Consider the following 70052-nt stretch of genomic DNA (forward strand, 5'->3'; position numbering starts at 1 on the left):
GGTACAGGTCCTATCTAGCCCAGGATAGATCCTGAATCCTGAGTGTGTGTGTGTGTGTGTGTGTGTGTGTGTGTGTGTGTGTGTTGAATACAGAGCATAGCATCACAGCTCAAGGTGCAGACAACACATTCCCACTCAACATGATGACTGGTAAAATAAAGAGACTGTCCTGTGCCATGTTCAAAGATGCTCAGGTTTTGAGTCCTGTTTATTTACCTCTTGACATTATCCATCTGCTGGTGGAGCCACAAGACTGACTAACAGGCAATAAAGTAAATATGAATAGTGAAGAACTAGTGTAGTGAATTAATGGCACCAGTCTGCATTAGCATGAAATATTTGGCACCTCACATATGAACACAACACAAGAAGAGAAACAAACACAATTCATTTATTAGAATCAAAAAAGAGAACCTCCCACAAATACAGAGTGCTGCCTCTCAGTCTGTATCAAGAGCAAGACAACAGTTGAAAATTGTATTCCTGAGAAGCAAAAAGTTAGCAGATTGCAAACAAACATAACAGGTGATTTCAATAAAAGATTAAAAAAAACTTTAAAAAAACTGAAAGACAAAATTTCAAGTATTATTCTAGATGACATGACAAACCTAGTGCCCCAGCACAGGGCTTGGAAAGCAGAGGTTCTATCAGTCTGGAGCCATCTAGGGTTTCAGAGGGGGCTGTTCTCAGGGACTGGAGGGCTAAGGGCAGAGGCCTCACCTGCCACACTGTCAAGGACCTGGATACTCAAGATGTCTTCCTCAGGATGAGCAGTTTTGGACACTTAATGTTTTTTTTTTTAAATACAGAAACATATGCTCATTCTTTCAAATATCAGACTATTCCCAATTTTAGTCAATTTGTAAATTATAATATTTGTGCTACAGTTTTTAATATTTAATTCTTATTAGAAGATAAGCACCAAACCTATTGAAATAAAAAATATAGAAAAGGCCATGCGGCTTTCCAGACAGACTATCTTATACATCCCTGGAGGCTGTAAACTTATGCTTCCTTTCCTTACATAGAATGCTTCTGACATAGAGGACCCTTTTTCCCATGAAACTTTTAAATTTTAGCTGTAGTCAAGGTATAAGATATAAAAGATACAAAAGTATAAACCTGCACTGTCACCGCCTCACCACACACGAGGGGAGAGCCATCTAGTGGGAGCTCTCTCTTGGTCTGTTGATTTTCCTGTACTGACTAGGAAGTCAGTGTGGCCAGTAGGCTTCCCAAGTTACTAGGAAAAAATGGTCTTTGAATGTGTATGTGCACATGTGCGCACATATGGTGTGTGTGTGTGTGTGTGTTGGCCTCTCAGGTTACTGGGGCACAGTGTGTGTGTGTGTGTGTGTGTGTGTGTGTAGGCCTCTCAGGTTATTGGAGCACAGGGTGTGTGTGTGTGTGTGTGTGTGTGTGTGTGTCGGCCTCTCAGGTTACTGGGGCACAGTGTGTGTGTGTGTGTGTGTGTGTGTGTAGGCCTCTCAGGTTATTGGAGCACAGGGTGTGTGTGTGTGTGTGTGTGTGTGTGTGTGTGTGTGTCGGCCTCTCAGGTTACTGGGGCACAGTGTGTGTGTGTGTTTATGTGTGTGTGTAGGCCTCTCAGGTTATTGGAGCACAGGGTGTGTGTGTGTGTGTGTCGGCCTCTCAGGTTATTGGAGCACAGGGTGTGTGTGTGTGTGTGTGTGTGTGTCGGCCTCTCAGGTTATTGGAGCACAGGGTGTGTGTGTGTGTGTGTGTGTGTGTCGGCCTCTCAGGTTATTGGAGCACAGGGTGTGTGTGTGTGTGTGTGTGTCGGCCTCTTACGTTACTGGGGCATATGGTGTGCATGTGTTGTGTATGTCACTGAAGGGAAAAGCCATATACACCGGGGTGCCTGACCAGAAACTCCAGTGCTGGAACTGTAAAAGGAGAACTCTTAAAAATGCCCTTAAAGTATTTGTATATGATATTTTGTTTTTTAAAAAACCATAGTTTTGTTGCCTCCTGTGCTCTGTAACTGCTTTATGTGTATCTTCCAATGCTCAATTCTTGAACCTTGTCTGTTCACAGATGTGGTTGAATTTCCTGCAGGGAGAGAAAACATCAAAGACTACTCAAACTGTGGAACTGCATACTGTAATAACCACATAAAAACACATGTGCATCATATATGTGAGCTCACTCAATTTTTATACTTTTTAAAAAATACTGTGTTTATTGGAGACAGCAATTTCCAAAAGAGCAGGACTGAGCCAGCGACCTGGGCCAGGGTAGGCCTCGGACAGTGAACTCCACGGGAGCAGGAGTGGGTCCAGACCAGGGTCATTTGCAGAAGCAGGACTGGGCCAACGACCTGGGCCGGAGCAAGCCTGAGGCAGTGAGCTCCATGGGAGCGGGAGCAGATCCAGACCAGGAACATTTGTGGAGGCAGGACTGAGCCAGCAACCTGGGCCAGAGCAGACCTGAGACAGCTAACTCCACAGAAGCAGGTACGGGGGAGCAACTGTTGAGTGAGTGGGTCAGAGACAGTGACCACTGCGGGTCCAGATGTGAATCTGGGATCTTCAAGGGAGTAGACCTAAGCCAGGACCCCTGTGAGTCTGAGCGTGAGTCTAGGACCTCTGAGGAACTAGGCCTGAGCCAGGATCTCTGTGGTCTGGGTGCACCTGAGCCTGGGAACTCTGAGGGAGTAGATCAGAGCCAGAGTCCTTTACAGACCAATCCCAAGTCAGGGACCTCTGTAGAAGTGGATCCAGACAAGGGACATTTACAGAAACAGGTCTGAGTCAACAACCTAGGCTAAAGCAGGCCTGAGACAGCAAATTCCAAGGGAGCAGAGCAGAGCCCAGGAGCGCTGAGTGACCTCTTGGAACATGGAGAGACAAACGAGGTAAACTGAACAGTGGCACTAACTGTACCACAAGAAACAACCATCTGAGCCTTGGATTCACTGGCACCTAGAAGATTAATCAACAGAATCACAGACAGTCCTAACCACACCTATTAGAAGAAAAGATGAGCAGAAAAGGTAAGAACACATGCAACACCACAAAGAGCAACATGACACCAATAAAACCTAAAGACAGTACAACAGCAAGACTGAACAACCAAATATAAGATAGAAATGACCTAAAAAATAACTTCAGGAGAATGTTTGAAACTCTTAAAGAGAAAATGAGAAATTCCCTCAAAGAAAAGGAGGAAAAGACAAACAAAAAATTGGAAAACATCAGCAAACCCCTTAAAGAAAATCAAGAAAAAACAATCAAACATATGAAAGAAACTATTCAAGACTTGAAAACTGAAATAGAGACAATAAAGAAAATATAAGCCAAGGGAATTAAAGAAACAGAAATCATGATAAAATGATCAGGAACCACAAATACAAGCATAAACAGCAGAATACAGAATCTCAAGCGCTTTAAGATACATTAGAGGAAACAGACTCATCAGTCAACGAAAACATTAAATCTAACAAAAGCTTGGCCCAAAATACCCAGAAAATATGGGACACCATGAAAAGGCCAAACCTAAGAATAATAGGTATAGCAAGAGAAGAAGTTCAACTCAAAAGTACAGAAAATATATTTAACAAAATCATAGAAGAAAACTTTGCCAACCTAAAGAAAGATATGCCTATGAGGATACAAGAAGCTTACAGAATACCATACAGACTGGATAAAAAAAACGTCCCCTCATCACATAAAAATCAAAACACTAAAGATATAGAATAGAGAAAGAATATTAAGAGCTGCAAAGAAAAAAGGCCAAGTAACATATAAAGGCAGACCTATCAGAATCACACTTGACTTTTCATTGGAGACAATAAAAGCCAGGTCGTAGTCAAGCATTATGCAGACATTAAGAGACCACAGATGCCAGCCCAGACTACTATACCCAGCAAAACATTCAATCACCATAGAAGGACAAAATAAGATATTCCATGTCAAAACCAAGATTTAACCAATACCTACCCACAAACCCAGCCCTACACAAAATACTAGAAGGAAAACTCCAACCTGAGGAAGTTGGCTACATCAACAAAAACACAGACTATTAATGGACTTATAGTAGCAAATCCCAAAGAAGGGAAAAATGTATAAATTATTATCACCAACAATGAAAACTAAATTAATAGGAGATAGAAATCACTGGTCATTAATTCCTCTTAATATAAATGGACTCAACTCACCTATAAAAAGGCAAAGGCTAACAGATTTGGTACAAAAACAGAATCTATTCTCCTGCATAGAAGAAACACTCTTCAACTGCAAAGACAGACATAGCCTCAATGTAAAGGGTTGGAAAAAATTTTTCCAATCAAATGGACCTAATAGCTGGTGTAGCTATCCTAAGATCTAACAAAATAGATTGCAAACTAAAATCAATCCAAAGAGATAAAGAAGAACATTTCATATTAGTCACAGAAAAAAAATCCATCAAGAGGAAATCTCAATACTGAATATCTATGCCCCAAATACCAAGGGCACCCTCATACGTGAAAGAAATACTCCTAAAGTTTAAGTCATACATTAAACACCACACATTAATAGTGGGAGACTTCAACACTCCACTCTCACCACTGGACAGGTCAGTCAGACAAAAATTGAACAGAAAAATAAGAGAACTAGTAGATGTTATGACTTAAATGGACTTAATAGACATCTATAGAACATTTCATCCAAACAGAAAAGACTAAACCTTCTCAGCACTTCATGGAACCTTCTCAAAAATTGACCATTTACTCGGTCACAAAAAAACCTCAACAAAGACAAAAAAAATTGTAATAACCACATGTATCTTATCAGATCATCATGGCTTAAAACTAGAATTCAACAGCAATACTAATTCCAGAAAGCCAACAAGTACATGGAACTTAAACGATGCTCACCTGAATTATCTATCAATGGGTCAAGGAAGAAATAGAGAAATTAAAGACTTCCTAAAATTCATTGAAAATGACCGCACAACATACCCAAATTTATGGGACAAAATGAAAGCAGTGTTAAGAGGAAAGTTCATAGCACTAAATGCCTACATAAAGAAGCTGGAAAAAATCCCACACTAGTGAATTAACAGAACATTTGAAAACTTTAGAACAAAAAGAAGTAAACTCACCTAATAGAACTAGATGGCAGGAAAAGTGAGAGCTGAAATCAATAAAATAGAAACAAAGAACACAATACAAAGAATCAATGAGACAAAGAGTTGGTTCTTTGATAAAATCAACAAAGCAGACAAACCTTTATCCAAACTAAACAAAAGGCAGAGAGAGAATACCCAAATTAACAAAATCAGAAATGAAAAAGGGGACATAGCAACACACCTGGAGAAAATCCAGAGAATCATCAGGATTTCAAAAGCCTGTACTCCATAAAATTGGAAAACTTAAAGGAAATGGACAACTTTCTGGATAAATATCACTTACCAAAATTAAATCAAAACCAGATAAGCAAATTAAACAGACCTATAACTGCTGAAGAAACAGAAACAGTCATCAAAAGTCTCCCAACCAAAAAAACCCCAGGACCAGATGGTTTCAGTTCAGAATTCTACAAGATTTTCAAAGAAGAACTAATACCAATACTCCTGAAATTATTCCACACAATAGAAACAGAAGGAACATTGTCAAACTCTTTTTATGAGGCTACAATTACCCTGATGCCCAAACCACAGAAAGACATTACTAAGAAAGAGAATAACAGACCAATCTCACTCATGAACATTGATGCAAAAAAACTAAATAAAATACTGGCAAATCGAATCCAAGAAATCATCAGAACCATCATCCACCATGATCATGTTGGCTTCATCCCAGAGATGCAGGGATGGTTCAACATACGAAATCTGTCAATGTAATCCACCATATAAACAAACTGAGAAATAAAAACCACATGATCATCTCATTAGATGCCGAAAAAGCTTTCGACAAAACACAACATTTTTTCATGATAAAGGTCTCGGAGAGAGCAGGGATACAAGGAATATACCTAAACATAATAAAGGCAATGTACAACAAATCAACAGCCAGAATCAAACTAAATGGAGAGAAACTTCTAGCAATCCCACTGAAATCAGGAACAAGACAAGGTTGTCCACTCTCTGCATACCAATATAGTTCTTGAAATCCTAGCCAGAGGAATAAGACACCAAAAGGAGATCAAGGGGATACAAATTGGAAAAGAAGAAGTCAAACTCTCACTATTTGCTGATGCTATGATAGTTTACATAAGCAACCCCAAAAATTCTACCAAGAAACTTCTACAACTCATAAACACTTTCAGAAATATAGGAGGATACAAGATTAACTCAAAAAGATCAGTAGCCCTCCTATACACAGATGATAAAAGGGCTGTGAAAGAAATCAGAGAAAAATCACCCTTCACAATAGCCACAAACAGCATAAAATATCTCGGAGTAACTCGAACCAAACAAGTGGAAGACTTGTATGACAAGAGCTTTAAATCTTTGAAGAAAGAAATTGAAGAAGACACCAGAAAGTAGAAAGATCTCCCATGCTCTTGGGTAGGTAGAATTAACAAAGTAAAAACGGCAATCTTACCAAAAGCAATCTACAGATTCAATGCAATGCCCATCAAAATCCCAGCAAAATTCTTCAAAAACCTCGAAAGAACGGTACTTAACTTCATTTGGAAAAGCAAAAAACCCAGGATAGCCAAAAAATTCTGTACAATAAAAGAACTTCTGCATCTCAACACCTGATTTTAAACTAATACAGAGCTAAAGTACTGAAAACAGTCTGGTATTGGCATAAAAACAGACAGGAGGACCAATGGAACTGAATAGAAGACCCGGATATTAATCTACACACCTTCAAACACATGATTTTTGACAAAGAAGCAAAAAATATCAAATGGAAAAATGAAAGCATATTTAACAAATGGTGCTGGCATAACTGGATATCAACATGTGGAAGAATAAAAATAGATCCAAATCTATCACCATGCACAATACTCAAGTCCAAATATCAAAGACCTCAACGGATAAAGCCAGCCACAATGAACCTTATAGAAGAAAGTGGGAAGTATACTTGAACGCATTGGCACAGGAATCACTTCATAAATATAACCCCAGTACAGACACTGAGAGAAACAATTAATAAATGGGACCTCCTGAAACTGAAAAGCTTCTGTAAAGCAAAGGACACAATCAACAAGACAAAACGACAATATACAGTATGGGAAAAGATCTTCACTAACCCCACATCAGACAGAGGTCTGATCTCCAAAATATACAAAGAACTCAAGAAATTGGACACCAAAAGAACAAATAATCCAATAAAAAATGGAGTACAGAACTAAACAGAGAACTCTCAACAGAGGAATCTAAAATGGCTGAAAGACACTTACAGAAATGTTCAACATCCTTAGTCATCAGAGAAATGCAAATCAAAACAACTCTGAGATTCCATCTTACACCTGTAAGAATGGCCAAGATCAAAAACACTGATGACAAGTTATGCTGGAAAGGTTATGGGAAAAAGGGAACACTTCTGCATTGCTGGTAGGAATGCAAGCTGGTACAACCCTTTTAGATATCAGTGTGGCGATTTCTCAGAAAACTGGGAAACAACCTTCCTCAAAACCCAGTAATAGCCGGGCGATGGTGGCGCACGCCTTTAATCCCAGCACTCGGGAGGCAGAGGCAGGTGGATCTCTGTGAGTTCGAGCCCAGCCTGGTCTACAGAGCTAGTTCCAGGACAGGCTCCAAAGCCACAGAGAAACCCTGTCTCGAAAAAAAAAAAAGACCCAGTAATATAACTTTTGGGTATATATCCAAAGATGCTCAATCATGCCACAAGGACATCTGCTCAACTATGTTCACAGTATCATTGTCATAGCCAGAATTTGGAAACAACCTAAATGCCCCTCAAGCGAAGAATGGATAAGGAAAATGTGGTACATTTACACAATGGAATACTACACAGCAGAAAAAAAATAACATCTTGAATTTTGCAGGCAAATGGATGGAGCTAGAAAACATCATTTTGAGTGAGGTAATCCAGACACAGAAAGACAATTATCACATGTACTCACTTATAAGTGGTTTTTAGACATAAAACAAAGAAAACCAGCCTACAAATCACAATCCCAGAGAACCTAGACAACAATGAGGACTCTAAGAGAGACATACATGGAACTAATCTACATGGAAAGTAGAAAAAGACAAGATCTCCCAAGTAAATTGGGAGCATTGGGACCTTGGGAGAAACCTGAAGGGGAAAGGAGAGGCAGGGAGGGGAGAGGCAGGGAGAGGAGAGGCAGGGAGTGGAGCACAAAAAAATGTAGAGCTCAATAAAAATCAATTAAAAATTGTGTTTTTAAAGAATTTTAAATTTATGTGTATTTATATATGTCTATTTTAGTACATGCCATGTATGTACAGGTGGCCAGGGTAGACAGAAGAGGGAATCAAATCCCCTGGAGCTGATATTCCAGGTAGTTGTGTGATATTTGACACGGGTGCTAGGAACCAAACTCAAGTCGTCTGGAAGAGTAACAAGTGCTCTTAACAGATGAGCCTCCTCTCCAGTCCCTCTAAATATTTTTTTGTTTGTTTGTTTGTTTGTTTTTTTCCAGAGACAGGGTTTCTCTGTAGCTTTGGTGCCTGTCCTGGAACTAGCTCTTGTACACCAGGCTGGCCTCGAACTCCCAGAGATCCGCCTGTCTCTGCCTCCTGAGTGCTGGGATTAAAGGCGTGCACCACCACCGCCCGGCCCCTCTAAGTATTTTTTTTAATATTTATTTATTTATTATGTATACAATATTCTATCTGGCATGTACGCCTGCAAGCCAGAAGAGGGCACCAGACCTCATTACAGATGGTTGTGAGCCACCATGTGGTTGCTGGGAATTGAACTCAGGACCTTTGGAAGAGCAGGCAATGCTCTTAACCGCTGAGCCACCTCTCCAGCCCCCCCTCTAAGTATTTTTAAATAATATTAAAGACACTAAATTCCAAATGTAGTCTCTTTTTTCTCTTTTTATATTTTAAAATGAAGATGAAAACACTGGGTATTTTATCAGATTAGAGAATAAGAGTTGTGCTTCCTTAGTGTATGCCTTTGCCTACTCTTTACCTAGCAGGGTGGAGACAGATGCTGAGGTGACAGTGGCCAGATTGGAGAAGTGCATGGAGAAAGTGGCATGTGCCTTTGCTACCCATATCTATATTACCATGAACAAAAGTGAGTTAGTTGTGCAATGTCCTTCCTTCCTTTCTTTTTTCCTCCTTTGAGACAGGGTTTCTCTTTATAACAGCCTTGGCTGTCCTGGACACTCTATAGACCAGGCTGGCCTCAAACTCACAGAGATCCATCCACCTGCCTCTGCCTCCCAAGTGTTGGGATTAAAGGTGTGTGCCAATATACCCAGCTTCCTTCTTTCCTCCTTTCTTTTTTTTTAAGATTAAGATTTACTTGTATCACTTTTAGTTCTGTATATGTTGTCTATGTGGAGGTATGCACACCTGTATGTGGGTTTTTGAGGAGGCCACCAATATCTGATCCCCTGCAGCTAGAGTAAGAGGTGGTTACTGACCAATGTGAGTGCTGGGAACTGAACTCAGACCCCTCTTCAAGACAAGCAAACACTTTCAAATGCTGAGTCAACTTTACAACCTAAAGTTTTCTTTCTTGAAATAGATGGTGTCTGCTGTTCATGCTCAAGCACGATACAAGGTTTTATACTACAAAAGTACCCATTAAGAAGTCATCTCTATTGTCGTCTTTCTCTCTCATACTGTGGGCACTGGTTTCATTGCCTTAATCTGAATCAAAAATCTGTGTGTAGAGATTTAAATACTGGCCAGTGAACTGACCAGCAGAGGACCATAACACTAATTGTTTAAAAACAGTAGCAGAAAGATTAGTGCTGAGTGCTGACTTCATAAGGCAATGCAGATGTTGCTATGAATAGCATTTGAAGACCATGTTAAAGATCCACAGTGGGGGTGGTTAAGTTGTAACACAACTCACCTCCCAACCCGCCACACATATAATACGAAGAAAAACCCAGGTGTTACTCTATCACCAATTGGGCCAGTAACTTTGCAGACATGTGCTCAGATACTGACCAAGAAAGAGCTACTGTCAGATAAAGCACAATGTGACTCCAACCATGAAGACACAGATGAAAGATGGGGGCAGATATTTGCGTAGAAGCAGTTCAAGAAACGCAATAAGGGGCTGGAGAGATGGCTCAGCGGTTGAGAGCACTGACTGCTCTTCCAGAGGACCCGGGTTCGATTCCCAGCACCCACATGGCAGCTCACAACTGTCTGAAAATGCAGTTCCATGAGATCTGACACCTTCACACAAACAAATATAATAAAGTTAAAAAAAAAGAAACGCAATAACATAAGAGCAGAATTTCTATATGGAAATATATACAATGTATAATTTTAAAGAAGTATAGGAATTAAATTAGCACACATATGTGAATTTGGGGGGTGGAGTGGGATGCTGGGAACTGAACCCGGAACTTTGTACTCTACTACCAAGGGTAACGTAAGTCCCCAAATTAGTACATTTTTTTAGCATACAATTCGCTATTACTGTTGCCTTTCCAAATCATAAGCCCGGAGGGCCTGCAGTTGACAAATGTCCCTCAGCTTCACTCACATTGCATGGTGAGCCTTCACTTGAGTGCGACAGTTCCGGCCCCAGTAGCAATCAGGACGGGATGTTACAGTCACTGGAAAGGAAGTACATGTCTACATTAGATGTATCACACACTTTTCATGTAGCTAAATGAATTTAACTGGAGATATAAGAAAACTCCTCTGAGCAAAAAGCATCTTTGTCACTCTGTATGTGTTCCTATGTATGATCATATAGGTGCATGTATATGGTTACAAATGTACGTGAGAAGCCAGAAGTCACGTGCCAGGTGTCATCACTCTGTATGTGTTCCTATGTATGATCATATAGGTGCATGTATATGGTTACAAATGTACGTGAGAAGCCAGAAGTCACGTGCCAGGTGTCATCATCCACCTTGTTTGTTTGAGACAAGGTCTTTCAATGGCATTAAGCCTGCCAATCAGACTAAGCTACCTGGCCAAACCAAGGACCTGCCTGTCTGTGCCTCCCTAGTTCTGGAATTATAAACATGAGCTGCTACATCTGGCTTTTTCCTTCTTCCGATTTTAAAAAACATTTTATGTATAAGAGTAGTTTGCCGGAGCTGGAGGCCATGCACCTGGAGTAGCCAGGAAGGCTTGCCAGATATTTGTGAGAAATCTCCCATTTGATTTTACATGGAAGATGCTAAAAGACAAATTCAACGAATGTGGCCACGTGCTGTACGCCGACATCAAGATGGAGAACGGAAAGTCCAAGGGGTGCGGTGTGGTTAAGTTTGAATCTCCAGAGGTGGCTGAGAGAGCCTGCCGGATGATGAATGGCATGAAGCTGAGTGGCCGAGAGATTGATGTTCGAATCGATAGAAATGCTTAAGCAGTTGCCTTTTTTAAACATCAATACCAGACCTCTGAATTTGTATTTTTTCTTGTTAACCATTTTAATTTGTTGGCTGGATGTATAAAGATGTTTAAAAAATTCAGTTGCTTTTTGGGTGATCTGAATTAATATTTTAATGATTGGGGTTCCATTTGACTGTTTGCATTGAGATTGCAATGTGCGCAATTTTTTTTGTAGTTGTGGCATCTTGTTGACATCAAATATGACTTTGATAATAAATACCAGTTCCTGAAAAAAAAAAAAAAAGAGTAGTTTGCCTATATGCACCTAAGTGCACTGTGTGTGTACTTGGTGCCCACAGAGGCCAGAAGAGGACACCAGATCATCTGGAACTGGAGTTACGAATGATTTAAGTTTCCATGTGGTTCCAGAAACCCCACCTGGGTGCAAGACCCACATACCAGTTTCATTTCGTGTTTTTTTTTCCTATGGGGACTGACCTCAGGTCTTTATGCTAGCACAACAAGGTCTTTACTAAGCTTACATCTTATCTCTCTTTATGATCAGTTTTCGTAGACCATGCCAAGACTTTTGGACAAGAAAAAAATTTATCTAAAAACTAAGTCAAGAAAATGAAGTTGTCTAGTGGTGTCTTTATGTTTCATTGCTCTAGATACCCATGGGTCTTGACCCAGTCTGAAAAGCAAATGCAACCTCAGCCATCCTGTGTGCCTGTGTTCTGCCTACATGCTACAACTTCTGCGAGGTATGGAGTATAAAGCCATGCTAAGTACCTATTTGAATTGAGTTGGGAAGTCAGTACAGACAGAACAGGCTCCTTACCTGGCAACTCAGAAGCAGGAATGTTCTGCCGATACTGGTAGGTGAGCTCTCGGAAGCTACGCAGACCACAGCAGTAACACAACACAGTATTTCCAGTGATTCTGTAATCTGGGGAAAGGTGAACACAGCCATTTATCAGACAATGTCATTTTATAACAGAAAAACAGGCACACTTCAAACTAGTAGGAAACTTAATACCATAATGAGGTAGAGACAATGGGCTAGACACCTGGAAAACAGTTCTAAAACCAATCTAAATACTAATTCAGCTGTTTTTTAAAAAAGGTTTATTTTTATTTTATGAATGTTTGCTTACATGAATGTCTGTGTATTATGGTGTGTGCAATACTTGAGAAGACCAGAAAAGGGCACTGGATCCTCTAGAACTGGAGTTACAGATGGTTGCAAGTCACTTGTGGGTGCTGGGAACCTGGTCCTCTCCAAGAACAACAAATGCTTATTATCACCACTAACCCATTTCTCCAGCTCCATTGGTTTAATTTTTAGTAGTAAGATAATCTCATGTGGATTAAAAAAAATTGAATATTTTAAAAAATCTCCCCAAAAGTAGTAAGACTGGAAACATTTTCTCTTGTGTTACACTTGTGTGGTTAATTATTCCTTATCTAAATACATGGGATCAGAGGTATTCTGAATTATAGATTGCTTTTCCAAATTTTGCAACATTTGTGTATATGTCCCAAAGGATTAAAAAAAAAATCTGTGTTTTAAGTGTTTTGCTTGCATGTATGTATGTATACCATGTGTATACCTGGTACCAGCAGAGGTCAGAAGGCATTGGATTCCATAGAATTGGAATTATGGAATACTTATAAACCATTATGTGAGTTCAGGGAACCAAACCTAGATCCTCTGTAAGAGTAGCCAGTGCTCTTAACTGCTGGGCCATCTTTCCAGCCTCCCTACCTGTTTTTAAAGATAGGATCTCACTGAGTCCTTGCTTACCTGTACCTCAATTTGTAGACCAGGCTGACATTGAACTCAGACAGATCTACCTCCTTTGTTTCCTCAGTACTGGAATTAAAGGTGTGTGTCACAATGCCTGGTGATTTATGTATATGTAATGAGAACTGGGGGACCAATTCTAAAGATAGAACTGTTTACATTTCCTACACATCTCACACATGACCCATCATAGCAGGCTTGGTATAGGTTTTCTTCTTGTGGTATCATGTCTTCAGCACTCTATAGCTACAAATGTTGGAGGCATTTTCAAATTTGGAATGCTAAACCTACATGTGCTAAAAATAAAAATTACACAGAAAATGATTTAATTTTGACTACCTACAATTTAAAATTTGAAATGGAAATATAAAAACACAAAGCATGAAGTAGTAATGCTATAGTAAGAACATATTTACAACACAAAGGGCAACACTGTAAACTTCAACAAAGATAGCATGTCGTGCTGCCAGAGACCCCCCAAAGAGTGTATGTAAAGTCCGGGATCACAGATAAGCAAGTATCGATGCAAAAAGACCTTCAATGTTATTAACAGTCATTCAAAGGCATAAGAATAAGTCACTGTCAGCTTCTCCCATATTCACAAAATTAAATGACAAATGCAAAGCCAAGAGGCAGGGGATGCCTCAGGAATGAGGGGAAACCTATACAACCTTAAGAAGAACAGTGTGTTCAAGTGGCAAAGTCTAGGTTTCATGTACTATTGTCATAAAATTCCAGTTATTTATTCTAAACTTTTAGGTGTACACCATTGAATGTTCAACAGTTGTGGCATTAATGTAATGAAAAACAACAAATAAAATATCCTTTCATGAGGTGGCTAAATAAAGCTAACTAAAACTCTAGGCAGGGCTGGTGATACAGCTCAGATGGTAGAATGCTTGTTTACATGCACAATGCCCTGGGTGTGATCCCCAGCACTATATAAAACAGGAATGGTGGTATTGGCTGGCTTCTGCCAGCACTTAGGAGGTGAAGGAATGAGAATCAGAAGATCAAGGTCAGCCATGGTTATACAGCAAGTCTAAGCCTAATTGGGGTCATAATCATCCTCCCTAAGCATCTCCCCTTCTAAAACCCTCTAGGTAATAATAATAAAAAACCAAGGCAGGGCTAGGATGTAGTTCAACAGTAGAGTACTTGCTTAGTATGTACAAGAACCCTGGCCAGTTCCTACTACCTCAAAAACCATGCCTAGACTTTTCTTGGTAGAAGGGAGTGTGTGATACATGCTGAGTACAAACATGACACTCAATAGGGCACCATCTGTAATATAACCCACAAATGGAGCCTCTTCAAAGAGCCTGAACAGATGGGCATGAAAACACTATTCCTAATTTTTTATTCTATATTTGCTTATGCTTTTCCAATGCCCAATCTTAAAAATTAATGCCCATTCTGGAGGGCAGAGTTGGCTATACAATGCTTACCAGATAAGAGAAATACGCCCCGCTGTAGAGCCAGGAGACTCTCTGCCAACATATTTTTCCAAGTCAGACCTCTGGTTGCCAGGTAATTCTGTGATGGGAAAAAGTGTGGAAATAAATTCCAGTTTAGAAGAAGAATCAAAAACGACTAAGAGGACATTTCATAAAAGGTAGATGAAGCCAAAGCTCAGCTACCCTCAAGTGGCATTTGCACAGAGCCAGTGGATAAACTAGAGTCAATCCTGCCTTAGGTCTTATAAGTTCTTTGCCGAGAGGCTCTTTGGCCTTTGGACCTGAATAAGAATCACTATTCTCTCAAAAAATTCCACAGAGGCATTCACAACACAAGGAAAGATAAGACACTGAAGGGAAAAAGGAATAAGAGAACAGAATCAAGTCACAGCTTTGCTTCTAACATAGTTAAAATTAAACCATTAAACTGACTTCTGCTTTTGTAAACTACTTGCTGAAGCCTCCTTTTTATCTGAAAAGGCAGACATATGCCCTTGAGAAGTGACAATCACCAATAACCACTTAGATACTGCCTGCCCTATATAACTTATGGAATACTGCTGGTAGAAGCCAATCTCCTTGAACAGAAAGAGCTTTCAGTAGCACACTCTAATAAGAATTTCTCCCTTTTACACTTGTCTTCACCCAGCCCATCTACCCCATAATGGTGACAAGTATAGCTGAATGCCAGGTTTTATTTATTTAGACACTGTTCAAGGCTGTTACAAAAAAGTTGTCAAGTATCTAAATGTAGAGTGCAGTGGTGCTCAGCTAAGTCTGGCGATGTGTGTATGAATGGCCTCCAAGGAAGGCAAAGTTCTCAACATAACATGCAGAATTGAGCATGTTACAATTCTAAGAGCTGAGCTAGCTTCCTCAAACTTGGGAAGGAAAATGTTCAGAAAAAGAAGCCAGAGAAAAGAGCCAGAATTGAGATACCCTCTCTGTAAGATGTATTAACTAATTCATATGGTTTGACAGAATGATCAGTAAACGGAAAATCATTTTAGAATAAAGGGAAAACCTGATAAATATCACAAGATCATGGAACTAACTAACTATACTGGTCAGATAATACAGTGTGTGTTGTCAGCTGTGGCAGTACATGTCTGCAGGCAAATGCTAACAGGAACCACAAACATTAAAGGAAAGCTTCATGACTTTCACTGATGCCCAGGAAAGTGTGGGGTGATACCTTCAGGATGTCCGACTCATAGTTGTTGTTGTTCAGCACCCCATCCAAGCACTTGTCCCCCAGGTTGAGCTCTGCCAGAGGAAGGATGAATATTATCTGTTTTATAAGGATAATGTAGTATCTTAAGTATTATTTTCCTGATGGGATAACCAAATCTCTCTCTCTCTTTTAAAGATTTATCTATTACATATATAGTGTTCTGCCTGCATGTAGGCCTGCACACCAGAAGAGGGCACCAGATCTCATTATAGATGGTTGTACGGCTCCACGTGGTTGCTGGGAATTGAACTTAGGACCCTTGGAAGAGCAGCCAGTGGTTTTAACCTCTGAGCCATCTCTCCAGCCCAACCAAATCTCTTTCCATTACAGATTGTAAAAAGCAACAAGCTTAGGAAATGTCTCTGTCATTAAAATGCATGCTGACATGAATTTCAATCCCCAGCATGACTACAAAAAAAAAAAAAAGAAGAAGAAGAAGAAGAAGAAGAAGAAGAAGAAGAAGAAGAAGAAGAAGAAGAAGAAGAAGAAGAAGAAGAAGAAGAAGAAGAAACTCAAGTGTAGCAGGGCTTGTCTACAATACTAGTATTGGTGGGGGAAAGACACAAATGGATCCCCGGAGACTACTGACCCAGCCAGTCCAGCCAGTAATGCTTTAGTGAACATTAGGTTCACTGAAAGATCCTGTCTCAAAATAAGGATGATGGAATACAATAGTGTAGTCAATGCCCCAAGTACACATCATATGCTACCAAATAACCCCCCACCCAGTTTCAGGAATAGGTAACATCTTTTTTAGTCATTGGCTAGAGTCCCATAGACCACCCCTAGACATTACAGGCTATAGTCAATACTATATAACTCCACAACATGAGTTAAGACCCTATTTTTGAAGTCACCCCATATTTTTGCCACCAAACATGGAAAAAAATCAAGCTGGTACTCAAATTGATGCTTCACCCCTACTAACTAGTATTCAAAGTGCTTAAAAGGAATTATACATGCTACCAGAGGAAAAAAGCAATCATCAGTCTCACCCAGCTATGAACCCTGTGTGCTATAAACATGTCTGTCAGATATACCTACTGGTGCAATAGCAGTACAAATGGAACAGAAGTAACCAGCCACTCTTTAAATCAGCTTTAAGGCCCTCTCTAGAAAATGCAACACCTGCCTAACACTGTTAATGGGGCCAAGAGTCTGCCCTAGACAGGTCATGGGCACTAAGGGAAAATATTCTCCTACATGATTCTTAGTGGAGCCAGCAATGCTAGCACGGGCCTTTAATCACAGCACGCAACAGCACACCCCGTCATCCTTGAATTTGTGATCCTCCTGCCTAATCCTCTGGAGGGCTGGGATTTAGAAACAGTGTTTTATATGAATAAATAATTTCTCCTGTATAAGAAACTGATATTTCTCTTGTTTAATTACCACTTGCTTTTGAAGCAACATGGGTTTAAGACTTCCAAACTGACAAAACTCTGCAGTGTAGCAGAAAAAGGCAGAAAAAAATCACTTGATGGCCCATAGCAGCCTCTTTTTTCTCTGAACACAGCAGGTCACAACTCAATACCACCTACTCCAAGTTCATCAAGATAACAAACAAAAAGTCAAAGCAACTAGGTTGAAGAGCGGACATTACCACAGAAAGGGGCCAAGCAGCCAAAGCAGCCAGTCCGGGTGCAGCCCCAATACAAATGGCAGAAGGGTTGCAGGCATACTGCACCTGTGGACAGAAGACAGTTGATCAATTGGGATCTAGAACTGTGCCTGTTCTCATACTTGAGGAAATTTAGAACCAGACTCAAGAGCTCAACTCTCTTTGAAGACATTCTTTCTGAGGTGTTCTCATGGAACTAGGGAGCAGAGACAACGTCCCAGATAACATCTAAAATCAAAGGTGACAGAATTGTGATAATTAAAAGTTAATTTAAAAACAGCTTGGTCTATGACCCCAGTACCCAAACAGTCCTGGTTCATTGTTTCCCAGCTCTGACTATGTGACACACTTGAAGTAACTGCACATTCATGTCTGTAGATAGCTTTTCTACCTACCACAAATAATGTTTTCATTATATATTACTATTCTGTACTCCCTTAGGAAAGGTTTTTTAATGTTTAATATTCTCCACAATGTAATTTCATTGAATACACTAGTAAATAAATCCTAGTTGAATTTTTAATGTTTTACTTATTTTATTTTTTAAAATTTTTAATTGATTTTTATTGAGCTCTACATTTTTCTCTGCTCCCTTCCCTGTCTCTCCCCTCCCCTTCAACCCTCTCCCAAGGTCCCCATGCTTCCAATTTACTCAGGAGATCTTGTCTTTTTCTACTTCCTATGTAGATTAGATCTATGTATGTCTCTCTTAGGGTCCTCATTATTGTCTAGGTTCTCTGGGATTGTGATTTATGTGCTGGTTTTCTTTGCTTTATGTTTAAAAACCACTTATGAGTACATGTGATAATTGTCTTTCTGTGTCTGGGTTGGGTTTTTAAAAAAATATTTATTTATTATGAATATAATATTCTGTCTGTGTGCATGCCTGAAGGCCAGAAGAGGGCACCAGACCTCATTAGAGACGGTTGTGAGCCACCATGTGGTTGCTGGAAATTGAACTCAGGACCTTTGGAAGAACAGGCAATGCTCTTAACATCTGAGCCATCTCTCTAGCCCCTTGGGTTGGTTTTTTAATGTTTAATATTCTCCACAATGCAATTTCACAGAATACGCTAGTAAATAAATCCTAGCTGAAATTCTTACAGGATTGAATAATTAAAGCTTTTTAAGAGTATAATTACTTTGTAATTGCCTGTATCTATGAAAAGCATTTCTCTATAAATTAGTCAAAAGTAAAGACTACCCTCTTAGCAATATTTTAAGAACCTAACCTCGGCTGCCACTTGCTGATCTGTATATTCCAGATGTCGGTATTCTCAGGACTTGTCCATGGATTCTTCTTAACATGCCTAGAGGTCACCCTGGTATGCCTGGAGCTTGTTAGCTGCCTATCCCAGAATGCATACTGTTACTGTGCTACGGTCCTCTCTTCTGTACTGCACCAAGTCTAGGCTAGGAGGACCACCTCCCCAGAGCAGTCTCCAAGCAAACAAAACCTACCACATCACTGCAGTGGAGAGCTTGTACTGTATCATACATTGTGCCACAGAAGCGTGGCTCAGGCACTGCAGAGACTTGTGATGTGACCACATAAATTTATGATTTGTTTCATTTAACAGCAATAATGATCAAGGAACTCTCAAGTTGAGAAATACTTTAAAATGCAATAGACATGAAAAAGCATTTCAAACAAAAGTATATTCGAACATTAATGAAGAGCTCCATTTATTTTTTTGATGTTTTACAATGCAAAGAACGAAACCCAGAAGATTACACATGCTAAGCAAGCATCCCACCACTTAACTACCCCTCTATCTAAAGAACTGTTTTAATGGTGAAATGTAGATTAAACACAGGTATTTCATCTACTGGATTTGTAAGCAACACATTATATAAAGACTACAGTTCTGATATGAGAATGGATATAGAAATATATAACCACCCACATCTGGAAGTGTGGGCAGTGTTATCCACTGGTGAAAAAAATAAGTGTTCAATACGCTCATGTGGGATCAACTGATTATATGCAGATGGAAAGATGTATCTTTGTTTTATAGCCTACATAAAGTCAATTTCACTTGAAAAATCAAGCCATGGAGAATGCACAAGAATGTCCTCCTGTTGGAGGGAGCACCTGAGGGAGACAAGCACACTCACACTGCTGAGGGGCAACACGGGAATCCTGCTCATGTTCAGCTCTTCGGTCAGGCATAGGCTGGAAGCAGCAGGTGCAAATGGCGTGGCTTCCTTGAAGAGGGCACATATAATCCTGGGCTGCTGAAGCACATATTTATGTCAGATATGTCCAGACACCAGGTAAAAGGTAGCTGACAAAAATTTTTCATCTAGAGAGGCAACTATGAAGTACACAGGAGGAGGGACAGGATCTGGGAGGAATTAAAACTACTTCCTAAGTGGTCAAATGATATTTTGCCATTTGAAATATGGGAATTCAATGGTTATAGCTCAGTGAGTACTCGTCTAGCATTTGAGAAGCCTTAGACTCAATCCCGAGCATCAAAAATACCCATATATATGTACGCACACATACATACATACATGCATACATAAATAAATTTTGTTTTGGAAAGTAACTGTACTAAGGGAGTTCAAGTCATGCATAAGAGTGAGTATACACCTAAATGCTAGCTATTGGGAAGCTGAGGCAGGAAGATCACAAGTTCAAGGCTAGCTTGAGATATGTACTGAATTTTAGGACAGCCTGAGTTATAAATTGAGACTATTTCAAAAGATCAAAAAGTTCTTCCTAGACAGTGGTAAAGTCTGGTTGCTGAGCACTGCTTTGCTGTCCCAACTATGGGTTCTAGAAGTGACAGGGAGAACTGGAACAATGTTCTAGTAGGGTTGCTAAGAACGTGGCTCTTAATTACAATGCTAGGTTAGTGGCCACTTTTAGCACAGTTAGGCTAAATAGGAGGTAAAGGGTCAGGGCTACTAAGGCTATTTTCAATTTGGCAATGATCACAGTGCTTAACTGCAGTTAAGAACAGGCAAAGCTAGAACTAAAGTGGCCAGTTCCAGGCAGAGGATACTGTTATTCTGTCTGCAGCCAATTCTGGTTGCTAGGCTTCAACACTTAAGAGCTAAGAACTTCATGCCACATGCAAGCAAACAGCTCTCTTTTTTCTCTTTCCATCATTATATTTGGGGTAGAACCAAATGTCTTGCAAATGCTAAATAAGTATGTCCTCTATCACCGAGCTGTATCTCAGCTCATCTCAATGCATCGGGGGGGCCTATCTGTTAGAAATACACAACTGATGGGAAATTGTTTAGAGGGCAACTCTACAGAGATGCAAGAGAGACTATGGGAATTTATTTGCACATGCTGTTAAGAAAGAAGCCAATCTCTAATTAGGTGACAGATATAGAATTAGGTTTTGGCAAACCCTACCAAGCAAACTACCTGAAGCAGTAGGCTGAAGATAGACCAAAAGTTAAAACCAGGAATGTTAATTACCAGGTGTGTCCAAAACGGGAGACCCTCAAATAAACAGATATTCACCTAATTTCTCTCTCTCGCTCCCTCCCTCCCCCCAACAGATGGCCTTGAACTCATAGAGATACTCCTATCTCAGCCATGCTTCCCTAATTTTTTTCTTTTCTTCCTTTTTTTTGTTTTTTGTTTTTTCAAGACAGAGTTTTTCTGTGTAGCACTGGCTGTCCTGGACTTGCTTTGTAGATCAGACTGGCCTGGAACTCATGGAGATCTGCCTGCCTCTGCCTCTCAAATGTGCTGGGATTTAAAGGCACACATTACCATGCCCAGCTCCCTTAATTTCTTACCAATGCTATGAGAGGCAAGAGGACTGCTGAAATATGAAAATAGAGGGCAAGAAAGACATCACAGAGGAATCCCACCATAGGACACTAGAACAAGAATCACAAGGATGGAACACAAAGGAAGGAAAAGCTCACATTTAGATACCACTATCTTACCTGTTGGTAAGCTGGCAGAGGTTGATGGTGCTTCCCCACCAAGGGCCTGTGTAGCTCCCAGCTCGCTATCTGGGACTGGGCAAGGAAGAAACTGCACTGCTTGCTTTCTGTATTCAGGACACTGTCGGCATACAATATATGGCTGACTGTGAGAAGAACAAGCAGAGCTGAAGTCCCAAAGGAACAGGCAGACATCACTGTTACATTATCATCTACCTCCAGCTCCAGTTGTTGGGCTACTACTCTTCAAAGCCTCTGCTCTACCTCTACTCATCTTCAGTACTGCTTCAATGTGTGTGAAGAAAGGAGCCGACCCCTCCTTTCTGCCCAGCTCCCACCACTAGGAGGACATTAGCCACAGCCACCTGGAATAGGAATCTGAGAAAGAGAACATCACCCACCACTTGATAGCTGCTCTGGGCTCAGCTTACTTCTGTGTTCAATTCCTCACACACTGTGTTTCAGTACACTCATCCTGGACCACTCAGTCCCTACTCAATAGGACATGGGCTCAGAGGCTCATGAAAAGGCCAAGAAACCCAATAAGAGTTTTCTCTTAGGAGCACTTCCGTAAGAGAAAACTACACTGAAAGTACTGCTAGCTCATTCAATGCAGTATGTTCTTGCTTTGTTGAAATCAGAGCACAACTGTAGTCCCAGCACTGTTAAGACTGAGGCAAGAGGGTCCTAGTGAACTGGAATTACAGGTATCAGTGGCCACATCCAAATTTGTTTTGTTTGGGGGATTTTTGTTGTTGTTGTTGTTGTTGTTCATAATATGATAGATTGACCTCATGGTCAATTCTCACATTCTAGGCAAACACTCCATTACTGAGCTACACTTCCAAGAACTTTTTAAAATGCTTTTTATTTTGAGATAAGAAACTAAATTTCTCAGCCAGGCGGTGGTGGTACACACCTTTAATCTCAGCACTCAGGAGGCAAAGGCAGGTGGATATCTGTGAGTTTGATCAACAAGAGCTAGTTCCAGAACAGTCCCAAAAACTACACAGAGCAACCCTGTCTCAAAAAACAAAAACAAAAACAAACAAACAAAAAGAATCTAAATTTCACAGGTTAGCTTTGAACTCTGTAATCTAGGAGAGGTTAATCTTTATTTATTTATTTTTTAAATATCATGGTCTTGGCATACAGTGTAGACCTGAAGCAATGTGTCAGCAAGTAAAATTGGGTCTCAAAGGGCTGTGTCCTTTCAGCCTGGGGGTTATACCTTTTCTGTGATACTACTCTAAGATATTGTAACACTACCATTACATCCAAGGACTCACACTCTCTAACTACAACAATTAGGTATGCTTATGTGGGAAAATAGTACATATGATTTCTCTGCTATAGCTAGTAAATCAGAACTCATGATGGGGAGCCTAAGAAAGTGAGGGTAAGGATGTGGGGTTCAAGACCCACTGAAGAAGCTGGGCATGGTGGTGCATGCCTTTAATACCACTGCTCAAGAGGCAGAAGCAGGCAAATCTCTATGAGTTCAAGGACAGCCTGGGCTACATAGTAAGTCCAGGGCATCCAGGGCTATATATAAAGACAACCAAGCTAGATGTGGTGGTAGTACAGGCTTTTAATCCTAGCATAGTAGATGACCATGAGGTCAAGGCCAGCCTGGTCTACTCAGTGAATTCCAAGATAGCAAAGGCTACATAGAGAGGCTCTCTCTCTCTCTCTCTCTCTCTCTCTCTCTCTCTCTCTCTCTCTATATATATATATATATATATATATATATATATATATATATATATATATTCTTACCTAATTAATTAATTAAAAAAGACCATGGAGACTACCTGATGCTCTTAACTTATTCATTGTTGCATTGTTGCCCAAGAGTTCATCCAGTCTGGCCATACATTTGAGGAAATAAGCTAAAAACATTAAGCAAACTGACTTACTGGAGCCCCTAGCTATACACTCCACAATACAGTTAAGCACAGCATTAATGTATTTCTTATCCCCAGGCCCCACTATGAGCCAGGCACATGTCTAACCTGATGTCTGAGGATTCACTATCAACATCTGATAGCTCTAGCAGGTCCTCTGAACTCCCCTCTTCATCAGAGAAAGACCTCCTGACTTTGGGTTGCAGCATATCTTGAGTGATTTTATTCCTTGCATCCATACTCCTCACATCTTCTTCACTGCGACTCTTATCTAGATAAAAAGGGCATAACAAAATTCACCGGCAAGGGAAACAGAACTAGAGAGATGATGCCCAGAGCAGAGCTCACAACCCCAGGTCCCTAAAAGGGAAAAGTCAGTGAAGCTGACCTGGGTGCTGGATAAGGTACGCTTCCACAAGGTTGTTCAGGATGTGGTTTTTGCAGATGCGCTCCACTGGACATCGGCAGGTAGGGCACAGAGATGAACGCTCCATCCAGCCAGAGTAGCAAGCCGCACAAAATGTGTGCATACAAGGCTGCAAACTGGCAGAATATGAAGGAACAAAGAACACATTTCCTGATAAAATCTTCCAGATACGCCACTATGATACTCAGACGACACCTGTAGCAGGCCTACCCAAACAGGAATGCAAGCTGGATCCTCAACCGTAAGCCAGTTGTGGAGAATTCTATCATCTAACCTAAAAATACTAAAGCTCAGTATTAGAAGATCAAAAAAAAAATCAGTGCTATATGTCTGTTCTCAGGGGGAACAAAGAGCAGATCATAACTTCAGGAACACAAGCAACAGAAACTCCAAGTGTTTGGGGACTTGGTTGGGTAGTATCTACCTCCCAAGTTTCCAAACAAAACCCAAGAGAAGTTTCTCCCAAAGATAATCCTGGTAACTTCATTTCTTCATTTTAAGTATTATATCTTTATTGAGGAAATGTTTGAAACCCAGTATAATTCACATGATCCTCCTACAAGGAAAAGACCAAGTTGCCTGTGTCAGTCAAAACCAAGAGTGACCAAATCTCATGGATTCTACGGCCCTGGTCACCGGGTTTGAGAATTTCTCCTTGTTGACACCACAGTAAAAGGAAAATGAAAACCTGAGCAGATTCCAGGGCAAAAGAGGATCAAAGTCTACTTTATCTAATCACTTCCCCACACCTGTCAAAGGAGCTAGTGCTACTGGAGCAACCCTAGGCTATGAAGCCGCACACCTCACACAGTCATGCAGAAGATCTTGACAGATGATGCATGTTAGTGTCTCCTCCATCTTGTCTGGCTTCACAGAGGCAACTCTGACATCCTCACATGAGGTTTGGGCATTTCCACACTGGTCTGCAACCAGTAACTGCAGGTTCAAGTCAATCTCTTCATCTGTAAGACAAAGGGTAAGCTGAACAGTCACAATCACTTCATCTAAAGACACAGAGGATCCTCAGATTTCTAATGTGCATCCAACAGCAGAGGAAACAAAGCCACTTATAAAGACTTTTTTTTTTGCTGTAGCCGTTTTTTGAGACAGGGTCTTTGTATGTAGCCCTGGCTGTTCAGGAAACTCACTGCCCTAGAACAAAGTTGGGATTCAAGGAATGTGACACCATGCCTGGCTATATAAAAACTATTTTTTTTATTTAAAAACTATTTTTAAGAAGATCCCAAATAAGTCAGATATTCCTTTGTGCCTAAATTCTGGTTTAGAAGAACAGTTGCTGACCTAAAAGACAGAGAAAAAAGGGATACTCAGGATGTGGGAGCGGGAGAAAGAGAAGGAGGACCAGCTGGATAGTATTTTTCTGTATTTGTATCTTTGTAAATGTCATTTTTGCTTAAACATGACCCCATGCACAAAAGAAAACTGTTGGCTTTAAAATGGTTTTTTTTGGATACATTTATAAGTGTATACACAAAGTACTACTACTACTATTATTGTTTCTTAAGATGTTTTCATGCTGCTCTGATTAGTTTCGAACTCATTATATAGCTTACAATTACCTTAAAGGTCTGATTCACCTGTTTCCATTTCCTCAGAACTGGGATTGCAGATGTGTGACATTATACCTGGTTCAATTTTTATTTTATTTTTACAAGTTAGATTTATAGGCTGCATATGATGGCACACTTGGGAGGCAGAGTCAGGTGGCTCTCTGTGAGTCTGAGACCAGTCTGGTCTACAAAGCAGGTTCCAGGCTAACCAGGGTTAAATAACAAAAGCCCATCTGAAAGGGAAAAAAAATAGCATACAACTTTAAAAGCCACCTAGATGGAAATAAATATGGTTATTCTCTGCCCTGGGTCTTCTTTACCTAGTGTTCTTATCTAACTGAGGGAGTTATTCAGTTTTTTGGGCCATATGTTTGTATTATAATACTGCAGTTGACTTATTTTGTTTGCAGTATTATAATCAAATCTGGGGCCTTACACATTAGGCTCAACCACTGAGTTATATCCTCAACAAATTATCAATTTTAAAGGTCTTCTTAATATTACTAAGTAAGTATTGATTAAACTGCATTTTATGGCCATTAGGATGAATATGTTAAGTATTTATTACTCAATCTAACAAATTTAGTTTTTTTATCTTATATAATTTTCTATTCTTAAAAATATTTATTTTTATTTTTTATGTATGTGTGAGTGCCCGCATATATGTATGTATACTATGTACGTATCTGGTGCCTGCCAAAACCGAAATTAGGTATCGGGTCCTCTGAAACTAGAGTTACAGATGGTTGTAAGCCATCATGTGGGTGCTGGGAACCAAATTTAGGTCCTCAGCAAGAATAAGGGTTCTTAACCACTGAGCAAACTCTCCAGCCTTTGATTTTCCATTTTTGTTGAAGTTATAATCACCTCATATCAGCTTGTGGTGGCAGCACATGCCTTTAATCCCAGGAGGCAGAGGCAGGCAGATCTCTGTGAGTTCGAGGCCAGCCTGGTCTACAAAAAGAGTTCTAAGACAACCAGGACTGTCACACAGAGAAATCTTGTCTCAGAAAAAAAATAAATAAATAAAAAATAAAAAAGAAACAAAACAAAACAAATCACCTCATATTAATACCTCCCCCCCCCCCAAGATAGGGTCTCACTATGTAGCTCTAGTTGTCCTGGAACTCACCATGTAGACCACCAGGCTAGTAGCCTCAAGCTCAGAGACCAATGTGCCTCTGCCTCTCAAGTGCTGGAATTAAAGGCATGCATCACTATGTCTGGCATAGTATGTTTTTCTTTTAAAGAAATTACTGCTGTTAGAGAATGTGTATGTGTGTGTGTGTGTTTTGTGAGAGGCCATGGGAATATACAACATATGGCAACTGCTAATTCAGATGCCAACCTACCAGAAGAGTGACTCTGATGGAGGTTAATCCTGTCCAGGCAAGGCCTGCAGGACCATCGGCTCTGGAAATTGCTGCTCACTTTTGCTAAAGCAGCTTGATGTCTCCCCAATACCTGTTTTGTAGTGTGTAATCTCATGTGATCTGTGTATGTAATCATGACATTACATCTCAAACTTATACGCACATATATCAATGAATGGTCATGAAGACAACTTTTCATTTAGCTATACAATTTCAATATATAGAATACATGCTTCATTACTAGATCTATTTGTCCCATGAGGACTGTAGACACTTAAAAGCCTGCTTTGTTCCTTTTTGCTCAGACTAACTGTGCACAATTAGCTCACTCTCACCTCAAAAAAGCTCAAACTAGACTTTGTAAATAGATCATGAGTTTAAAACTTTACAGCTTATGCATAAGGGCAGAGCTGCAGATATCTAATCAGGTTGCTACACAGAGCACCCTACGAAAAGCATGCCAATTCTTCACTTGCCAGTCTGCTGACAACAGACCTATGTCCCAAAGTCTGTCACTGGGCACCCATGCCTCACTCCCATCTGGTCATGGTCTTACTCCTATAACCTTGGAACTTTGTGTTGCCATGACAATGGCTCAGCTCCTTATTGTTTACTCTAAGAATGTGCTTTTGATCAATTAGAGGTAACTCTTATAATTTCCTTTATTGTTTCAAGGCTTCTGTAAGAAGAAGAGTTTTTAAACTAGAGAAGTAGAAAAAAAAAGAAACTAGGAAGAATCAGAAAGAGGACAGGAAAATTGAACAGAAAAAGAACAATAAAGAGAGTGATCTGGAAAAGCATGTAGTGAGAGAGCTCATTCATTCACCCTCAGACACCCAAAGAAAAAAGTCCTTTTTGCCTGATGTTGTGTCCGATCTGAACCCTGAAGAGATTCTTCGGGCTGAACCCCAAAGGTTCCGGATGTGTGTGTGTGTGTCTATGCCAGAGCATGTGTGGAGGTCAAAGGATGACTGAGGAGTCAGTTCTTTAATTCCACCTTTATGTGGGTTCCAGAAATTGAACCCAGGTTACCAGGCTTTACAACAAACACTTTTACCTATTGAGCCGTGTCACCAGCCCTATATTTACTTTTTTTTAAAATGTAAAACATTGTGCTTCTTATCATGGGTTTCACAAGTCAATTATCATTCAGATAATCCAGTTTCTTCCCCGAGTTTATTCCTAGTGCTCTTCTATCACATCACTTCCACAGCTAGCTGACCTTCAACTCCAGTACTTCGCCTCCGTCTCCCAAACTCTGAGATTACAGTTATGTGTCACCATATCCTGGTTAAGGTAACATTTTTTTTTAAAAAAGAAATTACTATCCTGTCAAAGATAGTCAAAAATGACAACCATTTGTAACTGAAAATGCTGTTTTCAGAACAATAGCATGACCTAGTAGTGAACAGTTCTACTTGAATGATGCAAACAGGAAGAATCCTAGACTTTCATACAGAAAATGCAACTTGTTACAGTATAAACCTGAGGTAGATCCACATACTTCTGCAAAAAGCGGGAATCCACCGCAGGCAAAGCCAGCACAGCACAGAGCACGAGAGTACAAGGATGCACAGAACAGTGAGTCTAACCTCCTTTTGTCTTCTTTTTGGCAGGCTCCAATTCCTCATTGTCTTCAGTTTCCAACAAAGAGAAGGATACTTCTTTGTCTTGGAGAACTGGAGAAAGGCTAGAGAGTTCATGATTTGCAACAAGTGGACTACATTCTTTTGGGGAGATGCCTGCTTTCCCAAGTCCTGTAAAAAGGGACAAATAAGACAGATTCTGATTTATTCACTTCAAAAGAATCAGGAAAGAGTTACTGATTTAATAAAGTACATTATGTAATTAGAGATCTCGCACGCATCATGTCTTTTACAAATACTCATCCATCTGTGTTACAACTTAAAGGCACTAGAGTCCATCTCTGTGCTAATGAAGCTAAAGGCAAGTGGCACATTCACATGGAAAGACATGCAGGGAGGTCCACAATAAGACTGTCCCTAAGTACTAGGTCTATATGCACAAGTACACATTCTTGCAATCACCAAATGTATACTAAATACACCAAAAAGAGGTATGAAATAGATACACTTCTGACAGGAACAGGAAGTACGGTAAAGGAAATAACAGCAACTAACAAGTAGAGTTATCACCTAAACAGAAAGAAGTTTAAGTATCACATGCAACTTGAATGAACTCGATTGAAAAGTCAGGAAACTTTTCATTATTCTCTAACTTATCCATACTATTATAGTATAATACATATCTACTTTATAATATTCAAATGATAAGCACTAGTATTTGAAAAAAGAAGAAACTGGATTATATCATCGAAAGCAAAAAAAGAGGAGTAGGGGAATTATTTCAGGAACAAATTCATATACTAAAGAAAGAACAAGAATCTAACTTCTCAGATCACCTCCTGGAATCTATCGATCTTCTGATCTTCAGAGCCTTTATGTTCAGCCATTATTTTTTTGTTTGTTTGTTTTTGTTTTTCAAGACAGGGTTTCTCTGTGGCTTTGAAGCTTGTCCTGGAACTAGCTCTTGTAGACTAGGCTGGCCTCGAACTCACTGAGATCCGCCTGCCTCTGCCTCCAGAGTACTGGGATTAAAGGTGTGCACCACCATTGCCCGGCTTCAGCCATGCTTTTTATTTGAGGACAAAGATTATATAAAGGCTCCAGATAGGGAAATTGAACATATAAAAGTACTTATTATACCATCTCACATCTAGTAGGCACTAAGTTTTAACTATAATTATTTTGTTAGTATAAAAATACTTCAGCATATAGATAAAAAAAATCCTCATTCTTAAAAATTACAAAAGAAGCGGAACGGTGGTGGCACACGTCTTTAATCCCAGCACTCGGGAGGCAGAGGCAGGAGGATCTCTGTGAGTTCGAGGCCAGCCTGGTCTACAAGAGCTAGTTCCAGGATAGGCTCCAAAACTACAGAGAAACCCTGTCTCAAAAAACCAAAAATATAAAAAAAAGAATAAAAATTACAGTAGACATACATTATTCATTCTAGGAAATCTGAAATCAGAAGGTTAATAGTCGTATCAGACTACATACACATGGATAGATGAAATAGGATTTAAATGTCATGGTGAGGGAGGTTTTGAGTGTTTATGTGTGTTGTTGGGGATCAAACCAAAAAAAGAAAAAAGGACAAGGCATAAGGAACAGGGCATGTAAAACTGGTTCTAACCGACACACAGCTCTGGATAAACCTTGACAACATTATTATAAATAAAGAACCCAGTCATAAAACTACATACTGTATGACTATGAACACAAAATGTTCAGACATGCAAATAAATGCATAGAGACATATGAGTTTCCTTTTATGCGACAGAATGTTCTGCAATTAACAGTGATGGCCATGGGCAGTCATGGCACATGTCTTTAATCATGGCACTCAGGAGGCAGAGGCAGGCGGATCTCAGTGAGTTCAAGGCCAGCCTAGTCTACAAGAGCTAGTTCCAGGACAGCTAGGGCTGTTACACAGAGAAACCCTGTCTTTAAACAAATACCAGTGATGGCCATATAGCCTTGTAAATGTACCTAAAACACTGATTGATATACTTTAACTTAGAGGCATTTATAGTATATGAAATATATTTAGATGAAATTACAAAAATACTATGTTACCATGGTCCTTATTAGTCTTCTTCCTGGGACTGAAATAAGTCAGTATACATGACTACAGAACACTTACTGATGAATGGATTTACTGTATCTCAAGGAACAAAAACTGCAATTGTCATTGTGCTCCCCATCTCACCAGAGTTAGAGGAATGTTTTTGCTCTGCAGAGGTCAGCTCTGACTCCACAGAAGAGGTAGAGGCCAAGGGGAAGAGGTCTGATGTCGATGTTGATGGCTGTGGTTCCTCTAAGCATGTTTCAGCCATGGGTGACAATGGTGGAACCTGGAGGTCATCACCCTGCCCCAGACCTGAGGAATCTTTGGTCACATGGAACATATTTTCTTTATTGGCTTCTACAGGCACAAAAATAAAGAGAGTACATTCAGAACTCAGAAAGACACTTTGGGGACTGAATGGCCATTCCTAGAACTCAAAAGCCCTTTACAGCACCTAGGCTTTTGCCATAAGCTCACTTACCAAAGGATTCTTGAGGCAAGCTTTGTTTTTCATTTAAAGATTCATAGAGGTATGCCACATCTAAAAGGAAATTAATCAAATCAGGGAGCGGTGGCCCCAGTGGAAAGTGAGACCTCATCTCTCCTGTTCATCTTTGATCATATCACAATATGTCTTGATTATCTTCACTTACCATCTAGCAACATTCAACAGTTTAAGTGATCCTAACAAAATAAAACCACAATTTTACCAACCTAAATATAAGCAAGAAACCAAGGGAAAAATAGTCGCAGAAAGCAGACAATGGTAGAAAAGACATGCTTCACTAATAACTGCAAGCCATTAGGAGGAAAAGATTCGAGTTCCTTCTATGAGGCAAGAGGTGCTTTATTTTAAGTGGCCTCTTTTTCTTTCCTTACCGAGTTTATGATGCTTTTCAATTATTTCAGGGTGACTTTCAAAGATTTTTTACAACTCTCTTTATCCTATACGGAACTGGTGCAGTCTAACCTTTTGTTGCTTTTTGTAAAGTCTCCAAGAGTAGACCTAGCAATGGCTTCCAGGGCCCCATATGGATTTTATTTCCACACTCCAATTCTACTGTTTAGCCCAGCCCAGCCCAGCCCATTCACTCCTCCTTAGCTGCCATTATCAGATGTGCGGCTCCTGATGGCATTCTTGAAGAAACGCTGTGCCCCAAAAGTCAGCACTCCATCCAAGTGCATACAACAAAAAACTCCGTAACTGTTACTTTCTATACAAATGTCTGCTTTAACACGTGTTCTTTCTGAGGGTGTTTTCCAGCCTAAGTTAGACAGCTTCTTGATGCCACACCTGGGAAAAGTACAGCAGTAAATTTTTCTCTCTTACTGTGTTCTGGTTCATTCTTCCTGTATACCAAATAGATGACATCCCCACTCTGCAAAGGGTAAGTCTGCTTCTTAACAACTTGCAGCTTGTTGATCACTGTTCCATTGGTGCTGTAAAGAAAACAAAGGCGTAAGTTGCCCTACTCAAAATAACTAGTTAGGGTTAACATCTTTCTGCTATATTAAGAAATTTGCGCAGGATTACCGTTTTGAAAATACTCCGAAGGGAAAGGAAACTAACTGGTAGTGGCAAACACCTGTAATCCCAGCACTTGACAGGCAGAAGCTGCCAGATCTCTGTGTGTGGCACAAGGTCCCTGGTGCCAGAGGGTAAGCAAGCAACCTCCACTAGACATGAAACCCTGCTGGCCTAGCTCTGGAGTTTTCACTCGGCTCCTAATCCATCGTTTGTGTCACAGATACCTTTTGTTGCCCTGTGTGAATCTTGTCTGGGAGTTTCCCATGGACACAAAGCCTATGCAAAACTTGGTTTAGAGGAAACCCAGAAAACCGTGGTACCTCATGAGTCAGGTTTTTAGCATTGTGGTTTTGGAAACTTCATTCAGCTTGTTTTGAGATAAGGAAATCTACTAGTTAAAGTGTAAACATAGGGAAAAAATAAGGATGCCAAGAGGCAAAGGGAAAGTGCTTCAGTTCACAGAGACTGCAGCCACAGAGCTGAAGTTTATTCTCATGTGTCTCTGAGTCTTCATTTCATGGACCCGTGTGAACCCAAACACCAGTACCGAGTTACATGCAACACCTGTGAGTTCAATGCCAGTCTGATCTACAAACTGAGTTCCAGGATAGCCAGAGCTGTTATATAGAGAAATCATGTCTTTAAAAAAATAATAATAAAAAAAAAACAAAAAAGAAGTTACTTAACCATTTCATATATGAGTTTCACAAAGGCATATATACTGCCTGATAATACTCTAAGACAAAAAACTTGCCTGTTGCCGGGCGGTGGTGGCGCACGCCTTTAATCCCAGCACTCGGGAGGCAGAGGCAGGCGGATCTCTGTGAGTTCGAGACCAGCCTGGTCTACAAGAGATAGTTCCAGGACAGGCTCCAAAACCACAGAGAAACCCTGTCTCAAAAAAACAAAACAAAATAAAACAAACAAAAAAATCATTACAATGGAGGGATTTGGGTCTCTATATGATAATATACTAGGCAATTTGAAAACTGAACAATTAAAGGAGAGAATATTTAATTTAGATGGGATTTATGTAATGTCAATTATAAACATTATCAAATTTATCATTTTTGTCTTATCACTAAAAAAGTTGGATACAGGCCTTAGAAAAACCTAATAAAACAGATCACAAAGATATTCAAATCCAGAAAGAGGAATTTAATGGAGAACCAATTTTAGTGTTGCATTATAAGAATAAAGAGGAAGAGTCTAAGGTTTTCAGACAAACAACCTTAATATATCCAGAAACCTGAAGGTATCGCCAAATGGCAGAAGCTCTGTTACAGCTAACTGGGCTCCTGTGCCAATGTTAGATTTAAGGAGATTAAGGGAGCAAAAGTCTCACAGAGCATGCATTCATTTATTGTGAAGCAAATGTTAACTCATGATTAGTTTCTAATAGAATTATCCCTAAAGACTGGATAAAATTGGTTAAGGGTGTTTTAGAGCCTGGTCCGCAATTACAAAGGAGTACCTGGTTCAGAGAAGAGGCTCAGGTTATTGAACGGCAGAGTAAAGCTAGAGGTAGGGAAATCTCCCAAGATCAACTTCTTGGAGAAGGAGACTATGTTACTATAGAAAGGCAGGCTGTATGTGATGACCACACCCTGGGTTTATGCCCCACAGCAGCTTTGACTGCTTGTGAGAGAAATGGAGAAATAGAAAAGAAAACTGAGTCATTTACTAAAGTTATACAGGGCTCAATGGAAGCCTTTATGGATTTCTTACAAAGACTGACTTCAGCAGTAAATTAAATAGAATGATACAAAATTTAGAAGTTAGACAAAAAAATAATTGAATCTCTGGCTTCTGAAAATGCCAAATCTCTATGTAAAAGGATAATTAGGCCATTAAAGGCACGGTCTGCACCTTCGGATGAATAGATCAGAAATACAATCAACATTGAATCTCCTGAACATGATGTAGCATGGAGAGGAGAGGTGACTTTCAGAGGTTTAAGGAAAAGTCGAAATCTCAAATGTTATAATTGCGGCAAACAAGGTCACCTTAAAAGGGACTGTAGAAACAATGTTTTTTCTAAGAATAATCCAATCAGAATGTCCCTTCTGAATTATGCAGAAGGTGTGGCAAAGGCAGGCATTGGATCAATGAATATAGGTCAAAGTGGAATATTCAATGTAATCCTTTGCCATCAGAAAACTCCAGTTTAGTCATTTCCTGCAATGTCCCAGTAAAACTCATAAACCAGTATGCAGACGACAATGTTGACACAATCATAACTGGCCTTCTACAACCAAGCATCCACCAACTGTCATTTTCATACTCTTTCTCAACAAATGAATTCCTGCTCTCAGATTGAAATCCAAATACTCCGCTATAATTCCTACTTATCACTTCCACCTACCCCACCTGACCATGTGCCTCTGGTTTGCCTACCTGCTTCTCCTCCAACCCACCTCTGCTCCAGAAGGCAGAACCTCTGACAGGAGATTGTCCTAAGAGCATCCAGAAGGAACCCGCCCACTAAGACCCAGCAGTAGATGCCAATACCATCTTTAAAGGTTCTTTGTTTCATAATGTTGTGTCAGGGCTTTTATTATTATTTTTCTCTCTTTTTTAAAAATTTAATTTCTTATTTATTGATTTCTACCATAATGTCCTTCGCATACATATTATGGCTTCTGGTTTTGTGTTTTTATGGGATTCCTAAATGTGCAAATAAATGTGTCTCTGTGTTTGTATCTTTTTATAGTGCTTTTCCTTGGGGTTTCTTCCTTCTATTTTATTATTCCAATTTGTTTGTTTTTGTTTCCTCTTACTATATTATATATTTTATTATTATTGTTTTATATATATGCATGCTTTCTAATGAGAGACAGAATGGGGTGGAAATGGGAGGGGAAGTAGAAAGCAACTGGGAGGAGTAGAAGAGAGGAAACCATAATCAGAATTTCCTGTATGAAAAAAAATCTATTTTCAAATAAAGAAAAAGAAAAAACTATCAATATATTTTAAATCTTATTTCTGAGTCATATGAGCCATATTTGATTTAATTAGGAAAATGAGATATAGGAACTAAACCACACCCAGGATCCCATGCTGGAAACTAGAGAATGTACATCCTGATGACTTCAGAACCTGAGCAGCAGTTTAGAAAAAGGAAGCCTCTCTTACACTGTAACAACATGTCAGCTTCCTAAGTTACAAAAGGAAAGAAAAAAATAAAGTGCTCACCTGGTATCTTCCAATGTCACCTGACCAGATTTTTTATCCACTGTAAGTTTACAGTGGTCTCCAGAGACCAGTTTATTGCTGGGAAAAGAGAGGTCACAGCCTGAAACAGAGGCAAGAAGACACTGAACATTACTGTGGGCTCAGTGAGAACTACTGCCTTGCTTTTCCAATCTGTGATCAACTGTGCCCACAGACACAAACAACATATAAATACTGAAGTGTTAACCTAAAGTAAAGGGACAGGGTGTATGCCCCATAACTTCCTGCACCAGGTCACCTGGGAGATAGCCATTATAACAACAGCTTCTTTATGACAGGATACCACACAAACAGCTCAGAAGATAAATAATATCTCAATTGCAAAAAAAAAAAAAAAAAAAAAACAAAAAACAAAATTAAGTCCAAAGGGGCTTAATTTTAAACTAGTTCTTGCTGGGTGGTGGTGGCTCATGCCTTTAATACCAGCACTCAGGAGGCAGGGGCAGTAAAAGGTAGACAGAGAAACCCTATCTCAAAAAAACCAAAAATAAACAAATAAATAAATAAATACGTGAAAAGAACAAGCTAGGCAAGAATCCCACTACTGAGGTATCTCACAGACTAGGGTAGGAAGATCATATGTTGGAGGTCAGCTTGGGCTATATATCTTAAGATCTACCTTAAGGGAGTGAGGCATGAGGGTAAGGAGGAGAGGAGACAATGTCCCACATGAAATCACAACCTTATCCTGTTTTGGCCTGTGCTTTGACTCCATCACGGACCTATGGACTGGGGGATCAGAAGATTCAATACCTCCCGTCCTTAGCCCACCAAGTTTTACTGGCAAGGAAGGGAAAAGACCCAGGGCCAACACCCCTTCCTTCATTTCCTACCAGAGGAAACCCTCTGTAAGAAAAGAAGCCTGGACACCTAATGACTCCGAGGATTTGGGAGATGAGCGTATAACACACTGGCCCTTAACCAGGCTGCATAGATGGCAGCATCTTGTTCCAGTCACCATAGAGCTGGCACTCCTGAGTATCAGCATACATGTTACCAAGATGGGCTTAAATACAGCTGATCATTACCTAGACCTGCGCCAACTAGAATCTAAAGTGGACTTCTGTTTCTTTAGCATGCCTTCCAGGAAAGCTTTGATGTCAAGCTACAACTGAAGCTGTATCTCAAGATTCTGGAGGATATGCTATAGGTCAGTAACCTAAGACTTGCTCATGTGGCATTACTTCATATGATAAGCACCTCAAAGTTCAGCCAGTTTGATTAGAAATCAGTTGTTCATCCTTCCAGTTCTTTTCTGCCACAATCTAATACTGTCTGTCTTGTCTCTTTATATCATGGATAAGTAAATGCTCAGAGTGGCATACATGTTCATACCAGCCTGACCAACCACAAGATGTTTTATGATTCTCTAGGTACATCAACTTTTCCTCTAGGCTTGCAACATACATCTCTAGATTATCCATAATCAGTTAACTGATGTTGATCTTCAGGCTCAGATACAGAATCTGATCTAATGCACCTAAAATTTGATTTAGAAATCACCTGCAGCTAGATGGGTGCTGTCTACCTCTGGAAAAATCTGGACAAATCTGCCCATGAAGGCAGCAAGAATCTTGTCCTAAAGGTCTTCCATGGTCTTGAGGTAGTGTTGATGGTTACAGAAGGTCCCAAACCCCTACTTCTGGAGTTAGCCTCATGCTCAATACGGTCTGACAGTCACACAGGGTCTGAGATTCTACATAGGGACCTTTTCATTTCTTGCCAGTAGCTCAATAGACCCAGCCAAAATGCAGGCATAACTTAGCCACCATAGAGGAGGATGAGGATACGAAAAGGTAGAAGACGCAGACAAGGTTTGGCCCAGCTAAGGCCCTATGGAAGCTGGGTTCACAGAAGCACTCCTATCCTCAAATGTTCTATCCAGAGCCCTAAAGGAGGAAGTATCTGACAACTAGTGGAAGCTGAAGGAAGTCATGGTGAGGGCAGAAAGCCAATGACATTGGCTTGAGGAGATGAAGATAGCAGGAGTTAAAAGATCCCTGTGTTACTAAGATACAACTTCTTTTCTAGCATTCAAAGCCAATTCCATTCAAAATTCCATAAAACTTTTAATGTGGATATCAGACGACAACCTCTGGGTGTTAGATCTAGCTTTCCACCTAGTGTATTAATCAATTAGTACAATGTCCTCTACATTGTTAGTGATATTAATACATTCACTGAAAGCATTTCTATGATAATCAGATTTTTGTTTCTTGTTCTAACATGCATGAAATATTATGACATGTATTTTATAATGGGCTCTCTAACGCATGCAAGTGCATTTATGATCATATGTTTGCAGCGGTAGATGTCACACATCTTCCTCTCTCATTCTACATCTTACTTTTTGAGAAAGGGTCTCTCACTGAACCTAGCGCTCAAGAATTCAGAAAAACTAGTTGGCCAGTAAATTTAAGAGATCCTTCTGTCTCTGCCTCCCCCAAACTAGGATTACAGTCATGTACCACCATATTTAGCTTTTTACATAGGTGCTGGAAATCTGAACTCAGGTCCTTAAGCACTTAACCACCTGAGCTCTCCGCCCCAAGCTATGTTTCTTACAAGTAGTTCCTGTAAGATTTCACCAATCCTCCTAAAAAATAAATAAATAAATAAATAAATAAGGTCAATACAAAGTTAATGGAAGGCAAGTTGTTGGCCCAAAGCAAGTAATGTTGGGCTTTATGCATGACTTTGTTGAAGTTCTCAGCTTCCTAGAATCATTAAATAAAATATTCTAGCTCCTGGGACTTTGAGATCTCTTCAGATGGAAACCCTGCTGTTAGAAATTGCCCTCTGAACACTGGTTTAGCAGCATCCTACTCTTCCAGCATGTCTTTGTATTCATTTGTCTCAAAGCATTCTTGTTTGGTTTTTGAGACAGCCCTGGCTGTCCTGAAACTCACTCTCTAGACCAGGTGTCCTTGAACTCAGAGATCCACTTGCCTCTGCCTCACAGAGTGCTAGGATGTGAGCCACCGCAGCCTGACTGGCATTTCTTTCCGAAAAGTTCCTGTGGTTTATTTTTTTCACTCATCAACTGTTAACAACAGTGTCTACTTTCTACATAACCTTTCAGTTTTCTTTTTGCTAATTTCATTCCATTGGGAAAGAGAAGTTTACAGTAATAGACACAAGATCATATTCTAAAGGACATGTTTACGGATCTACTTTATAAAGTTGTAATGAGATCTGAAAAATATTCATCATCAAACAACCTGAGGATCAACGCCACAGACAAGTAAGTAACTAAATAGCAGGTCTTACTGGAAAGCACAGTGCACCCTCCTCCCCATTCTGTTAGTTTCTGTACCGCCAGCCCTGTACTTTTCCCATCTCAAGTTCCCTGCCGGTTCCCCCATCTAAACCCACTTCAATGCCTAGGTCTTCGATCCTGCTGTAGGCCCTCAGTCTCTGTTCTCGGTGGGGGTACACCCTTTGGGTCCCTAGCCTTAATCCCTGTCCACCCCTTCAGCCCTTATCCTCATTCTCACTCCACTCTGGCTTCCGCACCTCTCCTCCTTCCGATGGTCCACTCGCGTTTCCACAGAAGGATTTGCGGTTCGTCCTCCTCCGCGCCTAGACGAAGGAGCCTCCCCCAGGGCTCCTGCGGTAGCTGCGGCTCGTCTTCCACTGGTAGCTCCATAGGACTCACATCTACAGATACCCGGAAACGCTGGCTCAGGGACTACCTCACAAACTCGGCACCGCCGCCAGCTCGCCGGCAGCCGCTCCCCCAGCCGGGACCCCTCCCGCCAGCCAGCTTACCCCCCGCCCTGCGCGGAGCCCGGAACCGGCCACACAGCCTCCGCCGCTGTCAACAGACATCTCGGGTCCCTCAGCTGATCCACAGGAGGCGGGGGCGGGGCCTAGGGCGGTACGCCCGGCGATTGGCTGGCGGCGGTGCCCACAGAGAGCGACGGCTAGAGCGGTGCCAGGAACAGCTACCCGGAGGGGGCGGGCCCGGGAGATCCGAGCCTGCGCAGATAAAACTATGCGCAAATGGTTGCCATCTTTGATGCTGGCAAGCTGATTTACTCTCCTGCAAAGCACGGAAGTAGCTGTGGAGGGCGCCATCTTATATTGAAGCAAAAAGGATCAAGTAACTTCTAAATTGGAAGCCCTTAAAGCCTCGCAGGTAATACAAATACGGTTTGCGGTTAACTTATAGCAAGATAAGGTAGTATTTTCACACACCAGTTCATAAAATAGGGAATTTTGGTATACTGGACCAGCCCTTCGCAAGGAGCGCAACAAAGGTGTCAATCAGAATACTGTAAGTTGTCTCTAACTTGCGATATCTTTCCACGTTAAATCCTGTTTCTTAGACTCTCGTGTCATTCCACTGTTGTATCCCAAAGAAGGATGCACAAGCATGTTTGTGGCCCTTGCTGAAAGTGAGACATCGGCAAAAACAATGCCCAGGAAGAAGGAAGACATTGAAGACAGCTGCAAAGTCCACTTAGAGATACTCTAGCCTTAAAGGAGTACGTAGCACTCAGGAGGCAGAGACAGGTGGATCTCTCCATGAGTTTGAGGCCAGTCTGGTTTACAAAGCGAGTTCCAGAACAGGCTCCAAAGCTACATAGAGAAGCCTTGTCTCCAAAACCAGAAACAAATCAAACGAAACAAAAAATAAATACGTGCTAGCTTCGGCAGCATGTATACTAAAATTGGAACAATACAGAGAAGATTAGCATGGCCCCTGCTCAAGGATGACACGCAAATTCTTGAAGCGTTCCATATTCAAAAGAAAAGAAATACAAGAAAGCATCGTACATCTAGAAATGTAAGAGTTTCTCCTAAAAAGCTGCATGGATCGCTGTTCAGGTTAACAATAAAGGAAAACAATTGAGTCTCGGGATCCAGACTGGCTCAGATTTTTTTAATCTTGATGTAGAAAGATGCACTCACAGATTTGGTGTGCGTCACAACTGAAACAAAGCCTGAGAATGACCTCAGGTTAGATTAAGACATTTTGAAAATAGCTTTGATGTTAGGAATCAAAAAAGCAAAGCTGAACAGTTTCTACTAGCTCAGTTCCTTTCCTTTCCAGGATTGGTTGGTGATCAAAGATGATGAGTAATTCCTTGTACCCATTTCTGCTCTCAGTCTCCTGATATAAAAAGCTATTGATGAGTGGGTATACATCCTAAAAATTTAAAGTAGAGCTGAGTGATTGTTTTTCAAGTATAAAAGTTTAGGCTTGTGATTCCTTTAAGATTCCTTATAAGATTACCTTTCAAGTTAAATAAAATGATTGGTCCTTCTTTGTAACTGCAAAATGCAGCCTGCCAGCAAAAGAACTGGCTAAGAAGAATGCCTTGCTTGCTTATACTCTGTTAATCTATAACAAGTTGCTTGGGTATGAATATACATGGGTTCTTGGGGATAATTTGTTTTACACCTGTAATATGTAAAATGTTTAATTATGTAGGGATATGGAAACTATGCTGTTTTTCACTTGTATTCATTGTAATCATTCATTTGATAAATAGAATGTAACCACATTGTAATTTCTATATTGCCTGAAAGATTTTGGGGTATATAAGCTGTTAGGGAAAGAATAAGGATAGAGTTAGAAGGAAAAAAATCAACAATGAGAGAATTAGGAAGAAAACCAGACAGAAGGGACATTTCTGGAAAGAGATAAGAAAAGAGAATATAAAATGGGTAATGGTGGCATATGCCTTTAATTCTAGCACTCGGGAAGCAGAGGCAGGCAGATCTCTTTCAGTCCGAGGCCAGTCTGGTCTACAGAGTGAGTTCCAGGATAGACTCCAAGGCTACAGAGAAGCTCTGACTCAAAAAACCATAAAAAGGGCTGGAGAGATGGCTCAGAGGTTGAGCACTGGCTGCTCTTCCAGGGGTCCTGAGTTCAATTCCCAGCAACCACATGGTGGCTCACATCTGTAATAAGACCTGATGCCCTCTTCTGGCGTGCAGGCATACATGGAGGCAGAATGTTGTATACATAATAAATAAATAAATCTTTTAAAAAAGTTTCCCTTCTGTGCTGTATGATTTCTCTGATGTATAGTAAGCTGTGATTTCTTGTTAAAAACTTCAGCACATTCCATACATAAATAGACACCTGACTTTGTTATATGATTTATAATGAGCCATGACTCTTTACTGCTGGTTTTTCTAAATTTGTTACAATCGTGGTATTTTACATCACCATAGGCTCTGTCAGATTTTAGGTAAAACAACAATTTCTTCCCTTAATTTTTTCTTCCATAGTTACTTTTTGGAATAAAAAAATCAAAAGGATGTTTTAGACTTTTTTCACATGTGCCACATTTATGATGCCTTAATTCTAAAAGAAAAGTGTTCATGTTTGACTGAAATATTTCCTCTAAAACATCATTTCCATAGCCTCTCCCCTTTCTTTCAAGCTTGTTTTGTTTATTTTGAGGACACAGTTAAGAATAACTGTCTAGCGAGCTTTCTAGAAAAGGAAAAAAAAAGAACCATACTGTATAATTTCTTCAATGATTATACTTACAAATAAAACTTCTGAAATAAGCTTATTCTCCTGGGGAGAAGGTAAGCCCTCAAATAATGTATACTAACTAGCTGAATTTCTTTTTGTTTTTTGGAAACAGTTTGACTATGTAGCCCATATAGGCCTCAAAGTCAAAATCCTCGGGACTCCGACTCCTAAATATTAAACTCCAGGCAATTTTTTGGATAGTGAAACATGAAAATGAAATTTTGATGTAGTAGGAAATTTGTAAGAGCCACAGTAGTTGGCATTTACTGGAGAGTAATGGCCACCTAGGCTTTGAAATAATCTTTTGTAAATCTCAGTGATTGTTATCTGAGGTTTATGGAGTTGCTTTTCCTTTAGGGGCTTCAAAAACCTTTACATAACCTCAGTTACAAGACATTCCTGGCAAATCAGTAAGTCTTGTATGGCTGAGAATTGCTTAAGTGATGAGCTCCTTCAGATAATGCCTAGATCACATTCAAGGTTTAGGTCTGTAGGATGTAACAAGGCTTCCCAGCAGTGGCGATGACTGATACTTATTACATCCTGTAGTTTTTTTTTTTTTAGTTCACCAACACTTTAAATTACAAATGTTAGAAATATTCAGTAACCTGTGGTTTTCAAGTATAAGACTAGAACTCAGATGCAAAAGACAAAAGGCAGGTAATTAACCCAAACATAATATACTGAAAACTAAGACTAAACAAATATAAAACAAACATTTGAACACACTTTACTTTTGAATGATATAAAGGAAGAAACACTGGTCAAGTTATAAGCAAATAAGGGCTACCAACTTTATATCCGAAAGATGAGAAACATTAATTTTCCATACCATACTTACATAAGAAAAAACTCAGTTGAGCAGTGGTGGTGCACACCTTTGATCCCAGCACTTGGGAGGCAGAGGTAGGCAGATCTCTGTAAATTCGAGGCCAGCCTGGTCTATAGAGCAAATTCCAGGACAGCACACAAACCCTGTCTTGAGAAATCAAGAAAAACAAACAAACAAACAAACAAATAAAATCTGGTTGTGGTAGCACACACCTTTAATGCCAGTACTTGGAAGGCAGAAGCAGGTAGATCTCTATGTATTTAAGGCCAGTCTGGTCTACATAGCAAATTCCAGGTTAGCCAGAGCTACACAGTGAAATCCTGTCTCAAAAACATAATAACAAAATAAATGAATAAAAGAAGGAATAAAGCAATCTCAGAGCCAGGAAGATGACTTAGTGAGTAAAGGTGTCTGCTGCCGAGAGTGCTGGCCTGAGTCCAGTCCCTAGGACCCACACTGTAGAAGTAGAAAACACATACACAAAATAAAAATGAAAAATTCTTCTAAATAATCTCCCTTAAGATCATCACCTGAATCACCAACATCGGTTACTTGACCATCATTAAAGCAAGTTTTGGGGCTGGGTGGTGGTGGGGCACTTGGGAGGTGGAGACTGAGATCTCTGTGAGTTCGAGGCCAGCCTGGTCTACAAGAGCTAATTCCAGGACAGGTTCCAAAGCTACAGAGAAACCCTGTCTCAAAAACAAACAAACAAACAAAAAATCCCAACTTTTTTTGGCCAGGCAGTTGTGGCACAGGCTTTTAATCCCAGCACTCGAGAGGCAAAGACATGTAGATTTCTGAGTTCGAAGCAAGCCTGGTCTACAGAGAAAGTTCCAAGACAGTCATGGCTATACAGAGAAACCCAGTCAAATAAAAAATAAAAACAATTTTTCTTGCCCTTACAATATTTGTGCTGCCAGCAGTGGTGGTGCATGCCTTTAATCTCAGCACTTGGGAGGCACAGGCAGGCAGATTACTGTGAGTTTGAGGCCAACCTGGTCTACAAAGTGAGTTCCAGGACAGCCAGAGCAGTTACACAGAAAAACCCTGTTTTGAAAAACTAAAAAAAATAAAAATATTGTTGTACGTGTGTGCGCATAAGCGTGTGCATGCACACATGTTTGGAAATAAAGACAACTTGAGGAGTCAGTTATTTCCCTCTACCATGCGGGCTGAGGAATCAAACTCAAGGTGTCATACATAGTTGCAAGTGCCCTTATTGACCGATCCATCTCACCAACACTTTCTTTTGGCTTTTCATTTTGGTCTCATTTTCAATGAGATAGTTTCATTCTGTAGGTCAGGCTGGGCTTGAACTTGTAGTGCTCTTTCTGTCTTAGCCTCTCAAGTTTACTTTAATCACAGTTTGGCATTTATCCCTTTTTAATTGCACCAATAATTTAACCTATAAATAAATACAATTAACCTGTATATAATACTAATAATATGAATTGCAAACCGTAAGAATGCTTTATATAACTTTAGAGTGGGCAGATCAGAAGTTCAAGGTTATTCTCTGGCTACTTGACAAATTGGAGGCCAGCCTGGAAGATCCCATTCAAAGAAAAAATTTATATAACATTAGGATAGTAATCATTCCCAATTTTCACATAACCGTTCATTAAATTTTTTGTTTGTTTGATTTTTCTGTACTTTTGCTTGTTTTCTGCTGATGGGAATTGAACCAAAGGCCTTGTGGAAGTTAAGCAATTGCTCTACCATAGATCTACTATTGCCAGACAGTCTTTCCTTAAGGATCTACTTTATTATTTTTAATTATGTATATGTGTATGTCTAAGTGTGGATTTGGGTATATAGGTCTGGGCATTCTGTTCATGGAGGACAGAAGCATGAGATTATATAGAGCTGGAGTTATAGGTGGTTGTGAGCCTCCCAACATGGGTGCAAAGGTCTTAACTCGGGTCCTGGAAGAGTAGTAAGCACTCTTAACTGCTGAGTCATCTGTCCAGTCTGTTTCTTTTTTTGAGAGAAGATATCATTGTGTGTGTTAGGCTTGTCTCAAACTTGTTACATACTCTGGACTCAAATGCACCCTGAAGACCAGACTGAATTCCGACTCACTGTTCTCCTGTTTCTACTTCACAGGTGCTAAGATTAGAAGAAGCATGTGCTACCATCTGTGACTTGGCTGAATATTTTGAAGAGAATTTTATTGAATATTTTATCTATTATTATTTATCTATTTGTTTATTTATTTATGAATGAGATGGGGGTCTCTTTATGTAGCCCTGGCTGACTTGGATCTTTTCTCTAAATTAGGCTGGTCTCAAACTCACAGAGATCCACCTATTTCTGCCTCCTGAGTGCTGGGATTAAGGTCTGCGCCACCATGTCTTTTTGGAATCTTTTAAAGAAGTGTTGTAGATCACCATCTTTCGAGCTTAGCAGCCATTATTGCCTTCATCAAATCAGCTGAGCTCATCACAGAAGATGGTTGCGTTGGTTAGGTTTTTTTTTTTGTCAATATGTCACAAGCTAGAGTCATCTGAGAAGAGAAAATCTCAATTAAGAAAAATGCTCCAGGCCATGCGGTGGTGGCGCACGCCTTTAATCCCAGCACTCGGGAGGCAGAGGCAGGCGGATCTCTGTGAGTTCGAGGCCAGCCTGGTCTACAAGAGCTAGTGCCAGGACAGGCTCCAAAGCTACAGAGAAACCCTGTCTTGAAAAACTAAAAAAAAAAAATGCTCCATTGTATTTGCTCATAGGCAAGGTTGTAGGACACTGTCTTGAGTGATGATTGACGTGGGAGGGTCCAGTCTGCTATGGGCAGTGCCGTCCTTGGGCAGGTAGTCCTGAGTATATAAAAAAAGAAACTGAGCAAACCAAGAGGAACAAGCCAATAAGCATTCTTTCATGGTTTCTACTTCAGTTCCATGATGAAAGATTTAACAGGATCTCAAATAAAAAGCAATTAGTCTTATTTTTTTTTTGAGGGATAAATTTTTTGGCCAGGAATAAAGTTATTAACTAACTATCAAATACTAGAATTTGGGAGAAGGGACCGACCAGTGCTGCTGATACCAAGGAGAATGAAATAAAGGCTAGATGATTCGTGCACATATATAAAGGACAATAAAGTCTAGAGATTTTGGGGGGTGTTTCTAGACTTTTTCTCTATGTAGCCCTGGCTGTCCTAAAACTTGCTTTATAGACTAAGCTGGTTTAATCTCACAGAGATCTGCCTGCTTCTGCTTCCTGAGTGTTAAGATTATCAGTACCTTGTTTAAGTCTGGAGATTAAAAGCAATAATCACAAGATAAAATCAGAATATATTTGAAGAATTTGTAGCAAGTTATTTTATGAACTATGAGAGAAAAAACATAGTAATTTTGTGTTTTGTGAGTTTTTTTGAGTCAAGATCTCATTTGGCCTAAGCTAGCATCAAACTCACTATGTAGCTGAGGATAGCCTTGAACTTCTTATCCTCCTGTCTCCACTTTCTGAGCGGTGGGAATAAAAGCATATACTGCTATGCCCATACTCAAAGAATGTAATTTTAAATTAACAATAAGGGGCTGGAGAGATGACTCAATGATTTAAAACTCTTGTTGCTCTTGCAGAAGACTTAGGCTGGTTTCCTGTACCTGTTAGTATCCAGGCACACCTGGGCCCGCCCCTTGGGGACCTGGCAGAGTGTGTTACTCCTGTTCACATGACAGGCAGTACACCCTGTTGGGTGGTCTCTGTGCACTTGTGCTGCGTCCTGTCCCTTTCAAAGGCCAAACTCTAACTACTCACTTTTCTTTTTCCCCTTCTTCTTCCTCTCTCCCACCCATCTCTCTCTCTCTCTCTCTCTCTCTCTCTCTCTCTCTCTCTCTCTCTCTCTCTCTCTCTCTTTGGTTCTCTGCCCCTCTGTCTTTCTCTCTAGCGCTCTGACTCCCTCTGTACCTTGTAGTGATATTTTATTTGTTTTTAATAAATAAAGATTGATTGAAGATCAGAGTACAAAACTAAGCCATCAGAGGCCAGGGAGTGGTGCCACACACCCTTAATCCCAGGACTCAGAGGCAGGATGGATCTCTTAATCCCAGGAGACAGAGACAGATGGATCTCTGTGAGCTTAAGTTTACCCTGGGCTACACAGGATCGATCAAGAAACAGATCCAGGTGGTGGTGGCTCATACCTTTAATTCCAGTGTTTGGGTGTCACACACCTTTAATCCCAGCACTAGGGAGGTAGAGACAGGAGCGATATGACTGGATGGAGAGAGGAATATAAAGGAGAAGAGACAGCAACTCAGTGGAGTGTGGAGTCTGAGGTTTGGTGGAGACACAGTGCAGTCTAGGCAGTCTAAGGATCGCCCCTTCGGTCTGAGCATTGATAGAGGGAAAAGGTCTTTCTAGTGGCTTCCTGTTCTGCTTCTCTGATCTTCAGCTTTAACCCCTATATCTGTCTCTGGGTTTTTATTATTCATGCTACAAAACCTCTCTCTCTCTCTCTCTCTCTCTCTCTCTCTCTCTCTCTTCTCTCTCCCCACGAGGCCACTCTGCACTCTTTCTCTCCACTCTCTCTTCCCTTCCCCGACTCCGTTTACTTCCCCCAATAAAACTCCCCACTCCCCAATAAAACTCTGTCTGCATGGCATGTTTGTTCCTCACCCACTGTGGTTTGGACCCAGCCCACCAAGGTCCATCTCACCCTGTATCATAACAGTAACAGTACCCACATGGTAGCTCACAATAATCCATAACTTCACTTCCAGGAGATCTGATACCTCCTGACCTCCTTGAGCCCCAGGTATACACATGATGCATATATACACATTCAGGCAAAATATACATCTAAAATGAAGAAATCCATAAATCTAAAAAATAAAATTATAGAATATATTTATTTAATCCCAGCTACTCAGGAGCCTTGCAAATTCAAATCTAGTCTGGGCTATCATAAAATACATTTTTTAAAAAAAAGATCTAGAAGCCAGACATGGTGGTATATGCTTTCAATCCCAGCACTCAGGAGACAAGAGCAGGTTGATCTCTATGAGTTCAAGGCCAGCCTGATCTACAAAGCAAGTTCCAGAACAGCAAGGCTACATACTAAGGCTCTGTTTCGAAAACAAACAAAGAAGGGGTTGGCATGTAGTTTAATGGTAGAGTACTTGCTTAGTATATATATAAAATCCTAGCATCAATCCCTAATATTGCAAACCATATATATATATATATATATATATATATATATATATATATATATATATATATACACAAATGCAAACTCTATTTCATTTAAACTAATAAAGTGTATTAAACAATAATGTAGTGTTTGATTTAATATTTAAAGGTTTAGGTATGGAATTGGTGTCAAAAAACCCCTTAAACTGATCATGATAACTGATACCTATAACCCAAATACTCTAGAGGCCGAGGTAGAAGAAATGCCATGTGTACCAGGCTAGTCTGAGGTACACTCAGGGCTATAAACTGAGAATCTATATAAGAAAATTGAAAATAATTTAAACTTGTTTGACCAAATGAGATTGTTGCTATTGTGTGGGTATATGTAAATTTCTGTACTTTGTTTCTGCCACACATTGGCGTACAGGATCTTTAATTTTATATACTTTCCCAAAATAACAGTCCTATTTCCAGTTCAGTTTGTAATTCTGACTTCAATGCAACATCTAGTATTCTTTAAAAATTTCTGATAAATTCAAAATTTTATCATGAATTCCAGGCCTTTATAATATTTTACTCTCAAATTATTATAACTATAATACTCACAAATATTTAATTACAAAGATATTTTCTGCCATTGGGCCTTTGCCACTACAGTTGTCTCAATATTTAGGAACTTTAAATACAATTTATGAACAACACTTCAAATGTACTCATCTGTCCTCAAAACTCTTGAGACTTAATTTTCACCCTGTCTAATAATGTTTATTATTTCTCACCTAAAGAGTTTTGGCTTAGGATTTCTTCATCCATTATCCATGACTCTTCTTTTTTTAAAAAAATATTTATTTATTTATTTATTATGTATACAATATTCTGTCTGTGTGTATGCCTGCAGGCCAGAAGAGGGCACCAGACCTCTTTACAGATGGTTGTGAGCCACCATGTGGTTGCTGGGAATTGAACTCAGGACCTTTGGAAGAGCAGGCAATGCTCTTAACCTCTGAGCCATCTCTCCAGCCCCATGACTCTTCTTGATCTAGATTGGAAGCTACATCAGGTTTGATGATTTGATGACCTGTTAATTAGAAGCATAAAAATTAAGCTGCGAGATTCAAACATAAAGAACTTTTTATTATAAAAACCATGAAATATAGGAGCTGAAGAGATGGCTTAGCAGTTATGACTATTTGCCTGGGTTCAGTTTCCAAACCCACATGGAGTTTCACAAACATTTGAAACTCCAGTTCCAGGGGATCTAACCAACATCTTCTGACACCTGTGGGCACCAGACATGTATGTGGTGCAAATGCATCCATTCAAGCAAAACACACATGCACATTAAATAAATCTTTAAAAAAAACCCTAAAGACTGTGACTGAAAACAAATCAACATATATAGAAATGAAGCAATTTGAAACATATATCAAAATCAGTAAACACATCAGAGAAATGATTACTATGTGCACACTAAATTACGGTGGGAATCCTCACCCAAGAAGACAAGGCTGTTGCAGATCTCCAACATCACATCTCTGTACTAGCTCTTTTGAGTAGGGTTAAGCAGCTGCCATTCTTCCCATGAGAAGTCTACAGCCACATCCTCAAATGATATCTGAAAAGCACAGTCTATGTTTGATGTGAAGTGACTATCTTGGAGGCCTTGCAGAATACAGGCATCCCTATTTGTGGCAGACAACCTCAGTGATATTTGACTCCCACCACTGGTGTTATGTATACTCTCAAGCTGATCTCACCGACTACAGGACATAATGAAATGAGGTGATGGAATCTATTTCACAGATTAGGTTATAAGAGAATATAATTTCCTTCTTGAAAGTTCTTTCTCTTCCTGGGAAAACCTGCCAGTAACACTGTAAAGTAACCTTATAGGAAGCCACATACAGCAAGTAACCAAGGTCAAACATTCCTATGAGCGTTTATAAACTAGATCATCTCCCTACTACACCTTGGAATGACCTCAGCCTTTCTGAACATCTGGATTTATGGGTTACTCAAGACTCTGTTCCAGAACCAAAGAGGTAAGCATCTGATAAAGCACAGAAACTGTAAGATAAATGTTTTTTCTTATACACTGAGTTTTGGACAATTAGTCAAACAGAGATGAATCAACAATATGACATACTAATATTACATACTTTGAAGAAAAATAAAATGTTATTAAAATTTGTATAATTGTGAGCTGGGTGTGGTGATTCACATCTGTAATCCCAGGTATTAGGAAGGTTGAGGTGGGGAGCTAACCTTGGGTACATAATAATACTGTCCCCAATCGGTATGGTGCTTGATGCTCCAGACCACCCAGGGGTACACAGTGAGACCCACTCTTAAAACAAGAATGAAGCAGACTTTGCCCCCCCCCGAAAAAAAAACACTATTACCATGGGCTAGAGAGTGTTGTGAAGAGTGTGGGGTCCCTTTGTTTTGTCCTGCCTGGCTAGCTTATACCCAAAATAATCACACAGAAATTGTATTAATTAAATTACTGCCTGGTCCATTAGTTCTAGCCTCTTATTAGCTAACTGTCACATCTTGATTAATCCATTTCTATTAAATCTGTGTATTACCATGTGACTGTACCTTACCGGCAAGATTCTAACCTATGTGTATCTCAGGCTGGAGATTCATAGCATCTGCCACTCTGTTCTTCCCAGAATTCTGTTCTGTCTTCCCCACCTACCTGAGATCTGCCCTATCAACTAGGCCAAGTCAGTTTCTTTAATAACGAATAAAAGCAACACCAATACAGAAGGACCTCCTACACCGTTTCCCCTTTTCTGTTTAAACAAAAAGGCTTTAACATAGTAAAATTACATTTAACAGGTATCAAGCAAGAATTACAATTACAATATTTAGATCTATTTTATCTTTTATCATAACAAAGGAAAACTATAACTATCAATTCTTCAACTCCATCAAATACTCCAGAAGGATATAATGTTACCTAAGTAAACAGGAAGTGCATTGTAAGCAACTTCCAAAACTCTAGAATTGATATAGACACTTTGCTGCCTGTACAGTTACCCAAAGTTCTTCTGTACCATTGGGGCATCCATCTTTGGCCTTCAGGCCCATAGTATCCAGCAGACTTTTTCATGAAGCAGGAAATTTCAAAGACAGTTCAGTCACTTTCTTTTGTGTCCTGCAGAATGGCTCACAGACTCTTTCATGAAGCAGGAACCCCAAAGTATCATCTCACCTTTAGGCAAGTTCAGCAGTCCTCTCTCTGCAGTTCTTTGTGTCCAGTTTATGCAACAGTCCAGGCAAGAGCAGTTTCTTGCCCAAATGGCTATGAAACTCCATAAGGAGCCTCTTTGATGCCCATCTTCCTCTTGAAGTAGTTGGTGCTGCCAGGAGCAGACATAACTCATTGTCATGAAAAATCTTAAATTATTAAAATATCTTAAATGCCATATTCTGTAGTCTTTGAAAGATATGAAGAATGCCTATCTGAAATATATCTCTATATATCTAGAAAATCTAACTAACATGACTACAAGCTTGACTATTATCGATGATTATCCATTGACAACCTATATTTCCTAATTATACATTACATTTTTAAATAAACTATACAATCACAATACCTTAATCAAGATAAAAAATACATATACATATAACAAAATTGACCTTAAACTTGTATCAATAAATCAAGACTTATACCAATGCAAATTATTAATATCTATATCATATCCCCCTTTAAATGTAAACAAACAGTTATAAACAATATTTGGGAATATGGACATAGTTATTTCTCTCCAAACTTCTTCCTGCTGTATGGGGGCACTGTTAATCAGGTCCTTCATGGTATATCCCATGTGCTAGGTTCATCTCAGTCACCAGTTGAGCGAATTAATTTTCTGAGGGTGTTTACGGCAACCTTTCAGAAGGGCAGGGCCTATTATACCATATTGGTCTAGAAGCAATCCACAGGGTCTCATCCTCTGTGAAAACAAAAGAAGAACCTCTTTTCCAAAGCATCATATCCTTAGATCCAAATTCTGAAGTCAAGATACTTTTATAATATACATGTTGGTTTAGCTTAGCAGCCCATTCAATGAAATGTTTTTCTGTACTTAGCTCCTTCTCAGTCAAAACATTTAAAGAAAACACAATAATACAGATAATCCAGACTCTCTGTGAATTTTCCATTTTTATGTGGCTTATTTTTATTCAGTCTTTTTAATCTGTCAATTTTTTTATTGTCTGTCTTTGAAGACTTTACCCTTTTTTTTTAAAGCATTAAACTTTATTTTATGACTCTCTATACTCCTTTTCTTCTCTCCCAAGCCTATGTGCATTTATCCAACATTGTGACCTATTTAGAGGTGGTCACTTATGTCTGGGTGTCCTATTGCATTGTCTGTAATTCCCTACTGTCTCGAAGAGCTTCTAAAATGTTAAGCAGCTTGGTTGAAGCTGCTCTGGATGTTGGCTCTGCCTCTTTCCATTTCAAAATGGTGGACGTACCATTTCTGATAGCTCTGGGGCTGCCAGGCAGGAGCAATACTCATCAATCCAATGCAGAGAATGAGCGTGCCACATATAAATCCTTTTTATTTGAGTTACAGCCAAATCTGCCACGCAGAGCACTATGCAGCCTGGAAACATCTCTCTGTATGGCGGCAGGAATCCACCATGTTCCCGCTTGCCCAAGCCTGATTCCGCTGTCTGCTTAGGCAGGGACCACTGAGTCACAGGCATGGTCTCAGCCAGTTTCCTCCCAACCCTAGTGGGCACAGAAACACCTTGTCCCACAAATGTCATTGAAATGCTTTATAGCTGGAGTTCATACTGGCGGTACAGGCCAGGAAGCCGCACTTTAAAATGGCATGGCTTTTTTTTGTCTGCTACAACTGAATCAGGAAAATCTCTCTTAAAGGAGCTGCCATACTCTGCCAGCAAACAGCAAAAAGCTGTGTTAAACTCTATATTTTTTGTTCTAGAATTTTTTTAAGCCCTCTTAGGTTTTACGTGGAGTTAGTAGACCACGTTGGGCACCACTCTGTTGTGAAGAGCATGGGGCCCCCTTTTTTCCATCTCACCTGGCTAGCTTACACCTGAAATAATCACACAAAATTGTATTAATTAAATTACTGCCTGGTCCATTAGTTCTAGCCTCTTTTGGATAACTCTCACATCTTGATTAACTCATTTCTATTAAATCTGTGTATCACGATGTGACTGTGGCTTACTGGCAAGATTCTAACCTACGTCCATCTCAGGCTGGAGATTCATGGCATCTGCCACTCTGCCCTTCTTCCCAGAATTCTGTTCTGTCTTCCCCACCTACCTGAGATTCACCTTATCAATGAGGCCAAGGCAGTTTCTTTAATAACCAATGAAAGCAACACAAATACAAAAGGACCTCCTACACCAGGAGAGATGGCTCAGAGGTTAAGAGCACTCACTGGCTGTTCTTCCAGAGGTCCTGAGTTCAATTCCCAACAACCATATGGTGGCTCACAACCATCTATAATGAAATAAGGCACCCTCTTCTGACCTATAGGAATATATGCATTCAAAATACTGTATAAATAACAAATAAGTAAGTAAATAAATAAATAAATCTTTAAAAATGAATGTCTGTCTTTAAGGTTGAGGTGTGCTTCTTGTATGCAGCAGAAGGATTAATTAAAAAAATAAAACATATTACCATTATGAAGTCACACATCTACATACCTATCCATTTAATGAGAAATTGAAATTGAAAAAGGGTATCTTTATAAGTAAAGTATCAATGGTATTTGAGAACAATTTCCAGCTAAGCAGCAATGCCTCACAGGAATGACCTCCTGCATGCCTGGCTTCTGCCTACTAAATACCAGGCATATCTCTAAGCCACTGGCAAAATAAAGCCACATGAATACACTGACACTATCTTCTTTCAACAAGTAGGCAGCTCTTTTAGGTATGTTCTAAAATGCAAATATTTAATGACTAATATTCTTCTAGGTTTTGAACAGTACAGTGTTGAGTAGAAAAACATAATGTCAGAGAATCTTTAATTTTTCAGACAACTAGTAAACAAAGCATGCGAGTATAAATGAGAATACACAGGGATGGAAGAAAACAGGTTGCAAACACTAGGTATGAGACACTGGGGTTAGGCAACCTTCAGAGAGAATGCAAACAAGGAAGGCAGAGGGAGGGACATTCCAGGAAAGTTATGAAAGAGTATAGGAGCATAGCACAGGTTGTGGGAAAATGGTGACAGGGATGACCTTGGGCTCTTAATGTGGAACTAAAACCTGTAGTAAACAGAAGCCAGCTTTTACTGAATTTAGGTAAATGTATAGGACAGAGGATACAGAAGAAAGGGGAAAGATTTAGAGCAAGTCGCAAGAATAGAGACCTACTAGGATATCTTTTGCCTTAAAGTTGAAACCTTAAAAGTACAACTTTGGATTTGGATTAATTAAAAATAATATTAAGATATGTATGTATGGAGTTCAGTGGCAGAATGCTTGTCTAACATGTGCCAAAGCCTATCACTAGCATAATAACAACAATAAATAAAATAAAATGTTTGTGTACATGCATATACATAAATAAAATGTATTAAGAATTTGTAAAATTGTCACTTGAGAATCTGTGATAAGAAGGCAGATTTTTTTTTTGTTTTGCTCTGTTCTGTTTTTTGGTTTTTTTTTTTTTGAGAAAGGATTCCTTTATGTAGTCTTTGCTGTCTTTTAACTAACTATATAGACCAAGCAGGCCTCGAACTTACAGAGATTTGCCTGCTTCTGCTTCCTGAGTGTTGGAATTAAAGGCGTGCACCACGATGCCCAGTCAAGAAGGTAGATTTTTTTATGTGAGTGTATTGACTAAGTCTCAGGATAGGTATATTTTGTAAAACAAATCAAAATCCCAATTGTTTTGTTTCCTTTTTTCCCCCTTTGAGACAGGATCTCACTATGTAACCCAGGTTAGCCTGAGCTCATAATGTATAGAATGTAGCCCATTCTAGTCTCAAACTCTTGGTCCTCTTGACCTTGTTTTGTTTGGTTTCATTTCTTGAGACAAGGTTTCTCTGTGTAGCTCTGGTAGTCCTGGAATTCACTCTGTAATCCAGGCTGGCCTCAAACTTCACAGAGATCTACATGCACCACCACTGTCCAGCTGACTTTTCCTTTCAAATATGCTCTCAAAAACAGAATTATCCAGGGGTTAGGGCTACATTAAGGTACAAGGGGTATCCTTTTACTAAGGAAAATGGTAATGGTCCTTTGCCTAAATAAGACCCTCTCTCAAAGCTGGGTGGTGGTGGCACATATCTTTAATCCCAGCACTTGGGAGGCAGAGGCAGGTGGATCTCTTGTGAGTTCAAGGCCATCCTGGTCTGCAAAGTTGGTTCCAGGACAGCTAGGACTCTTAGACAGAGAAACCGTGTCTTGGAAAAATAAACAAACAGCAACAACAACAACAAAAATGATTCAGACCATATTAAGAACTCCAGAGCAGGAGCCTTATTAGCATAACTGCAAAATTTAATATTACATGGTGAATTCCCATATCCATCTAGCACTAAATTCTGTGGGTATTCTGATATCATTGATACTATCTCAGCCTGCAGACCTTCAGTTCAGTTCAACTTGCTGGTCACAATTTGGAGTCATAAATTAGTGCTAGGGAAAAGCATTCATACAGAACTTAGAAGCCTCTACTTAGCTCTCTACTAAGATGAACAATCACTTACTGGTAAAGCAACTGCTAAGACTCATTCAAGACATTGAAGAGTCCAAGAATAAGAATATAGAAATGTAGATTCCAGAAGTATGAATGTAGAAATAAAGAAAAACAAAGTTGTAAGCCTAGGAGAATGAGAGCAGGCTGTCAGCAGCTTACTGGACAGTTTAAGGACTGACTACTTTGTTTTGCAAATAGCTCTATCTGCAAGGCTGAAACAGGCTCTGCAAACAAAGTTAGCCCTAAGAGAAGACACACACACACACACACACACACACACACACCGGCCACCTATGCTCAACAACGAACATGAGTTGAGTTGACCTTTAAATGGTGGGGTGTATGTGACTTTTTGTTGTGCATTTTCCCACACCATTCCCTGCTATGTGAAATGGCCAGTGTTGGGGGGAATGCGGAGCTTTGGTAAGCACCATCTGGGAGTGACAGGGAAAAGCAATGGACTAAAAGCAAACACTAGTTTAACTGAGAAACTCTGTTAATGGAAATTGCAAAGAAGAGCAATTTGTGTCTAAGTTTCACCTCAAGATTGTAAAAATTCCCGTTATTGCCTAATGTTTGTTGCTATAAAAAGGGGTGGTTCAGAAACTGCCCTGGGCTACAGCCTTAGAAGTCAATCTCTGGCTGTGGTCTCAGCTAGCTGATAAGCTTTTTGTGTCCTATGGATATTTATTTTTTCCTGTAATAAAGTTTTCTTCTGGTTTACTAGACTTCAGCGGCCTGTCCCTATCTTTGCATGAATGCTATGGACACAACAGGAGCTCCTGATCTTCCTGCCTTCTGAATTCAGGTGCTGGGATTATATGTATCAATCATGTAATAGATTAATTAAAATGCTCCTGCTGTTGTCCCTTTAGCACCAGCTTCTACCCCGTCCCTTTAGCTCCTACTCCTGTTCCTACACCAGTTCCTTTAGATACTGTTTTGTACCCTGCTAAGGAATCTACACCTTCCCAACCTCAACAGACAATAAAAGGGCCTAGATAGTTTCTGAAATTCTTCTCTGAAAAATCATCCCCCGGTTTGGAATCCCAACCTCTCTTCAGTCAGATGATGGCCCAGAGTTTACTTCCCAGATATCCCAAAATTTGTCTAAAGCTCTTAATTCCCTGGCATTTTCATATCCTATATCACCCTCAGTCTTCAGGGAAGGTAGAATGAACTAACCATTCCTTAAAAAATGTTCTTGTTAAAATGTCACAGGAGCTTCACCTTGACTGGGTAAAACTTTTGCCTCTGGCCCTTCTAAGGCCTAGGGCTCTTCCCAAAGGGCCCCCTTTTCATCTCACCCTTTGAACTCATGAACAGAGGCCAGTTTTAACACCCCCTTCCCACCCTCCCCCCACCTCTCACCTAAAACCTCTCCCCTTCCTGATCATCTGCTTACTCCATTGGCATCCCATCTATGCTCCCTTATGGGATTTTACTGACTACTCATTACCTCAACCATGTGCTAATTCATGCCCACCGCCTATTAAAAAAGGGGATCAGGTACTATTCTCTCCCCCAGACCAACACCCCTCATCCCTTTCCCCTAAATGGCAGGGCCCCTTTAAAATAATTCTTGTAATTCCGACACCTGCCAAGCTTGAGGGACTTCCTCATTGGATTTACCTGTCCCATCTTAAACCTTTTATGCTTCCAGCTCAAGATACTCCCTTGTATATGGTAACTCAAACAGGGCCCTCTTCCCTTAAGTTCCAGAGGGCACCAAGATCAGCCACTCTTTCTCCAGTTCCAGAAAAATAAAAGTCTCATCCTTACTCAACTTTCCTGTGCCCAAAACTCTATATACTGTTCCTCTTTCTTTTTCTCCTATCTGCTTTACCAACTTCTCCATATCTCCAATGTCATGCTTAAATTTCTAGTTAACCACTCAGCTGTTATTACTTATTATGATTCAAATCTATTTAGAGTCTAAATGTTAGACCTTTCCTGCTTTAGACTCATGTATGCCTCATCACTTCTACAGGGGAAAAACTGCCATAGGATATAAACAAACAACTCACCTTTAACTCAGTCATTTTCTTCTATGCTTAAGAAACTCAGTATGACATGACTTCTGTCTGTACTGATTCCAGAGAGTAATCGCTGGTCAAAAGTCTGGAACCTAAGAACACATTCTCATTCTTGATTCCTCCTTTTGTTTGTCTCACAGTAACTGGGTTTTTTTGTAATTTTTTATGACAGGGTTTCTCTGTGTAATAGCCTTGGCTGTCCTGGAACTTGAAAAATGAAATTGAGGTAATGAAAAAAAATGTAAACAGAGGGAAGGCTGGATATGGAAAATCTGGGTAAATGAACAGGAACTACAGAGTCAAGTATAACCAACAGAATACAAGAAATAGAAGAAAGAATCTCTGAAGATACTATAGAGGAAATAAATTAATTGATTAAAGAAAATAACAAATCCAACAAATTCTTAACACAAAACATCCAGGAAATCTGGGACACCATGGAAAGACCAAACCTAAGAATAATAGTGGTAGAAGAAGGAGAAGAATTACAGCTCAAGGGCCCAAAAAATATATTCAACAAAATTATAGAAGAAAACTTTCCAAACCTAAAGAAGGATATTCCTATGAAGGTACAAGAAGCATACAGAACACCAAATAGACTGGATAAAAAAAATCCCCTCACCATATAATAATCAAAACACAAAAGATACAGAATAAAGAATGAATATTAAGAACTGCAAGGGGAAAAGGTTAAGAAATAAATAAAGGGAAACCTATCAGAATTACACCTGACTTCTCAGTGGAAACCATGAAAGCCAGAAGGTCTTGGATAGATGTGCTGCAGACACTAAGAGACGGTGGATGCAAGCCCAGACTACTATACCCAGCAAAGCTTACGTTCACCATCAATAGAGAAAACAAGATATTCCAGGACAAAACCAGATTTAAATAATACATAGCCACACACCCAGTCTTACAGAAAATACTAGAAGGAAAACCACAAACCAAGGAAGCCAACAACACCCATAATAACACAATCATCTGACAACCCTCCACAAGCACAACTCAAAGAAGGGAAACACACAAACACTACCACCAGAAAAAATAACCAGAGTTAACAACCACTGGTCATTAATAGCACTTAATATCAATGGACTCAATTCACCTATAAAAAGGCACAGATTAAGAGAATGGATAAGAAAACAGGATTCAACATTCTGCTGTTTATGAGAAACACACCTCAAACTCAAAGACAGACACTACCTCAGAGTAATGGGTTGGGAAAAGGTTTTCCAATCAAATGGACCAAAGAAACAAGTGGGTGTGGCTATACTAATATCTAACAAAATTGATTTTAAATTAAAATCAACCAGAAGAGATGGAGAAGGACACTTTATACTCATAACAGGAAGAATTCATCAGGAGGAAGTCTCAATCCTGAATATCTGTGCCCCTAATATAAAAGCACCCACATAAAAAGAAATATTACTAGAACTCAAAGCATACATCAAAACCTACACTCTAATAGTAGGAGATTTCAACACTCCTCTCTCACCAATGGACAGGTCAGCCAGACAGAAACTTAACAGGGAAATAAGAGAACTAACAGATGTAATGAACCACATAGATTTAAAAAAAAAATCTATAGAACATTCCACCCAAACAGAAAAGAATATACCTTATTCTCAGCATCTCATGGAACCTTCTCAAAAATTGATCACATAATTGGTAACAAAGCAAACATCCATAGATACAAGAAATTGTAGTAACCACCTGTGTACTATTGGATCACCATGGAATAAAGTTAGAATTCAACAACAATTCTACCCCCAGAAAGCCTATAAACTCATGGAAATTGAATAATCAACTACTGAACCACCCCTGGGTCAAAGAAGAAATAAAGAAAGAAATTAAAGTCTTCCTTGAATTCAATGAAAATAAAGACACAATATACCCAAACCTATGGCACAGTATGAAATCAGTGCTAAGAGGAAAGTTCATAGCACTAAGTGCCCACATAAAGAAAATGGAGAAAGCTCATATTAGAGACGTAACAGCACAGCTGAAAGCTCTAGAAAAAAAGAAGCAGATTCACCCAGGAGGCGTATAAGACTGGAATTAATCTAACTGAGGGGTGAAATCAACAAAATAGAAACACATAAAACAATCCAAAGATTCAATGAAACAAAAAGCTGGCTATTGGAGAAAATAAACAAGATTGAAAAACCCCTATCCAAACTAATCAAACGGCAGAGAGAGAACACTCAAATTAACAATATTAGAAATGAAAAGGGGGACATAACCACAGACACAGAGAAAATTCAGAGAATTATTAGATCTTACTACAAAAGCCTGTATGCCACAAAATTGGAAAATGTGAAAGCAATGGACATTTTTTAAGATAAGTACCATATACCAAAATCAAATCAAGACCAGTTGAACAAATTAAATAGACATGTAAGTCACAAGTAATTAGAAGCTGTCATCAGAAATCTCTCTACCAAAAAAGAGCCCTGAACTAGATTGTTACAATGCAGAATTCTACCAGAACTTCCAAGAAGAGATAATACCTATACTCCTTAATGTGTTTCACAAAATAGAGACAGAAGAGTCATTGCCAAACTGCTTTTATGAAGTTACAGTTACCCTGATACCAAAACCACACAAAGACTCAACCAAAAAAGAGAATTACAGATCAATCTCACTCATGAACATCTACGCAAAAATCCTCAACAAAATACTGGCAAACTGAATCCAAGAACAAATTAGAAAAATTATCCATTATGATCAAGTAGGCTTCATCCCAGAAATGCGGGTCTGGTTCAACATACGCAAATCTATCAATGTAATCCACCATATAAATAAACTGAATGAAAAAAAACATATAATAATTTCATTAGATGCTGAAAAGGCATTCGACAAAATTCAACACCCCTTTATGATAAAGGTCTTGGAGAGACTAGGGATACAAGGGTCATACCTAAATATAATAAAAGCTATTTACAGCAAGATGACAGCTAACATCAAATTAAATGGAGAGAAACTCAAAGCCATCCCACTAAAATCAGGAACAAGACAAGGCTGTCCACTCTCTCCATACCTCTTCAATATAGTGCTTGAAGTTCTAGCATTTGCAATAAGACAACATAAGGAGATCAAGTGGATTCAAATTGGAAAGGAAGAAGTTAAACTTTCATTATTTGCAGATGATATGATAGTGTACATAAGCGACCCCAAAAACTCTACCAAAGAACTCCTACATCTGATAAACACCTTTAGTAATGTGGAGGGATACAAGATCAACTCCAAAATACCAGTTGCCCTCCTATACAAAAGAACAAAGAAGCAGAGAGGGAAATCAGAGAAACATCACCTTTCACGATAGCCACAAATAACATAAAGTATCTTGGGGTAACTCTAACCAAAGAAGTGAAAGATCTATTTGACAAGAACTTCAAGTCTTTGAAGAAAGAAACTGAAGAAAATGGAAGGGTCTCCCATGCTCTTGGATTGGTAGAATCAACATAGTAAAAATGGCTATTCTACCAAAAGCAATCTATAGATTCAATGCAATCCCCATCAAAATAACAACAAAATTCTTCACAGACCTTGAGAGAACAATAATCAACTTTATATGGAAAAACAAAAAAGCCAGGATAGCCCAAAAAATCCTATACTATAAAGTATTGCCAGAGGCATTACCATCCCTGACTTCAAATTCTATTACAGAGCTACAATAATGAAAAAATCTTGGTATTGGCACAAAAACAGAGATGTTGACCAATGGAATCAAATCAAAGACCCGGATATTAATCCACAAATCTATGAACATCTGATTTTTGACAATGGAGCTAAAATTCTACAATGGAAGAGAGAAAGCGTCTTTAACAAATGGTGCTGGCATAACTGGATGTCAACCTATAGAAGAATGAAAAGAGATCCATATCTATCACCACGCACAAAACTCAAGTCCAAATGGATTAAAGACCTTAATATAAATCTGACCACACTGAACCTGATAGAAGAGAAAGTGGAAAATACTCTGCAACACATGGACACAGGAGACCAATTCCTGCATATAACCCCAGTAGCAAAGACAATAAGAGCAACAATGAATAAATGGGACCTCCTGAAACTGAGAAGCTTCTGTAATGCAAAGGACACTGTCATTAAGACAAAAAAGCAACCTACTGAATGGGAGAAGATCTTCACCAACCCTGCAACAGACAAAGGTCTGATCTCCAAAATATATGAATAACTCAAGAAACTAGACATTAAAACTCTAATTAACCAATTAAAAAGTGGGGTACTGAACTGAACACAGAATTCTCAACAGAAAAAGTTCAAATGGCCAAAAGACACTTAAGGTCATGTCAATCTCCTTAGTGATCAGGGAAATGCAAATCAAAACAACTTTGAGATACCATTGTACACCTATCAGAATAGCTAAAATCAAAACATCAATGATAGCCTTTGCTGGAGAGGATGTGGAGTAATGGGAACGCTCATCCATTGCTGGTGGGAATGCAAACTTGTGCAACCCCTTTGGAAATCAGTGTGGTGGTTTCTCAGGAAACTGGGAGTCAACCTACCTCAGGATCCCACAATTCCACTCTTGGAAATATACCTAAGAGATGCCCCTTCATACTACAAAAGAATTTACTCGACTATGTTCATAGCAGCACTATTTGTAATAGCCAGAACCTGGAAATCAACCTAGGTGCCCCTCAATAGAAGAATGGATAACAGAATCTCCTCTTTGAATCTTTTTAGGAACAATTTGTAATCCCCATTTAGGCATTTTTGTTTTTACTTTTTGAAACATTCTTTTTAAGGTATCTGCATTTGAATCAGATAACAAAATGTCATCCATGTAATGTTTAATTACAGACTTATAAAATTGCTTACATATTATTTTCAATGACTGACTGACAAAGTTTTGGCACAGGGTGGGGCTATTGAGCATTCTCTGTGGGAGGATGGTCCATTGGTATTTCCTAGGAGGCTTGATATTTCCTAGTAGGCTAGATATAATGGGCCAGGCAGTGTTTAAAAGAATACAGTTTCCATGTAATTATTTTGGAGCATAAGCTAGCCAGGCAGCTGGGAGCTGGGTGTCAGGAAAGCAGGTCTGCAGCTCCTTCTACAAATGGCTCCCAGATAGGGATGACTGAATCCACAGAAAGCCTGAGAAAGCTTGAGAAAGAATAGAGTAAAGCATGTTTTATTGGTAGCAGCAATTTCTCGGGTCTGCTCTGCTTGCTAGAGGCAAGCAAGCACTCTCATCTAAGGGAGGCTTCCTGACTCAGCTTTAGCTGAAAAACGCTGCAGCTCTTTTAAGAGGTCCTGCCACAAAACACTTAGATGGTGTTGATGAAAAGCTGAACACATGTTTTTCAGTTTTCAGCCATAGCAGGAAAAAGCTGTGCCGTTGTAAAATGCCAGCTTTCTGGGCCATCCTGCCAGGGCAAACTCTGACTCTTTCAGGCAGGCAGTCTGACTGAATGTGGTCTATGAGCCTAATGCTGCAGCTTGCTTGCTGGCAGGGACCTTTAAACGCCATAGAATTGTGGCAATAAACATGACTACAGCCGGTATCTTCACCATGAGGCTGGAAAGCTAAGGAACAGGCTGGATCCAGCTGCTAAAGCCACGGCTGGAGTCCTACTGATATTGCTTGGTAAATTAAAGACTCATGTGGTCACAAAAAGAGAGATATAGAGTAAAACAAAGATTCAAAGTTGAAGAAAATGTCTAAATGGTTTACAGTGTGTTAAAAAATATATGTATGCTAAATGTTAGAGTTCTTAAAGTAAAAAAAAAAAGAGTAGTTGGGTGTGGTGGTATACACCTTTAATCCCAACACTTGGGAAGCAGAGGTAGATTGACCTCTGTGACTTCAAGATGTGGCAGGACACACCTTTAATCCCAATACCTGTGAGGCAGAGACAGATGGATCTCTGAGAGTTCAAGGACAGCTTGGTCTACAGAGTTATTCCAGGACAAAGATATACAGAGAACCTGTTTCAAAAAGTAAAAGTGAAAATAAAAGAAATAGAGGTTAAAATAAAGCCACACAAAGATGGCAAATACACAGAGAATCTTGATACTGTATGCTATTATGCTCTCTTTGAATTGTTTGAATGCTGAGGAAGGAGCAACATCTGCTAAAAGATATTTGTTTATAAATGCTGCTGAACTAATCCAAGATAGATAGTTTGAAAATACCTTGACTTCAGAATTTGGATCTAAGGATATGCTATGTTGGAAAAGAGATTCTTCTTTTGTTTTCACAGAGGATGAGACCCTGTGGATTGCTTCTATCCCAATATGACATGATAGACCGTACCCTCCTGAAAGGTTGCTGTGAACACCCTCAAAAAATTACTTTGCTCAACTGCCGACTGAAAGGAACCTAGCACACAGGTTACACCATCAAAGATCTGATTAACAGCGCCCCCATTCAGCAGGAAGCAGTTTGGAGAGAAAAAACTGTGCCCATGTTCCCAAATGTTGTTTATAAATATTCTTTTTACATTTAAAGGGGGAAATGATATAGATATGAATAATTTACATTAGTATAAATTTTACTCTATTGATATAATTTTTTTAATATTTATTTATTTATCATGTATACAATATTCTGTGTGTATGCCTGCAGGCCAGAAGAGGGCACCAGACCTCATTACAGATGGTTGTGAGCCACCATGTGGTTGCCGGGAATTGAACTCAGGACCTTTGGAAGAGCAGGCAATGCTCTCAAACCACTGAGCCATCTCTCCAGCCCTCTATTGATATAAATTTAAGGTCAATTTTGTTATATGTATATATATGTATATGTGTTTCTGATATTAAGGTATTGTGATTGTGTAGTTCATTTACAAATGTAATGTATATAGGTTGTTAATGGATAGTTATCAATAGTAGTCAAGCTTGTAGTCATGTTAGTTAGATTTTCTAGATGTGCATAGATATATTTTAGATAGACATTCTTCATATCTTTCAGAGACTACAGAATATGACCTTTAATGTTTTAATAACTTATGGCTTTTCATGACAATGAGACACGTCTGCTCCTGGCAGCACCAATCTACTTCAAAATGAAGATGGGCATCGAAGAGGCTCCTTATGGAGTTTGATAGCCATTTGGGCAAGAAACTGCTCTTGCCTGGACTATTGCATAAACTGGATACAGAGAACCCTCAGAGACAGGACTGCTGAACTTGCCTAAAGGTGAGATGATCTTTTGGGGTTCCTGATTCATGAAAGAGTCTGCAAGACATTCTGCAGGACACAGCAAATAGTGACTGAACTGCCTTTGAAAATTCCTGTTTCATGGAAACATCTGCTGGAAACTATGGGCCTGTAGGCCGAAGATGGATGCCCCAATGGTACAGAGGAATTTGGGGTGTCTGTCCAGGCAGCGAGATGTCTCTGTGATTTCTAGAGTTTTCTAAGTTGCTTCTCATTTACTTAGGTAATATTATATCCTTCTGGAGTCTTTGATGGAGTTGAAGAATAGATAGATAATTATAGTTGTTTTCCTTTGTTATGATAAAAGATAAAATAAATATTGTAACTGTAATTCTTATTTGATAACTGTTTTGTTATATGTAATTTTGCTATGTTAAAGTTAAAGCCTTCTTTTTTTGTTTAAACAGAAAAAGGGAAATGATGTGGGAGGGTTATCTGTTTTGTGTTGATTTCATTTGTTAATAAAGAAACTGCCTTGGCCCTTTGATAGGATAGAAAATTAGGTAGGCACTGTGAAGGCAAATTTTTCTCAGTCCTTTTTTTTGTAGAAGCAATCCTTTAAATTAATAGCTATGACAGGCCATCCTTTTGGTAACTGAGAAGGCAGAGGAATTTCAGATTATAGGTTTAATAACCTTGTTGACAGCTTTAAGATCTGTTTCCATTTTCATTTTTCAGATTTCTTTTTAACAACAAATACAGGAGAATTTTAAGGACTGGTAGAATTTTTAATATGTTGAGCATCTAGTTTCTCCTGTACCAACTGTTTTAAAGCTTTCTGTTAGAGACCATTGTTTAACCCATATTGGTTTCTCAGTTAACCATTTTAAAGGCAAGACCATTAGAACCTCTGAAGGCTTGCTAGTTGTTTTGTGTTCTTGTACAGCCTGAATGTCTGATGACCTTTGACTTTAATACCTTATAATATCTTTCCCAGAAACACAAGTTTTTGGGACTGCAGGAATATTGAGCATTGCTGCAACAGGTCACAACCCCATAAATTCATTGCAGTATTAGCTTCATATGGCCTCAGCCTTCCCTTTTTCTCTTTTGGCCTGATGCATTTACCCCATTTCATGCATTGTTTTACTTGAGATAGGGTTTTAATTCCTAGGAACTGAATATCTGCCTCTTGATGAGGCCAATTCGGATGCCAAGATTCTAGAGTGATGATATTTACATCCACACCCATGTCTACCAAGCCCTCAATAACAATGCCATTTACATTTTTAGCTTTGATCTTTTATCATTTGTAGAAGTCTGCCAGAATATGTTTTTTTTATTTCCTACTAGAGTTTTATCCTCCATGTCTATTTTATCATTCAGACCAGTATGGTTTTTTACAGTAGGCACTGGATTTTTATTTTTATTTTTTTGTGGAACATGTTTTCCACACTAACTGGGAAAGATTGGACCATTGGACCTACAAGAGGGCCCCAAGGGAGTTCTCTGATGGTATCAGATTGTCCTGTCTGTCCTTTGTCAACCTACATTTATTGGTCCAAATGTCAGCCTTTGCCATGCCTCCTACAGACACACAAAGGCTAAGTCCTCCTATTCTTGCCATTTCTAGAGTAGATATTATTTCTAGGAATTTCTTGTCTAAAATCCCTTCTCAGATGTTCTATTTTACTACAATTAAAACATTTAGCATTTTGCTGTTTCCTCATACCATTGGAAATCACTTCTCCTACCCAATTTATTATTATAGTCAAATGTCTCAACATTCATTGTATCCAGATCCATTCATCCATTGGTGCTGATCTGACCTTTAAAGGCCCAAGGATCGTTTCCCATTTTAAGTTGGCATTTTTAAAATCTAAAGATTTAATAAGTATACGTCTATCTTCTGGGTCTGCGACTCCTATTTGTCCAGTCTTAGTTAATCTTTGGAAAAAGTCACTAAAAGGTTCTCTCTGACTCTGTTAAACCCTAATAATATATATTTTTTCTTTTTTTGTTTCTGAATCCTGTCCCAAAAATTTAAGGCTACTGTGCTGCATAGGGATAAGGTGTGTTTGTTGTAAGGAGCCTGATCCTTAGAATCAAAGTGATGGAGAAAGGTCATTGGTTAAAAAATAAAGAAACTGCTTGGCCCTCATAGGTTAAAACATAGGTGGGAGGAGTAAACAGAACAGAATGCTGGGAGGAAGAGGAAGTGAGCTCAGAGGCCATGCTCCCCTCTCCCGGGCAGACACGATGATGCAAGCCACCAGGTTAGACATGCTGAATCTTTCCCAGTAAGACTGGTGCTACACAGTTTATTAGAGATGGGTTGATGGGGATATCAGAATTAGCCAGTAGGGGCTAGAGCTAACGGGGCAAGCAGTGTTTAAAAGAATACAGTTTGTGTGTTGTTATTTCGAGTAAAGCTATCCGGTGGCGGGAGATAGGTGGCAGAATGCAGCCCTGCAGCTTCCACAACATCAGAGTAAGGACCCTTGCCAAGAATTTGATATTGGGAAATCTCAAGTTCTTTTGCTTTTTCCTTTTGTTCAAAAGTTTTTGTTTTTTTTCTAATACCCTTTTTAGAGAAGCTGCGGTCCATCTGAGATTAACTGAAGCCAGCCTTATTGCTTGAAGCCCATGTTTTGACCATTTTCCTAACAAAGGGCGAATGTGTGCTGTAAGAAATGATTGCCTACTTAATTTCTTTTAGATCACTCATACGAATGGGTTCCCATTTATATTTTTTTACTTCCTTAGGGTACTTGGTGCCAGATGGTCTTTCCAAGAAGATTACTGGATAGGCAGTTAGAACTCTGGGTAAGCCATCCAGGAGTTTGGTACATACTAATGGGGCTAAATTTGTCTTTGTAACTTTTGTCCCTGCTCAACAATTTTGATATTTTTTTAATCTTTTAAATTTTTTTTACCACTGCCTTTTGTCTGGATCGCCTGTCCAGTGTTTTGTTCTAATACCCTCCTTGAGGATTTCAAGGTATGAAGCCTGTCCAGTAAGGATAACATCTCATCTTTGGACATAATTTTTTTACAGTTTTTTATTGATTTTTATTGAGCTCTACATTTTTCTTTGTTCCTCTTCCTGTTTCTCCCCTCCCACTTCCATCCTTCCCCTGAGATCACCATGCTCCCAATTTACTCAGGCGATCTTGTCTCTTTCTACTTCCCATGTAGATTAGATCTATGTAAGTTTCTCTTAGTGTCCTCATTGTTGTCTAAGTTCTCTGGGGGATAAAAAAGATGGAATCTCAGTGTTGTTTTTATTTGCATTTATATGATGACTAAAGATGTTGAACATTTTCTTAAGTGTCTTTCAGACATTTTAGATTTCTCTGTTGAGAGTTCTCTGTTTAGGTCTGTAATCCATTTTTAAAAATTGGATTATGTGTTCTTTTGATGACCAATTTCTTGAGTTCTTTGCATATTTTAGAGATCAGACTTCTGTCTGATGTGGGGTTAAGTGAAGGTTTTTTCCCATTCTGTAGGTTGTCATTTTGTCTTGTTGACCATACCCTTTGCTTTACAGAAGCTTTTCAGTTTCAGGAGGTTCCATTTATTGTTTCTCCCAGTATCTGTGCTGCTGGGGCTATATTTAGGAAGTGGTCTTCTGTGCCAACGTGTTCAAGTGTACTTTCCACTTTCTCTTCTATAAGGCTCAGTGTGCCTGGCTTTATCTTGAGGTCTTTGATCCATTTTGACTTGAGCTTTGTGCACGGTGATAGATACAGATCTATTTTCATTCTTCTATATGTTGCTATCCAGTTATGCCAGCACCATTTGTTAAATAAGCTATCTTTTCTTCCATTGTATAATTTTAGCTTTTTTGTCAAAAATCAAGTGTTCAAAGGCGTGTGGATTAATATCTGGGTCTTCTATTCAGTTCTGTTGGTCCTTCTGTCTGTTCTTATGCCAATACCAGGCTGTTTTCAGTACTGTAGCTCTGTAGTAGAGTTTGAAGTCAGGGATTGTGATGCCTCCAGAAGTTCTTTTATTTTTCAGGATTGTTTTTCCTATCCTGGGTTTTTTTGCTTTTCCATATGAACTTGAGTACTGTTCTTTTGAGATCTGTAAAGAATTTTGCTGGGTTTTTGCTAGGCATTGCATTGAATCTGTAGATTGCTTTTGGTAAGATTGCCATTTTTACCATGTTAATTCTGTCTATGGAGAGCATGGGAGATCTTTCCACTTTCTGGTGTCTTCTTCAATTTCTTTCTTCAAAGATTTAAAGTTCTTGTTATTCAAGTATTCCACTTGATTGTTTAGAGTTATTCCAAGATATTTTATGCTATTTGTGACTATTGTGAATTGTGTTGTTTCTCTAATTTCTTCTCCAGTCCTTTTATCATCTGTGTACAGGAGGGCTATTGATTATTTTGAGTTAATCCTGTATCCTGCTACATTACTGAAAGTCGTAGAAGTTCCTTCATAGAATTTTTGAGATTGCTTATGTAAACTATCATATCATAAGCAAACAGTGAGAGTTTGACTTCTTCTTTCCTGATTTGTATCCCCTTGGTCTCCTTTTGATATCTTATTGCTTGCTGTAGCTAGGACCTCAAGAATTATATTAAATAGCTATGGAGAGAGTGGACAACCTTGTCTTGTTCCTGATTTCAGTGGAATTGCTGGGAGTTTTTCTCTCCAATTAGTTTGATATTGGCTGTTAGCTTGCTGTCTATTGCCTATATTATATTTAGGTATGTTCCTTGTATCCCTGTTCTCTCCAAGACCTTTATCATGAAGGGATGTTGTATTTTGTTGAAAGCTTTTTTGGCATCTAATGAGATGATCATATGGTTTTTCTTTTTCAGTTTTTTTTATATGGTGGATTAGGTTGACAGATTTCTATATGTTGAACCATTCCTGCATCTCTGGGATGAAGCCAACTTGATCATGGTGGATGATGGTTCTGATGTGTTCTTGGATCCAATTTGCCAGTATTTTATTTAGTATTTTTACATCAATGTTCTTGAGTGAGATTAGCCTGTAATTTTCCTTCTTAGTAATGTCTTTCTATGGTTTGAGTATCAGGGTAATTGTAGCCTCATAAAAAGAGTTTGGCAATGTTCCTTCTGTTTCTATTCTATGGAATAATTTGAGGAGTATTTGTATTAGTTCTTCTTTGAAAGTCTTGTAGAATTCTGAACTGAAAATAAGAAGGTGAACCCAAAGAAAAACATATAGGCATCCTCCTGCATATTAACCTTCATCAGGCGATGAAAGGAGACAGAGACAGAGACCCACATTGGAGCACTGAACAGAAATCTCAAGGTCCAAAGCAGGAGCAGAAGCAGAGAGAGCACATGCAAGGAACTCAGGACCATGAGGGGTGCACCCACACACTGAGACAATGGGGATGTTCTACCAGGAACTTACCAAGGCCAGCTGGACTGAGTCTGAAAAAGCATGGGATAAAACCGGACTCGCTGAACATAGCGGACAATGCGAACTACTGAGAACTCAAGAACAATGGCAGTGGGTTTTTGATTCTACTGCACGTACTGGCTTTGTGGG

General features: G+C 39.5%; 1 protein-coding gene and 1 non-coding gene across 6 annotated transcripts; one reads left to right on the top strand and one right to left on the bottom strand.

Annotated features, from left to right (window-relative positions):
* Window positions 1-371: 371 nt before the first annotated feature.
* Window positions 372-39035, bottom strand: Chfr (checkpoint with forkhead and ring finger domains). Of its 5 annotated transcripts, XR_012911379.1 has the most exons (19): window positions 38933-39020; window positions 38678-38821; window positions 35123-35222; window positions 31730-31839; window positions 30881-30940; window positions 30541-30756; window positions 28341-28505; window positions 24607-24766; window positions 23766-23920; window positions 23486-23648; window positions 21471-21616; window positions 19668-19787; window positions 17532-17615; window positions 15890-15960; window positions 14686-14773; window positions 12272-12379; window positions 10628-10700; window positions 1803-2070; window positions 372-1484 (listed from the first exon to the last, which is right to left on the bottom strand). XR_012911379.1 is itself a non-coding variant. In XM_075981247.1 (18 exons), exons 2-18 carry the CDS (start codon window positions 38808-38810, stop codon window positions 2028-2030), a joined length of 1992 nt encoding a protein of 663 aa, XP_075837362.1. In that variant the 5' UTR covers window positions 38811-38821; window positions 38933-39035; the 3' UTR covers window positions 372-2027. The 5 variants fall into 5 exon arrangements, 4 of the variants coding, with proteins under 4 accessions (XP_075837362.1, XP_075837349.1, XP_075837379.1 ...); XM_075981247.1 differs by having other exon boundaries at window positions 372-2070; window positions 19668-19784; window positions 38933-39035; XM_075981234.1 differs by having other exon boundaries at window positions 372-2070; window positions 38933-39028.
* Window positions 39036-39807: 772 nt separating this feature from the next.
* LOC142842755 (U6 spliceosomal RNA) lies at window positions 39808-39914 on the top strand. The gene has a single exon (XR_012909436.1). It is a non-coding gene; the product is annotated as a U6 spliceosomal RNA (small nuclear RNA).
* The last annotated feature ends 30138 nt before the right edge of the window (window positions 39915-70052 follow it).

The sequence above is a fragment of the Microtus pennsylvanicus genome, chromosome 1 (assembly GCF_037038515.1).
Source record: "Microtus pennsylvanicus isolate mMicPen1 chromosome 1, mMicPen1.hap1, whole genome shotgun sequence".
NCBI lineage: Eukaryota > Metazoa > Chordata > Mammalia > Rodentia > Cricetidae > Microtus > Microtus pennsylvanicus.

Coding starts and splice junctions, on each gene's coding strand:
- Chfr (XM_075981234.1), bottom strand. CDS start 38,810: ATGGAGCTACCAGTGGAAGACGAGCCGCAGCTACCGCAGGAGCCCTGG. Junction 31,840..35,122: donor GTGACATTGGAAGATACCAG/GTGAGCACTTTA, acceptor TTTTCTTTACAG/CACCAATGGAACAGTGATCA. Junction 30,757..30,880: donor CTTGCCTCAAGAATCCTTTG/GTAAGTGAGCTT, acceptor TTGTGCCTGTAG/AAGCCAATAAAGAAAATATG.